We start from the raw sequence: 71,082 nt of genomic DNA, 5'->3' as shown, positions 1-71,082 counted from the left end.
CTGTTATGGGGAGAGGAAAGGGAAGGCGACTGGAAGCCCCTTCACATAGTGAAAAGCGGCGTATAAAAGCCAAACTTCTTCTTCCCTGGTTTGGCCAGCCCCCCCCCCCCCCCCGAATGCAAACCTGGCCATGGGTATAGCTAACAGTGGTCCCTTTACAAATGGGATACTGAGGCAGACTGAGGACTTCCGGATACAAACTGCCACGTTCTCCCTAGGCCTATGTGCAGGCCCTCTCCTCCTCCAAATATACAGGAAGTCCACAAGACTCCATGGATGTCTTCTAACTGAGAATTTGGGGAGAAGGAACTGGCCATCTGTGTGAGGAACTCCCAGATTTCATAAAATGGAGTGGGGGGGGGGGTCTGGGTCTGTCTTCCCATTCAGGGCCTGTCTCAACCACCTAATTCCAGGTGTCCTTGGCCTCCTCAGCCCTGCTGGTTTCGGAAATCTTGACATGGCCCTTTTTTGTTTTGTTTTAAACAGCCTTGGAAAAATGCGATGAAAAATTCATGGCGCTTTCCGCTGAACGGCCTGTGCAGATGCCAACCTCAGCCGCGTTGTTCAGCATCCTTTTGCCAAGTCCTGAGCATAAACGGTTGCGCTGGATGGTGCTTACTTGGTATAAATCAAATCCCTTTGTGCCCACAGGGAAATGCGGTCTGTGTTTTTGCAGATAATGGGCAGCGTTTAAGGGGGAAGAATCATTTTTCTCCGTGCGGTTTAGCTGCTTCTTCGTGTTACTGCTCTGTCTTTCGCCCTGCGACCCAAGTCTATACTCTGGATTTATTTCCCTGGTGATTAATTCTCCGCCCTTAATTTTGGCTCCCGCTGGATTGTTGTCCTCGTTGTTCACCATGTTTGAGGAAATCCACCCATTTCAATAACTCCACTCCTAGTCGGTATCGGGAAGGTTTGTACAATAAAGACAGAAAATATCGGTAGCCCCATAAATCTGAAGTCTGAATAGATTTCCCCTATAAATCTGAAACCAGCCAGAGAAGGAAAAAGCAAACAGGAAGGGAATATAGTTTGTATTTCTGGGATATAAAAAGCTGTTTCTTCAAATAAAGGTAATAACTTGCCGGGATAATTCTGAGCCAGACAAGAGGCCTTCCTGAAAACATTTATTTGTGTAAAGAAGAACATTCTGGAGCTCTTGAATCAAAAAGTATTGGGTTAGCAAAAAGAATTAATGCGTCCAGGTGGGAGAATTCATTTATAAGACTTCAGAGATTGCAGGAAGAAGGGATGTTGTGGGGGGGGGGGAGGATGAATGGGGAAGTGGACTGATATGGGGGGAGGGGAAAGGGGCAGAGAAAGACAATAAAGCCCAAGATCACCCCAAAATTAATAGAAGAAGAAGAAGAAGAAGAAGAAGAAGAAGAAGAAGAAGAAGAGTTGGTTCTTATATGCCGTTTTTCCCTACCCGAAGGAGGCTCAAAGCGGCTTACAGTAACCTTCCCTTTCCTCTCCCCACAACAGACACCCTGTGAGGAAGGGGAGGCTGAGAGAGCCCTGAGATTACTGAAGGAGAAGAAAAAGAGTTGGTTCTTATATGCCGCTTTTCTCTACCAGTAGGAGTCTCAAAGCGGCTTACAGTCGCCTTCCCATTCCTCTCCGCACAACAGACACCCTGTGGGGTGGGTGAGGCTGAGAGAGCCCTGATATTCCTGCTCAGTCAGAACAGTTTTATCAGTGCTGTGGCGAGCCCAAGGTCACCCAGCTGGTTGCATGTGGGGGAGCGCAGAATCGAACCCGGCATGCCAGATTAGAAGTCTGCACTCCTAACCACTACACCAAAGAAGTCCAAATGGTGTGTTCACCTGCTGAACAAGTTGGGTGCAGAGAGGAGAAGCAAGTGTGGGGGGGATTGGGGGGTTATGCCCAAATCAACGTTTGTTACTTTATGATCGCCACCTTCCTGTACCTACATGACAGCAAAAGCAGCAAAGGGGTAAAGGGCCAGCTGCTTGGAGCCAGCATGGTGTGCTGGTTAAGAGCAGCAACCTGTAATCTGGTGAGCCAGTTTGATTCCCCGCTCCCCCACATGCAGCCAGCTGGGTGACCAAGACGTATGAGGAAAGGTTGGGGGAGCTTGGTCTCTTTAGCCTGGAGAGAAGACGACTGAGAGGGGCTCTGATAACCATCTTCAAGTATTTAAAAGGCTGCCATGTAGAAGATGGAACAGAGTTGTTCTCTCTTGGCCCAGAGGGACAGACCAGAACGAATGTGATGAAATTAATGCAAAAGAAATTCTGTCTAAACATCCGGAAGAAGTTCCTGACAGTTAGAGCGGTTCCTCAGGGGAACAGGCTTCCTCGGGAGGTGGTGGGTTCTCCATCTTTGGAGATTGTTAAGCAGAGGCTGGAGAGCCATCTGACGGAGAGGCTGATTCTGTGAAAGTTCAAGGGGGTGGCAGGTTACAGGGGATGAGCGATAGGGTGGTGAGTGTCCTGCCTAGTGCAGGGGGTTGGACTAGATGACCCAGGAGGTCCCTTCCAACTCGATGCTTCTGTGATTCCATGATCTTGACCCATTGGCCTCCTGCTTCTATAAATTAGCTCTAGCATGGCTCGCTCTTTGAGCTACCTGTTGGGCAAAAGAGCAGGGGACCACAGGGTCTTGTAGGGAATGGAAGAGCAATTATTTGTCATTTATTTATTTATTAAATTTGTATCCTGCCCTTCCCATGGGCTCGGGGCAGATTGCATCATAAAAAAGTACAGTAGATAAGACATAATCACATACAATGCCGTTAAATGTGAGAGCTAAACTTATTAAAATAAATTGAAACCATTTCCTATGACATCTCCCACAGGCATAGGAGCATACTGCCTACCTCAATCCACGGTGGGTGTGAGAAAGTGTAGAGCAGAGTGTACGGAGGGTGACTCGGCATTGCTAGATGTATTTGCTTATGCATATTCATCATGGTGGACGATGGGCCTCAACTGTAGGCTGGGTGGAAGAACTTGGCCCTGTTTGAAGTCCTCCAGGTGAAGAAGGCCCTGGCTCTGGTTGAGGCCAGCTTCACTTCTCTGGGGCCGGGGCCTGTAGCAGGTTTTGTGTGCTGAAGCATGGGCCGCTCTGAGGAGCACTGGGGAGAAGACAGCCCTGCAGGCATGAAGGTCTCAGACCATTTACGTTTTTAAAGGTAAGTATTGATACACTGAACCTGATTTGGTCCTCCACTTGGAGCCAGTGAAGCTGGGAGAGCACTGGTTGAATATTCCCTCTCCTTCCGGTTCTGGTAAGGAGTCTGGCTGCTGTGTTTTGGACCACTTGGAGCTTTCAGATCTAGATGCAAGGAGAGCCCTGCATAGAACGAGTCGCAGTAGTCTCATCAGGAGGAGACTAGATTAATGGCATCCACACTTGCTACTGGGCTAAGGTTCTTGAATCCCGACAGGGATTCTCCCCCTCCCCCCAAGGCAGGTACTCGGTGCTTAAAAGGCCTGCCTCTGTCTCCCATGTCTGCCTGCAGAGTTTTGGCTTCAGCAGTGCAGATATTTGAAAGACAAGACGGAAGCCAGCAAAGGCTGCTTGGACCTTTGGATCACAAGATGTCACAGTCCCCTTGTATACGGCACTGGTCAGACCACACCTGGAGTCCTGTGTGCAGTTCTGGAGGCCTCACTTCAAGAAGGACGTAGATAAAATTGAAAGGGTACAGAGGAGAGCGACAAAGATGATCTGGGGCCAAGGGACCAAGCCCATGAAGATAGGTTGAGGGACTTGGGAATGTTCAGCCTGGAGAAAAGGAGGTTGAGAGGGGACATGATAGCCCTCTTTAAGTATTTGAAAGGTTGTCACTTGGAGGAGGGCAGGATGCTGTTTCCATTGGCTGCAGAGGAGAGGACACACAGTAATGTGTTTAAACTTCAAGTACAACGATATAGGCTAGATATCAGGAAAAAATTCTCACAGTCAGAGTAGTTCAGCAGTGGAATAGGCTGCCTAAGGAGGTGGTGAGCTCCCCCTCACTGGAAGTCTTCAAGCAAAGGTTGGATACACTCTTTTCTTGGATGCTTTAGGATGCTTAGGGCTGATCCTGCATTGAGCAGGGGGTTGGACTAGATGGCCTGTATGGCCCCTTCCAACTCTATGATTCTATGATTCTATGACCTTCACCTGGGGACTTCCCACCTCGTGGTGCCTGCTTCCAGGACAGCAGATGGAAGGGGCTTCTTACGAAACTTCAGCAGGGATACTTCTCCTTCAGCCATGACAAGCTGCTTAACTCCCAGATCTCTGCTCACCTTCCGTGCTCTTCCGCCAGGCCTTCGGAGGCTTCCAGAGGGCCGTGTAAACACGACAAGCCCTCCCTTCCGCCAGAGACTGACAACACCACTTGATGACAATTCACACAATCCATCATCTTCCAGGAGACAAGAGACAGGAGCGGTTTGAACAAAGGCCCTTTGCAGGCCAAAGGCAGGTGCTGCCAGGTGGACCCTGCGAGAAGTAAACTCCTGACCATGATTCTGAGGCCCCAGAGAGCAGGCCTCAGGCTCATTCTCATGGCTGTGTTTGGAACAGCCCACGGGGCTTGTGCTAGGGCAAATAAATTTCACAAACAGACTGCAGTAAGAAAGATTTATGTTTGCACAAACTGGAGCAACACTTAGCCTTCTTTGGTGAAATCCAAGACCTTTCTCAACACTTGTTGGTCCAAGGCAGCCTTTTATAGAATTTATCCAGGAAAATCTATCTATCTATCTATCTATCTATCTATCTATCTATCTATCTATCTATCTATCTATCTATCTATCTATCTATCTATCTATCTATCTATCTATCTATCTATCTATCTATCTATCCATCTATCCATCTATCCATCTATCCATCTATCCATCTATCCATCTATCCATCTATCCATCTATCCATCTATCCATCTATCCATCTATCCATCTATCCATCCACCCACCCACCCACCCACCCACCCACCCACCCACCCATCCATCCATCCATCCATCCATCCATCCATCCATCCATCCATCCATCCATCCATCCATCCATCCATCCATCCATCCATCCATCATCTATCTATCTATTGCCCTCCCCAAAGGCTCAGGGCAGTTCAAATAAAGCAGAAACAATACTTAGTTTAACAATAATGAAGTGAAACAGTAGGCAACATGGAGCAGTAGAAAAATATGGAAAACAAATTATCGCATACTGATAGCTCAGTGGGTTGGGTGGAATTGTGGTGGGTGCCATAGGAGGGAGGCTCAAAGGGAGGGCCCGTAGGAAGGGGTGGTTCAGGCCGACTTCAACCAAATTCCTGATGGAGGAGCTCCCTTTGCAGGCCCTGCAGAACTGTTCAAGTTTCGACAGGGCCCTGGTCTCCTCTGGGAGCTCGTTCCACCAGGTGGGGGCCAGGATGGAGAAAGCTCTGGCCCTGGTTGAGGTCTCACCTAAGATCTGGTCTTCGCTAGTCATTGGACCTCTCGAAACTATCCTGCTCCTCTCACCCATCTTGTTAACAAACAGAACTGCTCATGGTATGCTGCTAAACAAATTCGGCTTTGACCCTTCAATTGCTATAGCTCAAGTCCCATTGAAATAAATGAAAGCTCCACAAAAGATCATTTCTTGTGATGGGCAAAATTTCCATGGCTCTGTTTCTGTTGGTCAGCAAGGAATCAGGAGAAGCCAGGCCCAAAGGGGCTGTTATAGCAGCAAAGCTGGACCCGTGTGCTCACTAGCGGTGCCCGGTGGTCACTGGTGAGGTTGAAATGGAAAAACAAAGGAATGCCCAGAGCATGTGCTGGGGCTTCCTTTCTTTAAGTTAGGCTCCCTCCCGCCACCTGCTTCTTCAGGGAGTGAAGCCCTGTATACTTTGCTGAAACAAGGAGCAGCCACCACTAGGCTCCGCTCTCTCCACTTGGTGATGAGTGGAATGTGGTCTGCCTGAGCTACACCCCCCCCCCTTAGTTTTCCTTCCTTGCCTTAATATCCTATGCCTGATCTTTAGTGCGCATAATTCAACAGCATGTATGAAGAATATCCTGCAGGGGGCGTCAGAGGAGATGTGTAATTAGCATTCTTAGATCGTGAAACATTCTGGTAATTTGCAAATAATCTAATTGGTTCAGTTAGAGACTTCCTGCTCCTTGGAGCCCACTTCCTCATTTTGACCTCCAAAAGAACAGTTAGGCAGTGAGGCCTGTTTCTCTCCTCTCTTACTTACAAAGTCGGTTCACTTGTTAAACTCTGCCAACAATATTTGCACACCTGGCCAACTAAACCAGGATTCCCAAGAGGACATTCCTCACTTGAAGACTTCGGCATCCCATGAAGTCTCGCATGTCATGGGATATTCAGAACAACACAGGTGGAAGGGTGTCACATCATTCATTCATTCATTCATTCATTCATTCATTCATTCATTCATTCATCCATTCATTCATTCATTCATTCATCCATCCATCCATCCATCCATCCATCCATCCATCCATCCATCCATTCATTCATTCATAGGATTTATAGCCCGTTGCTCTTGAAAATCACCTTGCGGCGGGTTACATAAGAATAAAATCCATATAGCAAAATCCAATAAAACCCCATTAAAACCCCATTAAAACCCAATTATCACAGCAAAATCTAACAGATGTCAAAAAAACCCAACAACAAACAAACATGTCCCTCCTTAAACCAGGAGGGCATGGGAGAGAACCAGATGTTCAGCACTGAAATTATCAGGTGCCAAAGCCAAAGAGGGACCCGTGCCCCCTGCTCCAGCACGGGCCCTGACCATAAACCTGGTGGAAGGGCTGCCACTGCTTATTTTGCCGCCACTGCTTCTTGGCCCTCAGTGGCCTCATGTGGAGCCATGCTCACTGATGCAGAGAGGCCAGGGGTTGGCCGGATGAGGCAGCCGCAATTCAGAGCTGCAGGAGGGAGAGAGGACGAGGCAGACAGAAACACGCTCTTCCTATTCCTATCATTTTGCTCTGGGTCAGATTCCAGAGGTTTCAGGCCAAGAAACAGGTTAATGGAAAGCCAAGAGGAAAATAGTAATTTGCCGTATTAGTAATTGGTAATGCGGCCGGCTCAAAATCCCAAGAGCAAGGTCTACCAGAAAGTTTTGCTGGTGAGATGGGGCCTCATTTAAACAGGGGCAGAGAATCCAGGATGCAGGTGGGGTGGGGGAAGAATCTGACCTCTAAGACATTGAGTGTTTCCATATAATGCGGAAAGCTGGAATCTAGTCCAAGCCTCCCTAATTACTAGAAAGGTTTTTCTACCAAGGCAAGGGAAGCAGGAGACTGTGGCCTTCGTGCCGTGTAAGGCAAAAGACAGCGAAAGGTAGATTTGTGCTGGATCCAAAATGTACGTTATCAAATAGGGTACCAAATAATAGGGAAATGTCTAGTAAACTTGTTAAATATATGGGGACGGTCTCAGCAACGGCACCCAACGAAAGTACAGCAAACCAAATGCAAAACCCCACCATGCAAGGCCAATCCCCCTCCCCCAAAATGCTGACAGTACCACAGTTTATATCAAAGACCCAACAATTCGTATTTAACATACAGATTCAGTATGGTGATTAGTCCAGGAGGTGCAACATAGCCTTCTTCTTGTCTGGCACAGCGTCTCACAACAGGACACCCGTCCCAGTTCCCAGCCCATAACAGCAAGTAAAAACACTGCCCCCTGCACTGGGGACCCTTGGGGGAGGGGGCTGGCTCAGTGGAAGAGCGGCTGCTTTGCATGCAGAGAATCCCGAGTCCAGCCCCCCCTCCCCCCGGATCTCCAATTGAAAAGCACCCAGCAGTAGGTGATCTGAAAGACCTCAGGCCAGACAATATTGACCTTGGAGGACCTTTGGTCTGACTCAGCAGAAGGCAGCTTCAAGTAGGCACTTGTCTGCTGGGCTGGAGGGAGGCGCAGGTGTGTGCTAAAGCAGGGGTGGTCAACCTGTGGTCCTCCAGATGTCCATGGACTACAATCCCCATGAGCCCCTGCCAGCGTTTGCTCCGCCCCTGCCAGAAATGTCGTAAGTCTTTTAGGTCAGGGTTAGTCAACCTGTGGTCCTCCAGATGTCCATGGACTACAATCTCCATGAGCCCCTGCCAGCGTTTGCTCCTCCCCTGCCAGAAATGTCGTAAGTCTTTTAGGTCAGGGGTGGTCAACTTGTGGTCCTCCAGATGTCCATGGACTACAATTCCCATGAGCCCCTGCCAGCATTCGCTGGCAGGGGCTCATGGGAATTGTAGTCCATGGACATCTGGAGAACCACAGGCTGACTACCCCTGCGCTAAAGGAATAAAGATGGGTCCCCGTCTGAGGTCCCAGCTGCACAATCTAGTAGGAAATGAGACTGCCAGCCCCGGTTCAGAAATACTGCCGTGTGAGGGTGCAGCCCGGGATAATGTGGCTGAGGGCCAGGAGGGGCTTGTAGGGTATGATGTCATGCAGTCCCTTTCCAAAGCAGCCGCCTTCTTCCCAAGGGGAATGGGTGCTTTAGGCAGAGAAACCAACGTGGGCAGATAGGGAGTGCGTGGGTTTTTTTCCAGAATACTGGGAATAGTTTGGGATAAACTTCTGCACGCGCCAAAATACAGACTTTCGGATTTGGCCCAAACCGAATCAGGCTGAATCTGGAGCACCCAAAACACCCTCCGTTTTTCCCCAAACGGGCCAATTTTGAAAGTTTCATTTTGTTTTGTTTTGCATATGCTCTTCTTCCCAGGCGGGAGGGTGGGCGAGAGATTGCCCGCCAAAGAGCTGACCTGCCATTATCAGCTGTTTGGAGCAGCGTTATAAGAAATCCCTCCCAATGCTTCTGCAGCATTTCATGACTGTCCTGCCAAACAGCAGCTACCGACAGGCGCCTGGCTCTTCAAATGCCTCCGAAGACTCTGCCGGCAGAAGGGGCCAGGGCTTCCTTGGGAGGGGGTGAGCTCCCCTCGGGGCTGTTTCCGGACTAAGGCCGGATGAATGGCTGGACGATCCCTGGCTGGCCCTGCAGGGGGGCTGACCCCTTCCAACTTCCAACTCCAGGGCTCTAAAGAAGCGATTGAGTTGCCAGCCTGGAGAGCAGTCATAATTCCAGGAGAACCCAACATAACGGGAGGCAGGAAAAATACTGTCTCTGTGCCTGGGGGGGAAGGGGGGGAGTTGCCTCTCCAGAACATGCAATTTGAGCCGGATGGTGTGTGGAAGGGGGGGTGTCCAGGAGTCCCTCCCAAGAGCCTGCTTGATCTGGCCTAAGGGGAGATGCAGCAGGGGCTGGGAAGCATTGGCTTCACCTGTCTGGCACGGAGGAGGAGGAAGCCGTTCCTTTCTGGAGACATCAGAAGGGGATGAAGGAGCTTTGGGCAGACCTGGGGGAGCCATTAAGGGCCGTAAAGCAGAGAGACTTTACTGCCTCCACCGCCCAGCTGTGGCAGGGCAAGGGGAGCCATCATTTTGCAGAGAATCCGGAACGGAAATCCCGGCACGGCACAAGCCTATTTCACGGGGAACTCCAGAAAGCCCAGTTAATGCTGTTAAAGTCCTGGCCACAAGCCTGAAAGGTCGCAGAACGGTAAGCAATGCCAGGGCACGCGCTGGAGGCTGGAAAGGGCCCCGAAGGCCTCCCTGCAGGGCTTTGGCTGGGCTGGGAAGCAGAATTTGTCACGGTTCCTCCATGACGCTCCCCTTCTTTTTCTGTCCTCCTTTTGGTTTTGTTACAAGCTGTGTTTCTGTCAGCCTTTGTAGCGGCAGCCGTGGCTTTGTTGCCCATCCACCCTGGCTCTCCCCAGCACCCTTTTGCCTGAAGTTGCCAGCTCTGGAAGTCCCTGGGGATTTGGGGGCAGAGCCTGTGGAGGGTGGAATCCGGGGATGTGATGCCAAGACCCTTCCAAGGGGGGCTGGGCCTTGGGGCTGGGTAGGAAGCAGCCAGATCAGGAAGTGCGATGCCCCTGCCAGGATGGGGCGCAGTTAGAGATGCCCCTGCCAGGAGTTTGGGGGTGTCCTTGTCTATGGAGGGTAGACCAGGTGGCATTATTCCATGTTCTCCAAGTGAGGCTGCTAGTGCCCTACCTGGCCCTGGAATACCTGGCCACACTGATCCACACGACGGTCACCTCCAGGATCGACTTCTGTAACTTGTTCTACATTGGCCTGCCCTTGTCTCTGCCCCGGAAACTGCAGCTGGTTCAAAATGCCTCCACATGAAGCCAGCTGGGTGAACTTAAGCTTGTCACAGTTCTCCCAGAGCTGTCCTCATAGAGCAGCTCTCTCAGAGCTCTCTCAGCCTGACCTCCTTCTCAGGGCGTTTGTTGTAGGGAGAGGAGGGGAAAGGTGTTTGGAAGCCACTTGGCAACACTTTGCATCCATAGACATTTTGAGGAGTGAAAAACCAGCCAGGGCACACCCCCCCCCCCAACAGCATTTGCATCTATCCATCCTACAGAAAACTCCTCTTTTCCATGTGATGAGCAAGGAGAAAGATCCCAGGCAGAGGCATTTCTTTGCCTATCTAATTTCCCCCTCTCTGGGGATCCTGCTCTCCATACAGTGTTGAGCGGTTTTGTTGGAAACGTCCTCCCCCCTCCCCAAAATAACCCCCCCCCCCATTCTTGTTGCTTCCAATCTGGGGAGGACTCTGCCCGGTCATTTTTCTTCCCCTTAATCACTTTTGAAGGAAAACCGCCCATGAAGCACAAATGCAAACTGGCTATTAAGCACGAGCAGCTCTTTGGCAACGCATGACGGCCCCCCCCTCTGAGTTTCATCTCGGAGTCCTTCAAGGGGGGGGGCAAACCCAAAAAGCCCAGCCAAGCACTCCTTTAATTGCTCCTCCGGCTCAGTCAGGGGGAAATGTGCACCGTCTCAAAGCTCCCCTTGGCTTTTCGATTCTTGCGCTGATGTCCTTACGAGTGGGAAAGAAAACAGCTGTGGATAAGACCAGGGCCGTTTCGCACTCAGCTCCTCAATGGATGGGGGGTGGGGGTGGGGGGAGAGTGGCAGCCTCTAATCTGGAGAACAGGGTTTGATTTCCCACTCCTCCTCCACAGGCAGCTAGCTGGGTGGCCTTGGGCCAGATACAGTTCTCTCAGAGCTCTCTCAGGCCTTCCTCATCTCCCAGGGTGTGTGTTGTGGGGAGTGGAAAGGAAGGGGATTGTAAGCCACTTGGGGACTTCTTTGCCGAGTTAAAAGTGGGGTCCAAAAACCCAGCTCTTCTTCTTCCGTTCCCGTCCCCTCAAAAGCCCTGGCAAACAGATCACAGAGGAAGGGTCTGCCCCCTTAATTCTTCAAGGAGCTCATTCCCCAGAGCTGGAGGCATAAGGGGGGCATGCTATAAAGTCACAGGGACCCCCCCTAAGTGGTGGGGTAGGTTGTAAGGGCCCACCTGATGGCCACAGCTGGAATACAGGGTTCTTCAGAGAAGAAGAAAAGCTGGTTCTTATGCCACACTTTTCGCTACCTAAAGAAGTCTCAAAGTGTCTTTCCTCCTTCCCCTCCCCACAACAGACCCCTGTGAGGTAGGTGAGGCTGAGAGAGCTGTGAGAGAACTGCTCTGTGACAACAGCTCTAACAGGCCACCCCGTTAGCTGCATGTGGAGGAGGAGCAAGGAGTCAAACCTGGTTCTCCAGACTAAAGGCCTCATCTGAACATCTCTTAGACCTTATCTGGCAGTTTCCGCTTCTGCCATGCCATTCTCAAAGGGGAAAGAGGGATAAGTACTTGAACGGGGAGACATCTAATGTGGTTGATGGTCAGCAGGTTCAGGAAGGACAAAAGGGAATATCTCTGTACACAGAGAGTGGTTAAAATGTGCAATCTGCTGCCAGGGGATGGAGTGAGGGCCACAGGAACAGAGATCTTTAAAAGGCAATAGATACTCATGGAGGGGCTACTAGCCATGGTGAACGAGGGGAACCAACAGAGGCAGTCTAACTCTGAATCCACTTCCCTTCGCGCTTCCCTTAGGACCTTAGCGGGACACACCGTGAGGCAGCTCAGCGCAGGGAACGGGGAAAACTGAGTCATAATAGGAATAATTGACCAGGGAGCAGAACTTCACATTCCCCCCTAAAATGCATACTATACACCCCCCCTTTTCCCACACTTGTGGCTCAGCCCAATCCCACTTTCTCAGCCTTGCCTACCTCGCAGGGTGAGGGTTGTGCTGACAGAACGTAGGAGAGGAGACTGCTGGAAGCCACTTTGGGTCCTCACTGGGTAAAAAGGCAGGGGATAAACACCTAAAATGAAATAAAACGAATAACCCCCCCAAGTGATGGGTCAGTGGGAGGGAGGGAGGGAGGGAGGGAGGGAGGGAGGGAGGGGGAGAAAACAAGATTGAAATGACCATGTGGGCTGTCCTGGAGGGGACATTTTGCGTTTCAGTGCGTGGAGGCAGAGCAGTTTGTGGCTGTGTTTGGAAAGGGTGGAGGAGGAGAGGAACATGCCTGTTCTAAGTTGCACGGATGCCGCATGCTGCAGTTCATGTGTGACGAGGGCAAAAGGATCCAGGGAGCTCTGCTGGGCACCCAAGACCATCCCCCCCCCCCCAGGAGGCTGTGGCGAATCAGCCGGCACCCAGGAAGCACCTGCGCATGAAAGGGCCAGGAGGATTTCAGGCTGAAGGGCAGAGGCGTAAGGGGAAACCAGGAAAGGCTCCCCTCTTGGCCTGGCGTGCACGCATGCTTGTTTGTGTTTGCCACTCTGCTGCGTTAATTGCCCGGGAGAGCAACATTTTGTAAACCTGGAGTTTAATTGAGGGAGAAAAAAGACTTAGGCAGGATGCAGTGGCTGATATCTGAACACACGGCTGTAATCCGTCCTGTGCGCATGGCCCATGGAATGCATACCTCTGGCTAAAAAAGTCCAGAAACAGTCCTCTGATCACAGGAGGACTGGCCCTTCCTTGAAGTCTGGATGTTTAATTCAGATGAACTGGTGGGTTTACATGTCCTCTTGCCTTTGAGGGGGTACTATGGGGTTTCTTCTCACAGGAATGCCTATTGGTGCCCAAACGTTACATCATTGTAAAAGTAAGCCAAGTTGTCTCCAGAGTAAATGGCTGAAGCATTCTTAAGAGAGCCAGCTTGGTGCGGGGGCTAAGAGTGGGGCCTCTGATCTGGAGAACCGGGTTTCATTTCCTGCTCCTCCTTCACGTGCCTCATAGGGTCTCTGTTGTGGGGAGAGGAAAGGTAAGCTGCTTTGAGACTCCAGGTAGGAAAAATAAACCACCACCTCCTTGCCCTCCTCCTCCTCCTCCAGATGTGCTTACCAGGACTTCTACTTTTCTGTACATTCACCTCTGGCTGCTCATGTTTGAGGTCAGTGTTATGGACTTCCGGAGACCTGACACAACCAACCACTGCTTGTGCGCAGAGTCTCAACCGATGGGTAGCCCTGGGGAGAACAACTGGTTGGGTGTGCAGAATGTGGACGGGGAAAAATTCTTTATGTGGGAGCAGCCAGCATCAGAGAATTGGACTGAGCGGCACGGAGGAGATTCAGGACCCTGGAGAGCTCCCAGGGGAAGCCGTCCGGAGGGGTCTTACTCCTCACCCTTTTTGAGCCAGCAGGCACTGTTGGGTTTCTGACCCAATTCCCCACAAAATGGCTGCCGCAGGAGGCGGAGCCAGACACAAAATGGCTGCCACAGCTAACCTTCAGTCACACAGTGGATCCTTTTCACTTTGCTCCCTTTGAAAGGGGTCCCTGAAATGGCTGAAACGTAGGATTTTTACTGATCCACCAGTCATCTGTTCAGCTTGAATGACTGGCAGCCATTTAAACCCTCCCTTTCCCTCCCCCCCTTGCTAAGGGAGAGAAGTCAAAGGGACTGCCGCCTGAAGGGCAGCCGGGGGGGACGCTTTACTGGGGAGGGAAGTGTTCAAACTGGATCCACTTCTTTCCACAGGATCTGCCAATACCAGAATCCAAGTCAAAGCACTAAGATATTAACTTTTCCTGATGAAGAGAGATGCCAGGACCAGCTGATAAATGCCTGGAGATTTAGGGGTGGAATTAGGGTTGTCATCCCCAGGTTGGAGGCAGAGTCCCAGATGGGCGGAGCCTGGGGAAGGGGCGGGACTTCAGTGGGATGCCAGGCCATCAAGCCCGCCCCGAAAGAGGCCCTTTTCTCCTAGGGAGCTGATCTCTGCCCCCGGGAGATCAGTTCTAATCCCAGGAGATCTCCAGCTACCCCCTGGAGATTGGCTACCCTAGGTGGAGTCAGGGCAGGGTATGGGTGGAATGGAATGGGGAGAGACCACAGCATTGTGTACCACAGATTCCAACTGCAACTATGGGAACCTATCTCTGTAGTCTGGAGCTTACGGGCAATTCTGGGCAATCTCCAGGGCCCACCTGGAAGTTGGCAATTGCTGCAGATTAAGTCTTTCTTTCCAAACTGGGTGCCCAGAATAAGGGGGGGGGGAAAGAGAGAGCAGATTTGCCAGCATTTCTTGGGGAAAGGATCCATGAATAAACAACAGCAGGAGTAAGCCTTGCCAACACAATATATTTCTACACTAATGATCTCGCGTTGGAAATCTAAGAATTCCCATTTTGTCCCCGTTTAGCAATTCTCCTGTGTCTGGGTAGCCGACTTTGCCGAGTTCCCGAGAGCAGTAATGGTTTAATTGGGCTGCCAGAGAGCCCTCCGGCTCACATTAGTCTTGCTTAATTCAGCTAAGAGGGATGCAAAGAGAATTGAGCCCTCCAAACGCGCCTGCTTCCGTTTCCCAAACCGCCCTTCTGTGTGCAATTAGCCAGAGGCTGCTGGAGGAGAGATTTCCCCACAGCTGGAATTGGGGGCAAGCGGGCCTAGCAAACAGTTATTGTGGATGGCGCCGGGCTCCTTCCCTCGAGGCCTGGGCTGAAAACAGGCCTGGAAGCAGCATAGGAGGTGTGAACAGACGAGAGAGGGACTGTGGGGTTGACCTTGACGCCTCCTGCCCACCGAGGGAAGAGGCACGCGGAGGGTCGGCCACTGGGGAATGGCAGCCGGGCTTTGGAGGCCGAGGAGACTGGGAGGGGGGGTGTGCGGGTGAGCTTTCAAACATCAGTTTTCTTCTTCCGATACCTCTGGAGCGACTTCCTCTGGAGAGGAGCTCTAAGGCAGAAGGAGAGCTGAACTGAGGGGAGGACAGAAGAAGAGGAAGAAGAGCTGGTTTTTGTCTCCTGCTTTTTACTACCTGAAGGAGTCTCAAAAAGAATTAGAAAAAGAAGGGGGGTGGTTTATAGCCCACTTTTCATGGCCTGAAAGAGTCTCAAAGCGGCTTACAGTCGCCTTCCCTTCCTATCCCCATAACAGAGAACCTGTGAGGGAGGGGAGGCTGAGAGAGCCCTGAGATCACTGAAGAAGAAGAAGAATTGGTTCTTAGATGCCGCTTTTCCCTACCCGAAGGAGGCTCAAAGCGGCTTCCAATCACCTTCCCTTTCCTCTCCCCACAACAGATACCCTTTGAGGGAGGGGAGGCTGAGAGAGACCTGAGATTACTGAAGAAGACGAAGACGAAGAGTTGGTTCTTGTATGCCGCTTTTCTCTACCCGAAGGAGGCTCAAAGCGGCTTACAGTCACCTTCCCATTCCTCTCCCCACAACAGACACCCTGTGAGGGAGGGGAGGCTGAGAGAGACCTGAGATTACTGAAGAAGAAGAGTTGGTTCTTATATGCCGCTTTCCCCTACCCTAAGGAGGCTCAAAGCGGCTTACAGTCATCTTCCATTTCCTCTCCCCACAACAGACACCCTGTGAGGGAGGGGAGGCTGAGAGAGCCCTGAGATTACTGAAGAAGAAGAAGAAGAGTTGGTTCTTAGATGCCGCTTTTCTCTACCCGCACCAAACTGCCTCGCAAGCCAGTGAAGTACACACATGAATCCACAAAGTACAATGGCCAGGTCCCCCCACAACGGCCACCGGAAGGGGAGGGGAGGGGGGTTGACCAGGGAAGCTCTTGTGGATGTGAGATGGAGCCTGGCTTCAGTGGGTCCCAAACACCAAACCCACCCCCCATGGGGAACTGATGTCTGTCAGCTGGAGACGAGCTGTAATTCCGGGGGATCCCCAGGTCCCGCCTGGAGGGTGGCATCCCTATCCCCAGTGCCCAGTCCACCACTCTGACCACCACACCACACTGGCCCACCACATGAGCATGCCCTTTCAGCGCATTGCATGCTCCCTGCTGCTAGCTCTGCACATGTGCCCTGCCCAGGTTGTGCGGGATTCTCTCCACTGTCCTTTTCCTTTTGTCCCCAAATTTGCTTGAATTTCCACAGGTCTGGGCAGGAAAAGCGTCTGGCATCTGCCGCTTCTCTCCTCTCACTTGAAATGAAATTTGGAGCGTTTGTTCCTCTGCCCCCCTCAGATTTGCCTCGCCAGCTTGGAGACAGACTGGAAAAACTCTCTGGTTTTGTTTTGTTTTGTTTCTTTTAATTACAGTGTTTTCTCCTTAGAAGAAGGCCTCCCTGTTTTACAGCCAATTAAAATCCTGGCTCCCAGAACTGACCCAGGGAGTCCAGGCTACCTTTACCTGCCTTTTCGGAACTGCCAAAAGGCAGGTAAAGGTAAACAGGGACAGATGCTTGCTTTTGACACCCTGCCAACTCTCGGTTTGTTTTGTGCATGCTGTGAAAAACCCAAAGTGTCTCTCTCTCTCTCTCACACCAAAACACTCAGAGTGTGAAATTCATATCCAGCCGATCGCTGCAGGACGGACATTAAAAGGCGCACTGGGGGAACAAACCGAATGGTGGCTTTTCCTCCTGCAGAGAGGACAGCTGATCCCCCCTCCCCCCCAGTCTCTCTCCACTATGCAGCACAAACTGGCACGCAAGAGCAGAATTGTGCACACACGCCTTCCGAGAAACCAGTCTGCACAAGGGTAGAAATATTTTGTCTCCTGCCTCCTACCCCCATGGGGACCCAAAGCGCTTTACATCCCTCTCCTTTCCTCTGTTGGCCCTCACAACCACCCTGGGAGGTAGGCGCGAGGAGATTTCCGCAGCACCAGTCGGGATTTGAACCCGGGTTTCCCAGATGTTTGTTGGACACTTTTGCCGGAATATGCGAGAGCTGCGGTGTGCAGGAGTCAGCAGCATATGAAGAAAGTCGCACAGGCAACATCACCGGAGAGGGGGAGTGAGCAGGTTTAGAACAGGAACTTCCTGGTATTCTGTCCAGTTCTGGCTCAACTGGGGACTTCCCACCCCTTCCTCCCTGCTGGACTCCAGAAGAACACAGCGAGTCAGTTAGAGTTCTCTCTCTCACTCCTTACAAAGTTGTTTCAAGCCCCAACAAAGCTATTGATCCTTTAAGCCAGGGGTAGTCAACCTGTGGTCCTCCAGATGTCCATGGACTACAATTCCCATGAGCCCCTGCCAGCATTTGCTGGCAGGGGCTCATGGGAATTGTAGTCCATGGACATCTGGAGGACCACAGGTTGACTATCCCTGCAGTTTAAGCAACTTGGGCTCAGCTCTGCCAGCCACTGATTATGGGGAGGAGCTGGGGAGAGCAGCATTGAGGGGGAGAGGATAATCTCCTGAAGCCCTCCCTCAAAAGCAGCCGTGTTCCCCAGGGGAATTGATCTCTGTGGCTCGGAGATCCATTGTCATGCCAGGAGATCTCGAGGTTTTACCTGGCTGTGGGGCTTCCTCCATTCTGACATGTGGGGTGCTCCGTTCCAGGCAGGACCTTGCTACGCATGGAGAGAAGATCTCAGCTCTGTCCTGAAAGGACCCCAGCCCTCAAAAGTACCAATGGGCCTGTCTTCAATCTGTGGTAGAGATGCCATCCTCCAGGTGGGGCCTGGGGATCCCCTGGAATGACAGCTCCTCTCCAGACTGCAGAGATCAGTTCCCCTGGAGAAAAGGGCTGCTTGGGAGGGGGGACTCAGGGATGCCAGCCTCCAGGTGGGGCCTGGGGATCCCCTGGAATGACAGCTCCTCTCCAGACTGCAGAGATCAGTTCCCCTGGAGGAAAGGGCTGCTTGGGAGGGGGGACTCAGGGATGCCATCCTCCAGGTGGGGCCTGGGGATCCCCTGGAATTACTGCTCATCTCCAGACTACGGAGATCAGTTCCCCTGGAGAAAAATGCCACTGTGGAGGGGAGCATGGCACCCCACTGAGTCCCCTGACCTCCCTCCTGAGGTCCTACCCTGAATCACTAGGAGCAGCCAACCCTGTCCCACTGTGGGCCCCAATCCCAGTGCTCATCGCTGACACCATCCATGCTGGCTCAACTGTGTACCTAGCGAAGGAGAGGCCACCTGCCAGGCCCCCTGCCTCAAGCCCCCTCCCTGAATCCTCCTCCGTTCCACTTGTACAGTTTGCTTAAGAATCCCAAGTACCACCAGGCCGCTGAGGTGTGCGGTGAGGCCAGACGTCCGCTCTGAATCAGGCCTCAATTATCCGTCATTGGTGGCGTGTGTGTGTCATAAGCACCAGCTTGGCACCCGTTTCTGCAGAGACTGTGGCGTTCACACACAGCTTAATTGAAGAAGTTAAAAATAAATTGAATTACCTGCGATTGCATTGGAGGTTAATAACGCAACTCCTCCGTGCTCCTTGATTGAGTTTAGTATACAAAGCCATAATTATTTTGTGGAAGCTGGCATTTCGCTCTTTTGCGGTCCCTGTTTACTTTGACTTAAAGAGCATTGTTTGTGAAACTCTACAACTTGAAGTCTGTACGGGCCGCGGCACTGATGCTGGCAGAATTCGCAGGACTCGCTTCCTGGCGGTTTTCTTAATCTTGCTTATTTATTAGACCTTTATCCCGCTGCTCCTGGCACAGCCGGCCCATGGCGGCTCACACCATAAAAACCAGTATAACCAGTATAAGAACAATTCCAATAAAACATTGATTTACAATAGAACAATAAGCAATATGACATCAGTTGCTTATATTGTTGTTGTTGTTAGGTGCGAAGTCGTGTCCGACCCATCGCGACCCCATGGACAATGATCCTCCAGGCCTTCCTGTCCTCTACCATTCCCCGGAGTCCATTTAAGTTTGCACCTACTGCTTCAGTGACTCCATCCAGCCACCTCATTCTCTGTCGTCCCCTTCTTCTTTTGCCCTCGATCGCTCCCAGCATTAGGCTCTTCTCCAGGGAGTCCTTCCTTCTCATGAGGTGGCCAAAGTATTTGAGTTTCATCTTCAGGATCCGGCCTTCTAAGGAGCAGTCCAGGCTGATCTCCTCTAGGACTGACCGGTTTGTTCGCCTTGCAGTCCAAGGGACTCGCAAGAGCCTTCTCCAGCACCACAGTTCAAAAGCCTCAATTCTTTGACGCTCAGCCTTCCTTATGGTCCAACTTTCTCAGCCATACATTGCAACTGGGAAGTCCATAGCCTTGACTAAACGCACTTTTGTTGGCAGGGCGATGTCTCTGCTCTGTGAGAAGAGCACTAGCAGGACCGTGGTGAGTCCAAGGTCACCCATCTGCTCTGTGAGAACAGCACTATCAGGACCGTGATGAGTCCAAGGTCACCCAGCTGGCTGCATATGGAGGAGGAGGAGGAGCAGGAGCAGGGAATCATACCTGGCTTGCCAGATTAGAAGCCATCTGTTCTTCGCCACTGCACCTAGGTGACATGCTTTGTGGTTGCATGCTTGGATTTTGCACATTTGTCCAGTCAGAGATCAGACTGTGCGGTAGCTGACCTAGGAAGGATCAGAATTGTTCAGGCAAAGCCTGAGGCAGTGTGCAGAGCAATCACCCTGGTCTCCATCGGCCCCGCAGAGTCTAGAAATTGGCCTTGGGAATCTGAAAGCAGCTACTCTGAGTTACTTCAGGAGCAAAGCGTGCCAGTTCTGAGCATTCATTAGGGAGCAGGACAACATTAATGGTTTGATGGATGACCTTGCTATCAGCTCTTGAAGTAATTCTCTCTGGTAAATGGAATGCATAAGGAACCCATCAGCAGAGCTAAGGCGGAGTTGGGCAAACAGAAATGCTCAGGAACAAGAGCCTTAAATAGCAGCCTTTCTCCTTCCCCCTCTTCCAACGTGAATTTGTAGACTTCATGCAGCTGAGCTGACTGCTTTCCTTAGTGGGTGTGAATACTAGAATCTTAGGCTAGATCTGCACTTACTTGGTTTATTCTGTTGTGGATCCTGCTGAATCCATATTGATTTGAACTCGGGTCTTCCTCTCTCCCCACATTGAAACAGAAAAGTGTTCTGCACATGGTTAGAGAAGCTCAGAAGAGGAGGGATGAGCCAAACACAGCAAGAACCTCTTTCTTTCTTTTCTTGAAGGGCGGGGGGAGAGAGGATTGGAGACAGCAGAGGAGGAAGAAAAAAAACAAAGAGGCAAATCTCTACCGACAGAAGTTAGGTCTTCTGGGAGCTTCTGCTGAGAGAAATTAGGGACTTCCCCTTTAAGGCAAGCTTATTGCCTGTGCACCCTTGGCCAATCAGGGCTTCTCTGCAGAACTGTCCTGGGGCCCGCAGGATCCTGATCTCACCAGGGAGACGGTTCCACCAGGCCAGCTTAACATCTTTAGGGCCAGGGACCTTGAGCAAATTTTGCTCACTAGATCTTGATTTTCTTTAGGGGACATGGGGAGGAAGTGGCTCTGTAGGTACGAAGGTCCCAGGCCTTTTAGGGCTTTAAAGGTGATCACCCAAACCTTAAACCAGATTCAGTCCTTGCTCTGGAGCTAGTGCAGCTGGGGGAGAGTGCTGGTCGAACAGGCCCTCTCCACTGGGTCCTTGTGCAGCTTCTCTTTGGACCAGGTCAAGCTTCCAAAGCAGTCTCCAGGGGAGCCCTGCACAGAGTGAGTTGCAGTAGCCTAGTCTGGTGGTGACCGTTGCATGGATCACTGTAGCTAGGTCAGGAGTCAATAGGTAAAGTGCCAGCTGGCATACCTGGTGGAGACGTTAAAATGTGTCATAGAATCATAGAGTTGGAAGGGGCCATACAGGCCATCTAGTCCAACCCCCTGCTCTACGCAGGATCAGCCGAAAGCATCCTAAAGCATGTTGTTGTCGAAGGCAACAGTTGTGATCTGGGCCTCCAAAGACACAGTCCAGGGTCACACCCAGGTGCGTGACACCAACCAAGCCAGGGGACCCCTGTCTTAGCTGGAAAGGGTTGGTACTATGTGTATATTTCACACACCCATTTCCCCCTTTCTGCAGTGCCTCTGTTTTTATTTACGTGGTCTAACTTGGTTCCTTTTCTGTTCATTGAGTCCCTTTCTTTCCTTGTTCAAAAAGCTCGCTCCCCTTCATTAATTAATTTTGAGTTCTGCAGCTTGACCCCTGTACACACAGGTGGTGTCTCCTGAATTAATATCCCACAAGACATGTGTTCTCTCTTTGGGAGCAGAAGGGGGCTCTTGCTAGCTACAGGGGCTGCATGTAAATGAGTACTTTGGGACAGACGATACTAAATGGTTCCAACAGTTTGCTGGAGAAAGGACAGGGGTTGCGGTCTGCATGGCTGTGTTTAGCGTGTTGTGATTTTGCACCCTTTAATGTGTTGTGTTAATACATCTGCTTTGCTTCCGCTTTGGGTTTTAGACGTGAGGTCCCAGTGCCAGGATAAATAGATGGGAGTCCTGATTCCGTTCCAAATATTTGTCTGGCTACATGCAATAATTTTAATTAATATTTTAGCTTTTTAATAAACAAAGGCAAAGAACCCAAAACAGCCAACGCTGGGCTTGTAAGCATGGCCTGGAGTTGAGGCCAGGATGGTCCAAAGCTTTCAGGGTCTCCCTCTATCCTTCTCTCTCTTGGCTCTCCTGATTCATGGTTGCCATCTCCAGTCTGGGGCAGCTGGTGGAGAGAGCAGATATTTAGAATCATGTAGAGATGGAGGAGACCAACCAGGTCCATCCAGCCCAGCCCCCCACCTTCTCAGGGGCATAAAAACCACACCCTCCTGACAAGTACTCATCCATTCTCCTCCCAAAAACTTCCAATGAAGGAGTCCCCACCACCCTCCGAGGCAGCCCATTCCGTCTATGAACAGCCCCCACGGTCAGAAAATGCCTCCCAATGTTTAAGTGGGGCCTCCTCCTTTGTCATTTGGACCTGCTGCTCCTCGGCCTTGTCTCTAAAGCTGCAGTGAACCTGTAACCCCCTCCTCACCATGTCGACCTTCTGCGTAGGTCAGCAGAGCTTTCCTGTCCCACCTGGCAAGCGACACAAGGCCAAGTCTCTCAACCCTCCTCCTAAGGCCCGACCGACCCCTCAACCATCCCAGGCACCCTTCTCTGAACTTGGGAGAGGGTGTGGAGATGTGGTTATTAAAATGTATTTCAGTACTGTATTTTTATTGGATGTTTTGTTGTTGCTGTTAGGTGCGAAGTCGTGTCTGACCCATCGCGACCCCATGGACAATGATCCTCCAGGCCTTCCTGTCCTCTACCATTCCCCGGAGTCCATTTAAGTTTGAACTGACTGCTTTTTTTTTACTATTTCCTAAGTTTTACTAGTGTAATACATATCATTGTGTATGTCGTTTTATTGATGTGCACCACCCTGAGGTCATGTGGGGAAGGGAAATTAAGTAATAATACTAATACTAATACTAATACTAATACTAATACTAATACTAATACTAATACTAATACTAATACTAATACTAATCCGGTTAGTTCTATAATCCTAATTCCTGTTGCATTGTATTGATTCACATTGCGTAATCCACCTTGAGGTTCCAATTATTAGAATTAGAATTAGAATTTATTTCCCGCCCCTCTCAGCAAAGATAAAACTATTGATGGATGGATGGGTCGATTGGTTGACTGGCAGGTTATGAAGCCAAGCTGCTCCGTCTTGCCAAACCCTCCCGCTCTGCCTCAGCCCAGTTTTGACTTTCTTGTTGGGTGACACGGAAGGAGCCTCTCTGAGCCTCTCTTTTCATAAGACCCTGGGATTGGGGTGGGTTTAAAAATGGGGGTCCCGACGGTGCGAGAACAGCTCCAACAGGACTGTGACTAGCCCAAAGTCACCCAGCTGGCTTTATGTGGAGGAGGAGGATGTGGAAGAGTGGGGGATCAAAGATGGATCACCAGATTAGAGGCCTCCCCTCTTAACCTCTACACCAAGCTGGTTTTTTAAGCCACAGAAAGTAAAGTAGCAGGATATGGCTAGGGTTGCCAACCTCCAGGTGGGGCCTGAAGATGTCCAAGAATTATCATTGGTCTCCGGACAAGAGACATCATCTCACCTCGAGAAAACGGCTGCTTTGGGGGGTGGTCTTTATAGGAAAATAGCCTTCCAGACATCCCTTCCTTCCCCAAACCCTCAATGCCCCAGATCCCCAGGAATGTCCCTACCTGGAGATGGCAGCCCAAGATGCAATCCGGTGCCAGGATAAACAGATGCCGGGTCTGACTCGGCTCCAGCTCTCCATCTGCCTGCCTGCAATCATTTTAATTAACATCTTCGCTTTTTTTAATAAACAAAGGCATAGGACCAAAATAGTTAACGCATGGTTGAAAAACTGGAAGCTGTCTGAGGCTTGTAATTCGAGCGTGTTGGAAGAGCTCGGTGCTTACAGGAAGCAATTAAATGCCAAAAAGGGTTGAGAGTATCCTCAGAAGGAGAGGTGTCAAGAGGGGTAACTAAGCCGACCGGAATATCAATCAGCCGGAGAACACAAATGGGAGGCAAGCCGAAGCTGCAGATTTCAGGGATGGAGCTGGGGAGGGCGACGTTGAAGCTGAGGCCGAGCCAGAATGGGATTCCTTTCCTAAGAAATTAGGCCATTCTTGTCAACAAGAGGAAAAACAGCTGGAAAAATTAAGCAGAACTGAGACAATAATGTCACACGTCAATAACCAGTGGGCGGTGTGTAACGGTGCAAGGAGGAGCCCAGCACTTGAGATGAAAAGAATAAGATATTTATTTGTTTGTTTGTTTATTTATTTATTTGGGGATTTATACATGCCCCTCTCAGTGTTACTGTCTCAGGGCAGTTTACATGATAGACAATTCAATAAACCAATACAATTAACAATCAACATTAAAATGTTAAGGTAAAGGTAAAGGTATCCCCTGTGCAAGCACCGAGTCATGTCTGACCCTTGGGGTGACGCCCTCTAGCGTTTTCATGGCAGACTCAATACGGGGTGGTTTGCCAGTGCCTTCCCCAGTCATGACCGTTTACCCCCCAGCAGCAAGCTGGGTACTCATTTTACCGACCTCGGAAGGATGGAAGGCTGAGTCAACCTTGAGCCGGCTGCTGGGATTGAACTCCTAGCCTTATGGGCAAAGCTTTCAGACGCCTGCCTTACCACTCTGCGCCACAAAAGGCTCTTCATTAAAATGTTAAAACAGTTTAAAACCAGAGTTCTCATTGTCGCATCAGCAGACACTAATAGCTTGTAGCCAGTTTGATATTACAGGAGGAGTCAAAAGGAAAAGGAGGGCAGGAGGGTGCCCAGATTATCTGGGTATAATGTCATTTAATACCCAGCCGGCCTCAACCAAAGGCCTGGCGGAAAAGCTCTGCCTTGCACACCCTGCAGAACTTTTATTTAGAAGAGAAACAAACTTTGTCTAGAAAGAGAGGACATATATATTCAATTTTTTACCTTGGGGGGGGGGGGGAGTTTGGCCTGCACATCAGACTCCTAGGTTAGGGACCTCCTTATGAGGGAGCATGTCTTCCAGCGGGCCAACCCGGCTGGGGAGGCATGGGGCTCGCAGTGCCAGGTAGCCCAGGCTGAGACCAAGGAAGGTGGGTGCCTCTCCTTGGCACCCCAGGGCTTACAGTACTGGGTGGCTTGAGGTGGGGCCAAGGGAAGTGTGCGCTTCCTCTTGGCATCCCAGGTGGGCATTTACCTATGGTGGGAATCCAGTGGCAAGGGGACCTGCATCCCCAGTGTGGGAACCAGGCGGGCCCCAGGGCACTACTGGACACTTCCCTATGGTGGGATCTCAATAGCAAGGGGACCCATGTTCCCAGCAGAGGAACCGGATGGGCTCCAGGGTGCGGCTGGCGTCCAGGTTCTTGTGGTCAGCTGACTGCAAGTCAGGCTCCCTCTCCCTGCCGTGCCAATACTCCTGAGGAGTACTAAGAAAGCTGGGGCCTTGTTTAAGCCAACAGATATGTGTGTGCATCTTCCTGGCACCCAAGGTGCCCTCCTGCAAGTCAATAACTTGGTAGCCTATTGGTGCAGCTGGGATGGCTGACCCAGCAGCTCCCAAGAGTCAGGGGACCAGATTTCAACATGGGTAAAGTGGGACACCATTGACCGGAGGGGGGGGGGGTGTTCTTGATTAAAAATTTGGTCTATATGGAGCAACAAAAAGTTTCATACAACACATAGAACGCAAAAATAGTATTTTAATATGTATTTTTAAATTTCAACGTAAGTATAATTAGCCAGGTGCCCCCAGATATCCCTCCAAAAGTGGGACAATCTGGTCCCCTTACCCAAGAGTGCCTGCTGCCACCTTCCCTGGGGCCCACCAATAGTGTTTAGAACGTGGGCTGGGCCTGCGGGGAAGTTTCCCTAGTAGGGCTTCTGATGTCCCTCTGGGGTCTGTTGTGGGGAGACGAAGGGAAAGCGACGGGAGGCCACTTGGAGACTCCTTCGGACAGGGGAAAGCAGCAGGGCATGAAGCCGACTCGTCCTCCAGGTGGGGGTGCTGAGAAAGACCTCTCCCTTGATCCCCGGAAAGTCACACCCAGAGTAAGTAGACGTGACTGCCCTTGATAGACCCAATTCTGTCAGGAGAAGGAAGCTTCATGTGACGTCCCTTTCAGCCAGTGTGCTTTGGGGGCCCGTGTAGTAAAGTTCTAGAGCAAGTCCACGGTGGAAGCAAAAAGGCAGGCCTATAAGGGGTGAAGTCTGAGTCTGCTCTTTGCCCAGACTGGCATCACACCCACTCCCATTTTTGTAGACCTGCCTCTTCACCCAGCTGGCTTCCTCCAAGGATCTGTTCTTGGCCATAACCGCATGGGACAGAGACAGTGGCAGAGACAGACAGACAGAGAGAGAGACAGAGACAGACAGAGAGAGAGAGAGACAGACAGAGAGACAGAAAGACAGAGAGAGAGACAGAGAGAGACAGAGAGAGACAGAGAGACAGAGACACAGAGAGAGAGAGAGAGAGAGAGACAGAGAGAGACAGAGAGAGACAGACAGACAGACAGAGACAGAGACAGAGACAGAAACAGAGAGAGACAGAGAGAGACAGAGAGAGAGAGAGAGAGAGAGAGACAGAGACAGAGACAGAGACAGAGACACAGAGCGAGCATGCTTTTGCACATGCCGAATAACACATTTTCAATCTCCCTCAGTGACCATTTGCGAGTGGGTCTCACCTTTTCAGCCTGCAAAATCGAGTTCCAAGTTTGCTTATTTATTTACTGAATTTCGATCCTGCCGTTCACGGCAGCTCACCACCATAAAACCAGCACCATTCAATCAAACCATTGCAATAAGAACATCCATTTACAGCAAACAATAACAGCATCGGTTGCTTATGCTGCTAAAATATAGATCAACCTCCCCGGCATCGTCATCTGGTTTTTGTAAGAGGGGTTACTGATGTATGGAGGAGGGGTCAGTGAATGGGAACCACATCCCGGCCTCACCCAAAGGCCCGGCGGAAGAGCTCCATCTTGCAGGCCCTGCGGAACTGAGATGGTTCCGACAGGCCCTTGGCTCTTCTGGGAGCTCCTCCCACCAGGCGTTGAGGTTCCTTGAGAGTGGGTTGAAATTCATTCTGTGTGAAAACACCTAGGCTGAAAGAGGACTCTTCTGGCGGAACTGTGCAAAATCATTCCTTGGTTTCACAAATGCTCCATTGGAAAAGCTCTCGGGTCTTCATTGACAGAGCTCAGGCCTTGAGAAGAGCACGGGATCCCAATGCGAATGCCGGCAGCTGCCGTTAATGAAGAAGGAAGGTGGGCACGCTTCTTAACGAAGGAGGAAGCAATTATCCCTGGGCCAGGCAAAGCCACTGGCGTCTCTTCCTTCCCCTCCTCTGTGCCTGAGAAAGGAAAGCACGTTGAGATAATCAGCCCCCCAGATTTGTTTTCAAATTGCAAGTTGTTCCGAGTGTCACTTTAATAGCATCTTCCTGCCAAATGACAGGCTGAAATCAGCGTCCTTCAGGATGATTTATACGCCGGAGGAGGGGCCCCGGTTGTAAAAGAACACGGCGTCTAAATCACTGTCAGTCCTGAAACAGCAGCAGAGAGGGCGGCAACCCCAGGGAGGGAGAGGCAGCAGCCAAGGGAGGGGACGGGAGGACAGACCAAAGAATCGCGGGAACAGCAGAGCATCTATGCAAAGGGGGCTCCAAGGAGGAACAGAGTCGCTCGCAGAGTGAAACATCGACTCTCTGTTAGATCTCACCAACTGACAGGGAACGGGGAGCCCAACAACCAGACATATGCAGGCCCAGGTTCCCACCAGAGCCTGTGACTGGCTCTTTGCAAGATCCCTGCCTTACACTAATTGGGCTGTTCAAATAATCCAGGGACAGGGTGGATCCTGCGGGATAACCAATAGCCTTAAACGTCCCCGCTGGTGAAATTGCAGCCCTCATTCTGAGGGTCTGCTTTGCTGCACACACGACAGCATCGAAGGGTTGGACGGGGCCACACAGGGCCTCTAGTCCAGCGATATGCAGAAGTACCTGGATCTAGATGAGGGTGACAGCCTCTAATCTGGAGAACTGGGTTTGATTCCCCACTCCTCCTCCACTCGCAGTCAACTGGGCGACCTCTATGAGTTCTCCATGAGTTCTCTCAGCCCCAACCACCTCACAGGGAGTTTGTTGCGGGGAGAGGGAGGGAAGGTCACTTAGAGACTCCTTCAGGTAGAGAAAAGGGAGATATAAAAACCAATTCTTCTCCTCATTCAACGATGGGATGCGTTGGTGGAGAGCCACCAGATACACGTGTGACAAACTTGTAATCAATGTTTTAAAGAGACTTTGTTAAGGCCAAAAGTAGGACGATTGATTTTAACAGTTTTATACATTTTAAGCACATATCCAGATATTGATTAATCTGTATGGTGTTTGAGGTTGTAAGTTGCTGAGTTAGCCAAGAACTTGTCCCCTTATTGTCCCCTGGTTATTGTCCCCTGGTTTCCTTTTTTGACCAAGTAACAGGTTTGCTGGATCGGGGAAATTCGGTTGATGTCATTTACTTGGATTTTAGTAAAGCTTTTGACAAGGTTCCCCATGATGTTCTGATGGATAAGTTGAAGGACTGCAATCTGGATTTTCAGATAGTTAGGTGGATAGGGAATTGGCACTCAAAGAGTTGTTGTCAATGGTGTTTCATCAGACTGGAGAGGGGTGAGTAGTGGGGTACCTCAGGGCTCGGTGCTCGGCCCGGTACTTTTTAACATATTTATTAATGATCTAGATGAGGGGGTGGAGGGACTACTCATCAAGTTTGCAGATGACACCAAATTGGGAGGACTGGCAAATACTCCGGAAGATAGAGACAGAGTTCACCGAGATCTGAACACAATGGAAAAATGGGCAAATGAGAACAAGATGCAATTTAATAAAGTATAAAGTTCTGCCTCTGGGTCAGAAAAATGAAAAGCATGCCTACTGGATGGGGGATACGCTTCTAGGTAGCACTGTGTGTGAACGAGACCTTGGGGTACTTGTGGATTGCAAACTAAACATGAGCAGGCAGTGTGATGCAGCGGTAAAAAAGGCAAATGCCATTTTGGGCTGTATCAACAGAGGCATCACATCAAAATCACAAGATGTCATAGTCCCATTGTATACGGCACTGGTCAGACCACACCTGGAGTACTGTGTGCAGTTCTGGAGGCCTCACTTCAAGAAGGACGTAGATAAAATTGAAAGGGTACAGAGGAGAGCGACGAGGATGATCTGGGGCCAAGGGCCCAAGCCCTATGAAGATAGGTTGAGGGACTTGGGAATGTTCAGCCTGGAGAAAAGGAGGCTGAGAAGGGACATGATAGCCCTCTTTAATGATTTGAAAGGTTGTCACTTGGAGGAGGGCAGGATGCTGTTTCTGCTGGCTGCACAGGAGAGGACACGCAGTAATGGGTTTAAACTTCAAGTACAACGATATAGGCTAGATATCAGGAAAAAGTTTTTCACAGTCAGAGTAGTTCAGCAGTGGAATAGGCTGCCTAAGGAGGTGGTGAGCTTCCCCTCACTGGCAGTCTTCAAGCAAAGGTTGGATACACACTTTTCTTGGATGCTTTAGGATGCTTAGGGCTGATCCTGCGTTGAGCAGGGGGTTGGACTAGATGGCCTGTATGGCCCCTTCCAACTCTAGGATTCTATGATTCTATGATTTTATTATTCTTATCAAGTGGCAGGTCAAAGACGGCCTCCAAGGGCACCCTTCAGGCCTATGGAATTTTACTCAAGGTGCAAACTTTCATGAGCACAGCTCACAACAACCGGATAAAACGTCATGGGCCTTAAAGGTGCCCTTGGGAGTAAACATTGTTCTGCCCCTCAGGCCCACCTGGCCACCCCCCCCCCGCCCACTTGAGCAAAATGATCCTGCAGCTTCCGAGGCCTGAATGCTGAAAAATCTCTCTCTGTAAAGATGTGCCATTTCCCCAGAAAAGGCTTGGTGAGTCTGGGTGGACGTTATTTATTTTATCGATCTATTTACCCTTCAATTTATATACGGCCGCTCCCTTTAAGAAAGTCTCGAGGCCGGTTCTTTAACTCAACATTTGTTAAGTTTGGCCCTGTAGCCCCCGTTTTATTCCCCCCTCCCACTGGCTTCCAAGGTTCCTGAAGTAAGGGGGGGGGGGTCCTTTACAGAGAACAATTTGCAAGGAGCTCAAAGCAAGTTACTCCTCTCGAAAACAAGCAAAGGAAGGAGGAGGTGGTGGATGGAGGAGGGGAATGTGATGTGTTCATCCCAAGGGACAAACCTGCCATGTTGACTTTTGCGGTAATTTTCGCTGGCGGACGGAAGAAAGGCATGACATGAACCTGTGCCATTCCCAGAAGCCGTTTCACACCACGTGTTTTTTGCCTCTGTCCACCTTGCAGGCCTGGATGCTTGACCACGGTGGGAGCTGGGAAGCTGGCCAGAATGGCAGGCAAGGTGGAAGGGCCTCTCGGTCATCCCTGCTCCAGGACAGTCATGTGTCTCTGCAGCTTTCCCTCCCTCCCTCCTCCCTCCCTCCCTCCTGGGGCAGGGCACAGTAGGGCTGCACTTTCACAGTGTGTGTGTGTGTGGGGGGGGGAATGGGGGGCACATCTGATGCCCTAGCAGCTGCTGAGAATATTAATCTCACCCACTTAATGATTTAAAATTTTTTTCCCAGAGCACTCTCCAAAATTGTTCTAAATTAATTTTTAAAATGACTGTTCTTCCCTGCCTTTTAGCAACTCTTGCTCAGCATTAAGTCGGTTCACCCCAATGGGCAAACACTTTTATGAATGTTAATGTGTCACTAATCACACCAGTGCAAAATTAAACTCGTCCCTCTCTCCCCTTTAGGAGGATTGCCCATTGTAGTTTGCACGGCCTCCCAGTTGCTTGGAAAAAGCCCCCCTCCTCTCTCGGGAGGTGGGAGATGAGCCTTGCTCTGGTGCGGAGAAAGAAGAATTGGATTTTATACCCCCATTTTCTCTTCCTGAAGGAGTCTCAAAGCAGGTTACCGTCGCCTTCCCTTCATCTCCCCATAACAGACACTCCGGGAAGTAGGTGGAGCTGAGAGAGCTCTGGCAGGACTGCTCTGAGAGAACAGCTCTAACAGGACTGTGACTAGACCAAGATCACACAGCTGGCTGCATGTGAAGAACAGGGAATCAAACCTGGCTCTCCAGATTATCGGCCATTGCTCTTAAACACTATACAAAGCAGAACTCACAGGGCCCAGGTGGGTACGATAAACTTTGGAGGTTAAAAAAGCATACATCTGCTTCATTGAGGGCTGCCCCATGGCCACCAGCTGGTGATGAGGGTGTAGAGCCACCTGCTCCAAGTAGGGAAACTCCTGAAAATCTGGGGATCTCAAAAAGTTAAAGGTAAAGGTATCCCCTTTGCAAGCACCAAGTCATGTCATGGCAGACTCAATACGGGGTGGTTTGCCAGTGCCTTCCCCAGTCATTACCGTTTACCCCCCAGCAGCAAGCTGGGTACTCATTTTACCGACCTCGGAAGGATGGAAGGCTGAGTCGACCTTGAGCCGGCTGCTGGGATCGAACTCCCAGCCTCATGGGCAAAGCTTTCAGACTGCATGTCTGCTGCCTTACCACCCTGTGCCACAAGAGGCTCTTTCCCAAAAGGTTAAATGAATGCAAAGGTGCAAGTAGATGTTATCTGTATTTTACAGAGAAGAATTGGAGCTGTTATAATATATGAAAATACAGGGATTTATTTTTAAAGGTTCGAAACACTAAAAGGCCTCGATTTTAGCCTCACGTGTAAAATCAATGCAACCGTAATAAAAAGGCAAGGTCCCCGTAGCCAAAGCAAATGCATTTCAGTGCAACAGCCTTCTTCGGTGGCTATTTAAGCAGCAGTTCTGCATGAATAAATGTCCAAAGCTGAGGCTCCAGGCATATAAGAAGGCATCCCAGCAGAGAATGGGAAGGACGCCGTAGAGATTGTATTCATTCACACAGGACTAAGCCAGGCTGGTGTAGTGGCCAAGAGGGGCAGCCTCTAATCTGGCGAGCCGGGTTCGATCCCCCGCTCCTCCTCCACAGGCAGCCAGCGGGGTCACCTTGGGCTCATCACAGCCATGATTAGAGCTGTTCTCACAGAGCAAGTCCTGTCAGAGCTCCCTCAGCCCCACGTCCCGCCCAGGGTCTCTGTTGTGGGGAGAGGAAGGGAAAGCGATTGGAAGAAGCCGCTTGAGACTCCTTCAGGCAGTGAAAAGTGGGGTATAAAAATAACTCTTCTTCTTCTTCTACTGCTAAGTAGAACTGTAGAAACTTCTTTACATGCCAGCAGCCCCCCCCCCCCCCCCGAGTCTCCAAAGGCAGGTCTGGAGTGACAGAAAGGCAGATGTGACAAGACTTTACACAGGGGTCCCCAAAGGGACTTCACGACAGCTTGGAGAGCCCCCAGCCTCACCAGTCAAGCAGGAGAAATGTGTCTCCATGTCTCACAGCCCCCCCCCCCCCCATTGAAACTCCACAGTCTTTCTGCTCCACGGAGGAAACGCCTGTTGAGCCTGGCAGCTTTGGAAGGATGGAAAGGAAGACCTGGCAAGAATTCTGACAGGGACTCTCCAAAGTAACCTGAGAAGGGATTGGGTCTGAGCTTGGTTCTGGTGGCCTTCCTTGCCTGCCCAGGGACACGCCAATCGCCACTTTAGGGACAGGAGGCGAATTCCCTCCAGGCCAGGCTGCTCAGGGATTCTGGGGGTTTTTTGGTTGGGGGGGGGGTGATCATCTGGATATGAAATTGGGGGTGGGCAGGTAGTTTGAGCCTCTTGTGGCGCAGAGTGGTAAGGCAGCCGTCTGAAAGCTTTGCCCATGAGGCTGGGAGTTCAATCCCAGCAGCCGGCTCAAGGTCGACTCAGCCTTCCATCCTTCCGAGGTCGGTAAAATGAGTACCCAGCTTGCTGCTGGGGGGTAAACGGTCATGACTGGGGAAGGCACTGGCAAACCACCCCGTATTGAGTCTGCCATGAAAACGCTAGAGGGCGTCACCCCAAGAGTCAGACATGACTCGGTGCTTGCACACGGGATACCTTTACCTTTACCTTAGGTAGTTTGAGTGTCCTGCAGGGGGCTGGACTAGATGACCCTGGAGGTCCCTTCCAACTCTAGGATTCTATGAGTCTATATGGCATGTTTTGTCATGTAGCCAGGAGATCAAAAGCTTGACTGGCAGCCACGCAAGGGATGTTTGGGGGCGGTTTGCTGTTTCCTGACTCTGCTTCATGCTCCCCCCTCCCTCATGGTCTCTTTGGAGGAATTGCCATCCATTCCTTGGAGGTCTCCCATCCCCTAACTAGCCAGGGTTGGCCCTGCTTTGCTTCCAAGAGCCCATGGTCTGGAGCTTGCCTGGGCTATCTAGTGTGGGAGGAGGAAGAGGAAGAGGAGGGCAACCCCTCTCACCACCAGCAGAGTCCAAGATGAGAGGCGGGCCATTCTGGGGCTTGGCTCAACCCTGGCTGGGGCAACTCAGCAGCAAACAAAGTCACAGGGCTAGTCCAAGAGATGTTCCGGTCCAAAAGCCTCCCGGCATGGATAAGGAAGGCTGGGAGTTGAGCAGAACAAGGTCTGAACAAGGTGAGTGTCCAGCATGGTGCAGGGGGTTGGACTAGATGACCCAGGAGGTCCCTTCCAACTCTAGGATTCTAGGATTCTGTGAAGTTCCGTGTGTTAAATCTATGCACGCTCAAGGCTTCCTTTCTCAATCTGTATGCGGGAACATAAGCGAAAACGAGACACTCACCTACCTACTGTGGGGCGGCACCAATTCAGCTGCTAGAGACACCCGATTAGCTAATTGCCATTAATTGCTGTGCAAACAGAACGGGGGGGGGGCTTCATAAAGATGTGATTTCTTGCCACTTTGTATCTAACAATAGAGTGAGTGTCTGTGGCGATGGGGGGGGGAACCTTACTATTTTCTTACCTCTAATCCTTTGTTTGCTTAGCAGACTGATACCTGCTGATAAGGGAAGCTTCACTTTTGAGTGATAAATTGTTTTAATTAACTGTAATTGTTTGTGGGCAATTTTATGCAAACAGAGAAGATTAAGGAAGAGAAGTGGGAAGATTGCACGGAAGCCCTGGGGGTGCCCTGCGGGAAGGCCATCAGGAGTTCTTTGGCGTGTCTGCATTTCGTCAGAGCCTGAACTTTAAGTTCTGGGCTGGGCACAGTGCGCTGCCTGACACAAGCGGAGAATTGAGATCCATTTGCAAAGGCAGCCCCATGGAGAGTGCATGGCAGTAGTCTAGCTTGGGAGTGATCGGGTCATAGAATCATAGAATCATAGAGTTGGGAGGGGCCATACAGGCCATCTAGTCCCACCCCCTGCTCAATGCAGGACCAGCCCTAAGCATCCTAAAGCATCATGGATCATGGTAGCCAAGGAACGGCTGTAGCTGGAGGGTCAGCTGAAGCTGATAAAAAGAGTTTTCATGGAGGAGACCGGAGCTTCCAACCAGGGCATACCAAGCAACAGAGCTGCTCCTGGGGAGGAGGGGCAACCCCCTACAAGACAGCCTGACTCTGGGGTCCTTAAGCAGCTTCCCCATGGGCCAGCAGCACCTCCATCTTGTCTGGTTTGAGCTTTAATTTATTGGCCTTCATCCAACACTGGAGGTCCCTTCCAATTCTGTGATTCAATGATTCTATGAACATAGGAGAACACATGCCCTAACCATGTAGAAGAGTTGGTTCTTATATGCTACTTTTCTCTCCCCGAAGGAGTCTCAATGCAGCTTACATTCGCCTTCCCTTTCCTCTCCCCACAACAGACACCCTGTGAGGGAGGTGGGGCTGAGAGAGAGCCATGAAGGTAATGCGCAGTGAGAACTGTACTATCAGGACTGTGACAAGCCCAAGGTCACCCAGCCAGCTGCATGTGGCGTAGTGGGGAATTGAACTGGGCTTGCCAGTTAAGAAGATAACCACCACACCAAGGCAGATGAGAAATGGGCGCAGGCCACAAGCGGCAAACGAAGTGTGTTTGCAAGGGAACCAAGATACATGAATAGCCACCCCACACCACCCAAGTCGACAAAGGGATAGTCGCCTCAAGACTGCAAGGCATGGTGGTGAAGGAAGGAAGGGCTCAGAGAAGAAAAGGATTTCATATCCTTCTTTTCTCTACCCAGAAATCCCTGCTGTGATCTCCTCCCTCCCCAAACCCCACCCTCCCCAGACTCCAAACCCACAGCTCCAGGCTGTAGCCAACCAGCAGTTGGGAACCTGAATATACAACAGGAAGAGAGCAGAAACAAAAAGGAAGGAAGGAAGGAAGGAAGGAAGGAAGGAAGGAAGGAAGGAAGGAAGGAAGGAAGGAAGGAAGGAGAATTTGAATTCTGGAAGGAAGGAAGGAAGGAAGGAAGGAAGGAAGGAAGGAAGGAAGGAAGGAAGGAAGGAAGGAAGGAAGGAAGACTGCCATGTAGAGGATGGAGCAGAATTGTTCTCTCTTGCCCCAGATGGACGGACCAGAACCAATGGGATGAAATTAATGCCACAGAAATTCCGTCTAAACATCTGGAAGAAGTTCTTGCCAGTTAGAGCAGTTAAAGCCATGTGACAGAGAGGCTGATTCTGTGAAGGTCCAAGGGGGTGGCAGGTGACAGTGGATGAGCGAGAGGGTTGGGAGTGTCCTGTATAGAGCAGGGGGTTGGACTAGATGACCCAGGGGATGTGCATTCCAGGAAAATCCTGCATCCACTAAAACACACGTTGTCTTGGGGCAGTAACAACATGGCAGCTCTCCAACGTCACCAACTCCCATCCCAGCATCCAGGGCTAATGTGAATCTTTCCCAGTGAAGAGCTGGGTCTGGGATTGCCAACTCCAGGCTGCAAAAGTCTTGGAGGTTTGAGGATGGCATTTGGGGTTTGGTGAGCGGAGGGACCAAGGGTCAAGGGACCAAGCCCTATGAAGATAGGTTGAGGGACTTGGGAATGTTCAGCCTGGAGAAAAGGAGGTTGAGAGGGGACATGATAGCCCTCTTTAAGTATTTGAAAGGTTGTCACTTGGAGGAGGGCAGGATGCTGTTTCTGCTGGCTGCAGAGGAGAGAACATGCAGTAATGGGCTTAAACTACAAGTACAACGATGTAGGCTAGATATCAGGGGGAAAAATTCACAGTCAGAGTAGTTCAGCAGTAGAATAGGCTGCCTAAGGAGGTGGTGAGCTCCCCCTCACTGGCAGTCTTCAAGCAAAGATTGGATACACACTTTTCTTGAATGCTTTAGGATGCTCTGGGCTGATCCTGCGTAGAGCAGGGGGTTGGACTAGATGGCCTGCATGGCCCCTTCCCACTCTGGGATTCTATGACCTCCATGGGATGTAATGTAACACAGTCCAACCTCCAACCTGTATTTTCTTTAGGGGAATTGACCCCTTTTGGCTGGGGAGTGCTTGTGATCTCCAGGCCCCACCTGGACACTGGCAACCCAGGCGATTTGGAGCGACTTTCCTGCTTAATGCTGCAGCTTCTCCACCTCCATCCCGAAGGTCCCTTTGCGAGGCGGATCCCCCTCTGGAGCGCAGGAAAAACCCAGAGGGTGAAGGCGAGCGGGTGAAGGACACCCGTTCCCAACTGGCCAGTTGTTTAAAGAGCTCGGTAATTTTCCACCCGCCGCGGCCATTTAGGGAAATCAATGGGGACGCCGGAAGATGAATGGGCAGCTGGAAGCACAGCGGGACCCAGAGCTTGGCAGGCGCTCCGCGGTTACCGCCGGGGAATATTAACGATCCCATGTTGATAAGCGAGGCAGGCCCGTAAACAAAGGGGCCGCGTTATTGATGGCGGCTCATTGCCATTCGGCCACACGTCTGTTTGAAATGCAACAGGATAATTGGACATAACCTTTGTCGATGCGAGCAGGACCGGGCCTCGTTTGTCTCTGCAGCACGGCGTCCGTGGGCAAAGCCAGAGAGGGGAGACCTCTCCTTGGGCAAGCCAGGGAGGAACATGCGGGGTACCATGGAGAAGGGCGTCTTCTCCCTAAAAGCTGAGGCCCCTCACCTAAATGTGGCCATCCCAATGCCAGTCTTTGATGTTGCTTGGCTCAGCCAGCTTCCCTCTTTCCTTCACTGCTCACCTGCTCCACCCTTGAGCCCCTGATCGTAAGAACACATGAAACAAAGCTAGAGTGACTTGGACCACTGAGCTGCTTTCTCAGGATAGAATCATAGAGTTGGAAGGGGCCATACGGGCCATCTCGTCCAACCCCTGCTCTACGCAGGATCATAGAATCATAGAGTTGGAAGGGGCCATACAGGCCATCTCATCCAACCCCCTGCTCTACGCAGGATCATAGAATCATAGAAGAGTTGGAAGGGACCATACAGGCCATCTAGTCCAACCCCCTGCTCTACGCAGGATCATAGAATCATAGAAGAGTTGGAAGGGACCATACAGGCCATCTAGTCCAACCCCCTGCTCTACGCAGGATCATAGAATCATAGAAGAGTTGGAAGGGACCATACAGGCCATCTAGTCCAACCCCCTGCTCTACGCAGGATCATAGAATCATAGAAGAGTTGGAAGGGACCATACAGGCCATCTAGTCCAACCCCCTGCTCTACGCAGGATCATAGAATCATAGAAGAGTTGGAAGGGACCATACAGGCCATCTAGTCCAACCCCCTGCTCTACGCAGGATCATAGAATCATAGAGTTGGAAGGGGCCATACAGGCCATCTAGTCCAACCCCCTGCTCAACGCAGGATCAGCTCTAAGCATCTTCCAAATCTCAGGCAGAGGTCTTCCCCATCACCTCCTACCCAATCCTCTTAACTGGAGATGCTGGGGATTGAACCTGGGACCTTCCACATGCCAAATGCAGGTTCTAACAATCTGTAATGGTTCTATTTGGTGCTACCCTTGAAGAGTGTTCAGAGACTGTATCTAAAGCAGGATGATGAATCTAGACTGCCTCAGGAAGTGGGGGCAGCAGCAAGCACACAGCTTCCAGAGGGGGCTGGATGAACATCTGGAGCAGAGGCCTGTCAGTGACCAGTAGCCAGTGGGTCGAGAGGGGACCCTCTGTCTGGGGCAGAGACACTGTGTATTCTTGGTACTCAGAGGTCAAGAGTGGGAGGGCTTCTAGAGCTGCTCCTGTAGCTGGACCTCCTGATGCCCCCTGGGTTTTGGCTCCTGAGTGACACAGAGGGTTGGACTGGATGGCTCGTTGGCCTGATCCAACATGGCTTCTCTTATGGTCTTACTAGGGTCAAAACAAGTTGCGCCCAGGAATACAACAGGCCCAAGCCCATGCACCTGCACTATGCTCTTCCTGAGTTCTGGCCCTCCTCCCCCTGCTCCCCGCTCAGGCTAGAGATCCGGTCCGGTGAAGTGGTCAGAGGGTAGCAGACTCTGATCTCAAGAGCTGGGCTTGATTCCTGACTCCACCTCTATATGCAGCCAGCTGGGCTGCCCACTTCCAGGTGGGGGCCTGGAAACCTTCAGGAAGATGAAAGAGACAGATAAAGAAGGGGGAGGGAAGGGAGGCATCAGTTCTCCTGGAGAAAACAGCTTCTTTGAGGGGGGGCACTGGCCCTCCCACCCTCACTCCCATCAAACAGTGACTATATAGGTCCTCACCTTCCCATTCAACCCCACATCTTCCAAAGGCCAGCCAGGCAGACTATGGAGGGGTGGACTGCCTCCTTCGAATCCCCCACATCTCCCAAAGGACAGGTAAGATTGTGGGGGAGGGGGGTCGCCTCCTTCCCCTCCCTCCAAGGGCCAGGCTGGTGGGTGGGGGAAAGCAAAGAGCAATCCGACGGCCAGCTGCAGGGCCATGGGGAGGAGTTGGTGGCCCAGATCCTGTTAGGGAGAACTCCTCGGAAGAAAAGCTTCATCAGGAGCTCCCAGCTTCACCCAAGCCACAGCTGGATGAGAGCTTGGCCCAGCCAGACGTTCAACAGGCAGAGGGATGGAGCTGTGGCTAAGCCAGGGCTTAGATTCCAAAGTCATTGCAGTAGCTCCTCTGTCCACTCTCCAGCTGCAGCCCCCTGCCTTTTCAGCCCACCTGGCTCACCTGAGCCAATTAAGCAGCTCCAGGTTCAGAGGCACCACACCTGGTTAGCAAGACAGGTGCTAACTGCAGAAGACTGTGAGGACTGAGAGCCTGCTGAGTGTTCACTGGAAGGCCTGAATTGTGGACACACAAAACAGGAGGCAAAGGAAGCAGCTGGCTTCCCTCCCTTGCCTGGGGGAGATGGAGGGTGGGAAGAGGTTGAGAATGGAACAACTTACCAACAGCAAGGCCTTTCAGAGAGGCCAGCAAGCAGCAGAAGAGGACAGATAAGCCCCACAAGTGGCCCTCATAGGAAGAGTGCTCTCTCCTCCCTATTGCCAGCAGAACCCCCGGAAGGGCCAATCAGGTAGGGAGTGCCTTGTTTGCATGCAATTTAAATTAACTGGTCCTCACTGGCAAATTTGAACTGATTGGCCCTCATTGGCAGAGTGTTGTTTCCCTATTTGCTGCACACTCCCAGGGAGGGCCAATCAGGTAGGGTCTGAGTCATCTGCATGCAGTTTGAGCTGATTGGCCCTAATTGGCAGATAGCAATTTAACCTGATTGGCCCTAATTGGCAGAGTGCAATTTGAACTGATTGGCCCTCATTGACATGGTGCAATTTGCACTGATTGGCCATCATTGTCAGAGTGTTCTCTCCCTATTGCCTGCACACTCCCATGTTTAGTGATTAGTGATGAGGGGAATGGATAAGCATCTGGAGCAGAGGACCATCTGTGGCTCTTGACCACAAGAGGTAGACGGAATGCTCTGCTTGGAGCAGTGATGCTCTGTTGTCTTGGGGTTTGGGAGGCAACAGTGTGTGTGTGTGGCGGAGATTCTGGAGTTCTGGGCCTGCTGGTGGGGCACCTGATGGCTCCTGGTATTTGGCCCCTGTATGAGTTGGAGGGTTGACCTGGGCGGCCCATTGACCTGACCCAACATGGCTTCGCATGTTCTTCTCTTCTGGACTTGTTGGTCAGAGACAGCTACCGGGAGAAAGAAAGCCAATGCTACAGCAGCTACGGATCTACTCTTGAGCAGGATTTGCAGGTTTGGTTTTGACCTTTGAAGCTCCACATGGCTTGAGACAGGGCTATCTGGAAAAGCATCTTTTACCAAAAGTTCCTGCCTGGGGATTAAGGTCACAAGGAAGGGCCCTCCTGACGGTCCCATCAATCAAAGAAGTTCATTTGGTGGGCACACGAGAGAGGAGTCCTTTTGGTGGCAGCCCAATCACTCGGGCACAGCCCCCCTCCCAATTCTTGGGAAGCCGCCAAAGTTAGTTTTATTGGACATTTGGTTCATTTTACTAGCAGTCCTTCATTGTAAATTAAAAAAAATGGTTTTCATGGTTTTTAAAATGTATTTATCCCCTTTGAGTCAATCTAATCCCATCATTTATCCTTATGGCCATCACTATATCCTCCGGCAGTGAATTCCACTTTCTAATCAGTCTCTCCTAGGGATGCCAACCTCCAGGTGGGACCTGGGGACCGTCTGAAATGACAGCTCATCTCCAGTCTACAGAGATCAGTTGAACTGGAGGAAAGGACTGCATTGGAGGGGGGGCTCTTTGGCCTTCGCCCCACTGAGGTTCCTCCCTTCCATCAATCCCACCCACTCCTGGCCCCCAAAGTCTCCAGGTATCTGTCAACCTACAGCTGGCAGTCTTACGCTCTGTGGAAAGATATATTTCTTGAACCTACTGAATAGAAAAAGAAGAGAAAGAAGAGCTGGTGCTTTTATGCTCCACTTTTCATGGCCCGAAGGAGTCTCAAAGTGTCTTACAATCACCTTCTCTTCCTCTCCCCACAAGAGGCACCCTGGAAGGTAGGAGGGGCTGAGAGAGCTGTGATAGGACTGGCCTGTGAGAACAGCTCTAACAGGACTGTGACCAGCCCAAGGTCACCCAGCTGGCTGCATGTGGGGGAATGAATCAAACACGGCTCTCCAGATTAAATGCCACTGCTCTTAACCACGGCATCAAGCTGGGAAGATCTAGGATGCCCTCTCATTTGGGATGTTCTGTGTAGGGATGGGTGATTCGGGTTCGGAAACGCCCGAATCGAGGCCGATTCGGGCGTTTCCAAGCCAGAAACGGTCCGAATCGGCCCTCTGGCTCCCCCTAGCGGTCCGAATCGCCGAGATTCGACAATTCGGACTGCCGAATCGATTTGGGCCGAATCGATTCGGCCAAGTCAGAGGCTTCAGGTAGTCGTTGCCTGAAGCCTCTCTGGCTGTCTTTTTTTTTTTTAAACTTTATTTTTTGCCGCCTAAAATGGCGGCGGGGGGAAGGGGGGGAGTGAGTGGCCAACCAGAATGCCTGTAGCTTTTCAGCTCAGGCATTCTGGCCACTCACAGAAGGGTTTTTATTTTTTAAATCCCCTTGCTTTGTAGCCTGCCCAGGAAGAGGCTACTTAAAGCAAGGGTCTGCTTGCTGGAGCTCACTTTGAGCTCTGGCTGGCTGGCTGTGCTGCTCCTAAGCTCCTGCTTGGTAGAGCGGCCTGCCTGCCTGCCTGCCTGCCTCCTGACCTGGACTTCTGGTGGACCTCTCTGGACCTAGCCTGTGGACTGCACTGGAGAAGACATCAATAGTTTGTTTTAGGGGTTTTTTTTCTTCTCCTTTTCTATTTTTCTCTTTTTTCCCCTCCTTCTTCTCCCTCTCTCTCTCTCCTCTTTTCAAAAGTTTTTTGCCTTTGGGTTTCTGTGGGTGGGGGCCTGGGGGGGGGGTTTGGGGAATTGTATTTGCTGTTTTTATTGTGTTAACTGTTTGCTGTTTTATTTTTTGTAAAAGTATTTTGGGGTGGGGGTTGGGGCTTGTATTGTAAAGTTGCATTGTTTCTGGTTGTTTTTGGGTTTTTTTGTTGTTTTGCGTTTTTTCCCACAGGTTTCCTCAGTTGCCACCTTTGGGCTTTGTGCCCTGGGTGGCAGCTGGTTGTTTGATAGGTGTAGGTGTTTTTTGGTGGGGGGCTAGTTTTAGTTTAGGGGGGTTGTGTTTATTCTTAGGTTGGTTTAGGTTAGGGCCTTGCAGGGCCAGTTTTTGCCAGCCACCTTTGGGGGAGTGCCCTGGGTGGCTGCTTCTTGTTTGTTGGAAGCTGTTTCTTTGGTAGAGTTAGCTTGTTTGGTTAGGGCCCTGCGGGGTTAAGTTTTTCTTGGTAGCCACCTTTGGGGGAGTGCCCTGGGTGGCTGCTGGTTGTTTGTTTGCAGAAGCTGTTTGGTTGGCCTAGGCTAGGCTTGGTTTGATTTGGCAGTTTGGGCCTTGCAGGGCCACTTTTGCTTGGTTGCCACCTTTGGGAGAGTGCCCTGGGTGGCTGGCAGCTGGTTGGTGTTTAGAGATTGTTTGTTTCCTTCCTGAGGGGAATTGCTGCGTTCTTCTTGGGGTGTCCAATTAGTGACCCTTTAAATAGGCAGTAAAATCCATAGTGTTAGGAGAAATTATAAAGTGCAAATAATTTTTTAGAATAGATAGTTTCTTTCCTAAGTAGCCAGATAGGATTTTTTTTGGGTTTTAGGTTAAAATAGTATTTTCTTAATAGTTAAAAAAATTTAAACCAGCAGGGGCTGTGCCTTATTGAAGGCTAGTTTTCCTGGTAGAGACAGGAATTGATTTAGAGGCCAACAGGTTTAGGGGTTCTTCTTAGCAGATCAGGTGGGGATTGGAGAGAGAGGGAGAGGGAGAGGGAGAGGGAGAGGGAGAGGGAGAGGGAGAGGGAGAGGGAGAGGGAGAGGGAGAGGGAGAGGGAGAGGGAGAGGGAGAGGGAGAGGGAGAGGGAGGTGTTAGGTGATCTCTCCCTCGGGGTGAGCCTTGGGGACATGAGTGGCTTGTCCATGTCCTCAGCCATCACCTCGGGGGTGCAGAGAGCCCTGGAGGAGATGGGTGAGGGATTGGCCCGCCAGTCTACTCCCCTTTCTCCTCCAGGATCCAGCAGGCTTCAATTGGGGGGGGGCAGGAGCAGATGGTAGAGGTGGTGCAAGAGGGAGAGATGGAGGTGGCACCCCCTGCCCCGCCATCTCGACCCCTTCCCCCTCTCTCACCTCCTTCTGTCCCCACCTCAGGACACACCGTGGGTTAGTGCGTAGGCGCTATGAAGCTTTACAGATTCACTGGGGGTTTATGGGGGGATCAAAAAATGATTTCAGTTTGAAATAAAAAAAATGATTTCAAAACAAGGAAATTGGCAATTTACCTGCTGAAATCATTTTTTTCTCACGCTTATGGGAGCCCATAGGATGGGACCCCTTGGTCCAATCTTCATGAAACTTGCAGGGGAGCTCTGGGGGGGCCTTCTCTCAGTCCCCTGAAAGTTTCAGGAAGATTGCACCAGGGGGTCCCATCCTGGGGGCTCCCAAGGAACATTCCCTATAGAAGTCTATGGAGAAATATGTTCAGCCTAAAGAATCTGACATTCCATTGTAACCAATGGAGCGGATAGGGGCACCCTCTTTGGGAGCCACTAGCATTGGACCCCTTGGTCCAATCTTCTTGAAACTTACAGAGGACTCAGGAAAGATCCTCCCTGAAATCCCCAAGAAGTTTCAGGGGTGCAACTCGCACCCTCTCCCTCCCAGCTCCCGGGGAAGGCGGGGGAAGGCTTTCCAATGCAAGTCAATGGAGACATTGACTTGTATTGGCCCCGAATCGTCTGAAACGATTCGGGAGGCTCCAATGCAAGTCAATGGCCTCCATTGACTTGCATTGGCCCTGAATTGGCTCGGACAGCTCCAAATAGATTCGGGACAAGCATCTTACTCAAGGTGTTCCTGCAGGTGATAAAATCAGAGAATCAGAGAATCCTAGAGTTGGGAGGGATCTCCTGGGTCATCTAGTCCAACCCCCTGCACTATGCAGGACGCTCACAACCCTCTCGCTCCTCCACTGTCACCTGCCACCCCCTTGTGCCTTCCCAGAATCAGCCTCTCCGTCAGATGGCTCTCCAGCCTCTGCTTAAAAATCTCCAAAGGTGGAGAACCCACCACCTCTCAAGGAAGCCTGTTCCACTGAGAAACCGCTCTGACTGTCAGGAACTTCTTCCGGAGGTTTAGATGGAATTTCTTTTGAATTAATTTCAATTAATTTCATCTCATTTGTTCTGGTCTGTTTCTCCATGGCAAGAGAGAACAATTCTGCTCCATCCTCCAAATGGCTCCCTTTCAAATACTTGAAGATGGTTCTCAGAATCCCCATCAAGAATCAGATGGGCGGCCATGTTGGTCTGAAGCAGCAGGACGGAATTTGGGAAACCCCAAATGTTTCATTCAGAGTAGAAGGAGAAGAGCTTGTTTTTTTATACCTTGCTTCTCACTACCTGAAGCAGCATATAATCACCATTTCCTTCCTCTCCCCACAACCAAGACCCTGTGAGAACTGCTCTGCAAGAAGAGCTCTAAGAGAACTGTGACTAGTCCAACGGCACCCAGCTGGCTGCTAGCTTATTATTATTTGTTTGTGGCGGGTTACAAGATAAAATAAATAAATACAATCCCCTAAAAATCCACCTAAAACACAGTAGTTAATAAAATACTAGCTGACAAGATATAAATTAAAAATAAATTAAATTAAAGAACACGATGGCAAACCGACCCCCCACCTACCCCTGATAGGGAAACAGCTGGCCACCATAGAAAGAACATGGTGGAGTACCCCCCCCTCCTTGCCCCTCCTTTGAGGGGCCCACAGACCTTCTCTTTGCCCTGGCCTCAACCATAGACCTGCCGGAAGAGCTCCGTTCTGCAGGCCCTGCGAAAAGCCGGAAGCTCCCCAGCCCAGTCCATGAGCCTCACGTGTGCCGGCTGATCTTTCTTTCTGCCCCGCTGTGCATCCCTCCCACCCCTACCTACGAATGGCAAGCAATGCTGCTCCAATTCCCTCCTAGCAGGAGATGGGGGGGGGGGGTCCTGAAGTTTTGTCTGGGCCGAAGCTGCCACCTGAGACAGCCTTGGTCTCCCTCGGTTCTGCTAAATCAAATTAGTTCTTTTTAATCCTTCTTGCTTAGACTTTCCTGCTTTGCAGGCTCAAAAGGCGCTTGCTAATCTTTCTCCTGGTCATCTCCGGGCAGCCTTTAAACGGCTGATGAATTCTGAGCGGCCTCCCGTGATTAAAACCGGCACCAGACGCTTCTGGTCGAACGAAAGGGAAGCGGTGCCCGTTTGCTCTGCAGAGGCGACACATGAGGTGGGTGCGCCCGTGACATTCAATGCCATTGACGTGCATCTAAGTAGCAGTGTGTGAACCTGTGAAGGGGAGCCTCCCCGCAGGAGAGAGATCCAGGTAAGGAAGCAGGAGAGCGGGCAGGGGATGGATCCTCAGCCGCCAAAGACGCAGCGTTCTTGTCATGCCGCTACACTGCTCTGACTTGTTGCCAAAGCTGACAGCATGAAAAATGCCGTTCAGTGGGGGTTTATGTAGCATAAACACACTCTTAAAACCGAGGCAGGCGTTTATGGCTTGGACAGGCCTACAATGCGGAAAATCAGGAAATCCTGGGCTGTATTTCAGAGGGTGATGGGAAAGGGATTCTGCCAAGCGACACATCTCCCTCCCGTTTGTCTGGCCCCCTTTTGAACCTGGTGGCAGCGTTGCTCTTCAATGCATCTTTTCTGTCACCTCTGGGAAAGTGCTCTCTCCTTTCATTTCCACTGAGTACATGTGCCCTTGACACTCTGGCCCACCCTTGATGGGACGCCTCTTCCCACAAGAATGAGGAGACCGAGAGGACACAGTGGGAAAAGAGTTTGGCTTGCTTGGAACTCCTCCTCCGACTTTTGCGGGTTTGCATGAAATAAGACTGCTCTACTTTCAGGGTAATCTCCCTCACATAGAAGAAGAGTTGGTTTTCATACCCCACTATTCACTACCCGAGGGAGTCTCAAAGCAGCTTACAGCTGCCTTCCCTTCCTCTCCCCACAACAGGCACCCTGTGAGGTAGGTTGGGCGGAGAGAGCTCTGACAGGACTGCTCTGTGAGAACAGCTCTAAGAGCGTTGTGACAAGCCCAAGGTCACCCATTTGGATGCATGTGGAGGAGCAGGGAAGGGGAAGGGGAGGGGGAAGGGGAAGGGGAAGGGGAAGGGGGAAGGGGGAAGGGGGAAGGGGGAAGGGGGAAGGGGGAAGGGGGAAGGGGGAAGGGGGAAGGGGGAAGGGGGAAGGGGGAAGGGGGAAGGGGGAAGGGGAAGGAGAAATCTTCTTCTAGATTAGAAACCATGACTCTTATGTGATATGAGAACTATCTCCAAATACTTGAGGGGCTGTCATATAGAAGATGGAGCAGAGTTGTTTTCTCTTGCCCCAGCACCAATGGATTGAAATTAATTCAAAAAACTTCAGCTAAACATCTGGAAGAAGTTCCTGACAGTTAGAGTGGTTCCTCAGTGGAACAGGCTTTCTCGAGAGGTGGTGCATTTTCTTTCTTTGGAAGTTTTTAAGCAGAGGCTAGAGTCATCTGAAGATGTTGATTTTATGAACTTGTCCAGAAGGTGTGGGATGGGAGGCGAATTTCCTCCAGGCCAGGCTGGATTCTGGAGATTTTTCTTGGGCATGAAGATGGGTTACTGTGGGTAGGCAGGCAGGTGTGAGTTCCTGCAGGGGGTTGGACTAGATGACCTGGGAGGTCTCTTCCAACTCTAGGATTCTAAGATGACGAACCATTTACAAGCACTCTTTGGGTGTGATCTGTCAACCAGTTCGCGATCCACCTAACAGTAATAGGATCCATAGTGAATTTTACAAACTTCCCAATAAGAATATCACGCGGAACCTTATCCAAAACATTATTGAAATCAAGGTAAACCATGTCCACAGCATTCCCCTGGTCCAGCAACGTTTTTCCTGAAAACCAGAGCATTCCACCCCCCCAAGTCACCAATATTACTGCTTCACTCCTGGGTGATGTCAGGACATTGCATTTACTTCCTTCAATGGTTGCTAGTCTTGGTGACTCAGGGGAACATCCCCATTCTGAGATACTTATCCTCTGAATCCGAGAGCCAGGAGGCCACATCAGGGGAAGGCCTCAGCCTCTATGCTCTATTGTTCACTGTCCAGAGGAACTGGCTGGCCCCTGTGTGAGACAGGACCCTTGGTCTGATCCAGCAGGGCTTATGTTTTTATCTAGAATCATAGAATCCTAGAGTCGGAAGGGGCCATGCAGGCCATCTAGTCCAACCCCCTGCTCAACGTAGGCTCAGCCCAAAGCATCCTAAAGCATCCAAGAAAAGTGTGTATCCAACCTTTGCTTGAAGACTGCCAGTGAGGGGGAGCTCCCCACCTCCTGAGGCAGCCTATTCCACTGCTGAACTACTCTGACTGTGAATTTTTCCCCCCTGATATCTAGCCTATATCGTTGTACTTGAAGTTTAAACCCATTACTGCGTGTCCTCTCCTCTGCAGCCAACGGGAACAGCATCCTGCCCTCCTCCAAGTGACAACCTTTCAAATACTTAAAGAGGGCTATCATGTCCCCTCTCAACCTCCTTTTCTCCAGGCTGAACATTCCCAAGTCCCTCAACCTACCTTCATAGGGCTTGGTCTCTACTTCTCATTTGCCTTGAAAGCCCCTTGGTAGGGTTGCCAGAATTCTGTTGTGGCTGGGTGGGACTTCCATACAAACACAAGCAGTAGAGACCCCAGTCTGAGTCCCCTGAAGATCTCCAGGAGAGGCTGGAGAGGAGGGAACGCCCATAGATGAGAGCTGATTGGATCTCAGAGAAAATTGTTCTTCCTGACCCCATTGAGCTTGTAGACCTTGCCCCCCCCCCCAGGTGGGCCAGTGCTGAGCCTTCACAAAACTTGGTTCCTTCCTTGTACCATCCATAACTCTAGAAGTGGGACCCAAAAAACTTGAATCCTTTGAAGTCTGCCCAATTGAGATTTCTTTGTTTGCAAAGGGAGCAAACTCTGCCCATCCCCCTCAAAGAATTATGATCCCCAAAGAGAAGCCGAGAAATCTATGGTGCATTTTAATAACTGCTAAAGGTAAGAGGATAAATACAATTTTAATTTTATGGACTTACTTTTCACACTCCAGTAAACATACATTTCCATAATTATATTTACAGGGTCTGGCTGTGTTGAAAGATAAGGGATAATTACATTCCAGGCTGACAGGAGAGACCTGACAGAAATTAGACATTTTTCTTAATGTTAACAATAATTAATATTAGGGATTTCAATTGGATCTTAATTAATAACAAGAGAAGAATGCGATCTGTGAATTATTTACAGCAAATAAATCTTGAGTTCTGAAGTTGGATGCAGTTTCCATTTTCTGCCACAATAATTTTGCTCGTTGGACACAAAAGGCGCGGGGCAAAGGAGATGCTTGCGTTAATCAAGCGGCATCAAGGACCAAGCCTAGCGAGACAATTAACACCCCCCTCCCACATACACACACACACCACATTAGATGCTACTCGGATGTGGCCGGGAGCACACGTGACAACTGCACATCTAGCTTCCGTCTCTCTCCGCCAGTAAACATTTAGCCTGATGCACCAAGTCCTTGAAACATTCCAAGTGCCCTTCAAGCCAATAATATGGAGGAGCCAGAAAGGATGAATCATCTGGCCGGGCCTGGAGAACCCCAGATGCAAATGCTGACTTGCCTTCAAGAGGACGTTCTGTCCCGTGTCCTCTCTCTCTGCCGAGTCTACCTAGGCCAGGAGCGGCCAAACTGTGGCTCTCCAGAGGCCCATGCACAATTCCCATGAGTCCCTGCCAGCATGCACTTTGAAGGGCAGCCCCTGACCCAAAATGAGTAGCTCTCCCGTGATCCCCCTCCCCTCCCCTGCTGCCAGAAGGGCCAACTGCATGCAATCGAGGAGAATCCCAAACCTTATCAGCCACGTTCCCAGGAGGCAGGTTCATTCGTCTCTTGGCCCAGAGATATACCCCCCCCCCCTCAAAAAAGAAAAGGCGTCCCTCACAATTCACCTGGCACGTCAGGCTTTGTAATTCTCAACTTCAGACTCTCCCCCCTTCTCAGCTCCCTTGATGGCACGGTGGGAGGGGGGGGGGGAAGGTGGCATGCTGGCTAACACAGTTTCTTTTATTCTTTACGGTGAGTCTGTTCCCTTTTCCTCCAGATGAACTTGGCCTCCCTGGGAAGATTTCTGGCCAGCTGTTAATAAGTGTGGTCACATTACTTTGCCACCAGGCTCTGAGCATCACTGACAGGACGGCTGTTTCCTCTGGCTTTCAATGAAGCCTCCCGGACAGCCCCATTCCCTTTAGCTGCTTGTTCCTTTTCTCATCTGTCTCTCACTGTGAGTGGCATGGGTGTGAGCACCGACAATCATCACAGAGTTGGAGACCAAGATGGATGAAGAAAGGTTGGGGGAGCTTGGTCTGTTTAGCCTGGAGAGGAGATGACTGAGAGGGGATCCGATAACCATCTTCAAGTATTTAAAAGGCTGCCATAGTTGTTCTCTCTTGCCCCGGAGGGACGGACCAGAACCAACGGGATGAAATGAATGCAAAAGAAATCCCATCTAAACATCCGGAAGAAGTTCCTCAGTGGAATAGGCTTCCTCGGGAGGTGGTAGGTTCTCCTTCTTTGGAAGCTTTTAAGCAGAGGCTGGATAGAATTATAGAATCATTAACAGAGTTGGAAGGGACCTCCCAGGTCATCTAACTGACAGGAACTTCTCCGGAGGTTTAGATGGAATTTAGAATATTAGAGTTGGAAGGGACCTCATGGATCATCTAGTCCAACCCCCCACACCATGCAGGACACTCCCAACCTTCTCGCTCATCCACAGTCACCTGCCACCCCCTTGAACCTTCACAAAATCAGCCTCTCCGTCAGATGGCTCTCCAGCCTGTGCTTACAAACCTCCAAAGATGGAGAACCCACCACTTCCTGAGGAAGCCTGTTCCACTGAGAAACGGCTCTAACTGCCAGGGACTTCTTCCTGAAAGCCATCTGATGGAGAGGCTGAAGAGAGGGCATCCCTGCCCCAGACATAAGTACGTAAGAGATCCCTTGTTGGATCAGGCCCATGCCCATCCAGTGGCAACTGTTGGCCTCAGGGTAGATTTTACTAGTTACTGATTGGGAATTTCCATGCTGATCCTCTCCCTGTCTTTCTCCCATTAGAGCTGTGTCCAAAGGAACTTCAGGGACCAACATGATCTCCATGGTATGAGCTTCTGAGAGGCAATACTCCCTTTATCAAAATCTGTTAATTCAAGAAGCACCCGGACGGCCCGTTCCATGATTTGCAGAACCTTTCAATTAGGAAAACTACATTTCAAAGGAAAAGTCTGCTTTGCAGTTGATCACTAATAACTCTGAGGATGTATGTGTGTGTGTGTGTGTGTGTGTGTGTGTGTGTGGGATATTTGTCAAGTCGGCCCCAAAGCAGCCTCGGAAACCCTGATGTCCGCCCTCCTTTGAGTTCCTGTGTCAGTGATGAGCAGAGAATTTGCACACAAGACCCTCTCCTAGTGGGCGAAGGGCCATCTGCCAGGGATAAATGCCGATATATACATATATATATGTATAGGCTCAAACCTATCATTATATTTTAATGGCACCCAGAGCTCAGTTCTACAACGTTCCCCCTGCCAGAAAAACAACCCATTTCGTGTATTAAAAAGACCCCCGTAACCCGGGGAGATATAAATCCTCACATAGCCATAAACAGCTGGAGAGGGAAAGGGGATGGTACTTGTAATTAGTTCTCACGTATTGGGGCAGCATCAAAGGCTGTCCTTTTAGAAACGGCTGGATTTTTATTTACCGGCGGCATGACGCTGCTCCCCAGGAAACATCTCCAGGGCGAAGGTGAAATGACGGCAATTTCTGGAGACTGCTTCCCACTGTGGAAAGGAGCATTAATGTTCAGAGGGGGAAGGGGCAGTATCATGGACCCCCCCCCTTGTTCTCCCTCATTCTTGGTTCCCTGGAACATCAGGGGTTTGTCTCAGGGCAACAGACCCGCTCTTGAGGTTGCCACTTCCTAGAACAGCGGTCCCCAACCCCAGGTCCGGAGACCGGTCCCGGTCCGCGGATCAGTCGGTACCAGGCCGCCGCTACTCTGCCCCTGGCTCACCTTTGGTGCTCTCTGGCGGCCGCCATGGCTGGGGATCCCCCTTTGGCTCCCCCAGCAGACGGCGGGAAGTCAGGGGCGCCAGCAGGAAAGCAAGTGGAGCAGGGGCTCAGGCAGCAGCGGTAGACTACCCCCCCCTCCGGGCCTCACTAAAATTGTCAAGCATTGACCAGTCCCCGGTGATAAAAAGGTTGGGGGCCACTGCCCTAACAGACGCTGACGGCATCGTTTTTGCAACTCTGTTCCTTCAAGGGTTTCATGCAGATGCTCTCTTCTCCCTCCTGGATTTCTGTGCCGGCTGACTCAGTTTTTGGCATACCGCACTCCTCCCCTCCCCTCCGCTCTCCTAGGTCCCTCTTGAGCAAGCTGCACCCTCCAGTGGCCACAGGGTCCCCATACGGGAGCCACCCTACTGAGTCCTCCTTCCGTCCTTCTTCGAGGAGCTCACTCTCCTCCTGTTTAGTCCCCCAGGTCTGCTGGATCAGTATTTTGACAGGGAGAGTTTTGAATGTAACGCACTGCAGTATTTCCTCCTATTCATTGGGAGCTCTTTTGGCAGCCCCCCCCCCAAAAAAAATACAACTCCTCCAATTCCTGTGCCCACCTCTAGTTTTAGCACCTCTCAGTGCTCTGGTCTTCGCCCTTGAATCTCCATCCCGAGGAGCCAAGTTCTGGGTTGGGAAATTTCTAGAGATCTGGGGATGGCGCCCAGAGAGGGTGGGCTTTGGAGAGGGAAGGGACGGGTGGGAGAACTGGAGAACCGGGCTGGATTCCCCACTCCTCCTTCACATTCAGTCAACTGAAGACCTGGGGCTCATCACAGACCTGCTGAATCTCTTCTTACAGAGCTCTCTCAGCCCCACCCACCTCACAGGGTGACTGTTGTGGGGAGAGGAAGGGAGGGAGACTGCAAGCCGTTTGGAAACTCCTTTGGGTAGTTTAAAATGAGGTATAAAAACAATTACTCTGCTTTATGTTCTGTTTCTCTATCTTATGTGTCTCCTTCTTCTTCTTCTCCTCCTCCTCCTCCCCCTCCTCAAAGTTTAGGTGGGGGTCCCTGATACTGAACCTTTCTCTCTCCATATTTGGCCACCATATCCTTGCTAAAATCCTTTCCTTCCTGCAACTCCGCCCTCTCCAACCCCAAATATCCCAGCACTTCCAAACCTGGAGCCGGCACAGGGATGCCCAGGAGGGGTACTGATCCGTGACCCTTCCTGGTCCTGGGAGCGCTTCCTTCTCACCCAGCCTTCTGGGTCCTTCCCAGCTCTTCCTCCCCTTCACGCGGAGGAGAAAAGCGCACTCCAAGGACACTGCCAGGCCCAGGGGCTCAGACAGAAGTAACTCTGCAGGGGATCATGTGCTTTACTCACTTCCCTACTTACTTGCTTACTTAAATATTTACTCCTTGCTCTTGTCCCCAAAGAGACCCAAGGCAGCTTGATGCAAAAGAGACAGAAAACATTTAAACACACCAAGCAAGCAAACAAACAGACTAGCATTTGGGTTGCTCTTGAATCTAGAAGGCCAGCTTGTCCAAAATTAAAGAGTGAGATTCACAGCCTGAGAGCCAAGGTCCAGGATGGAGGGTCGCCAACTCTGGGAATGGAATTTTCTGGAGATTTAGGGCCACAGCCTGCTGGAAGTGCAGAGTTTGGAGAATGGAGATAGTTCGGCAGGGCTGCGACAGTGTAGAATTCACACCCCAAAAGGGAGGGAAAGAAAACCCTGGTAGCAATTCTGGCCAAAAGAAATGCCCCTGAATAAAATTCCTGTGAGCATGTGCAAAGGGTGTTTCTCTTGCCACAGGGCCAACCTGGTCTGCAACTAGGAATTAGCACATCCGCCTTGGGGTATTCAAGCCTCTGCTAGGCTTCTGAAAGCCCAGGTGCAAGCTCTACCTTCCCCCCCAGAAAAGGTTATCGGGATGCAATTGATGTGGAAGATGGACCTCCTGGAGACCTGTGACCCTGGAGAGCACTACAAGTCAGAGGAGGCAAGAACGTTCTTCATGGATGATGGGCTGATTCAGCACAAGGGGCCCAGGTGAGTCCTCAGACCTCAGGAAGATGTTGGAGGTAGTGATGGCCACAAGCACAGACTGCTCTAAAGACAGATTCATGGAGGAGAAGTCTCTCAGGGGCTTCTAGTCAGGGTGACTCCATGTCCAGAGGCAGTTGTCCTCTGAGTTCCAGAGCCAGAAGGCAACATATGGGGAAGGCCTCAGCCTCTGTGTCCTGACTGTTGGCCCTGCAGAGGGACAGGTTGGCCACTGTGTGGGACAGGATGAAGGACCAGATGGACCCTCACAGATCTGACCCAGCAGGGCTCTTCTGATGTTCTTTGAAGGTCTCAGCCTCTCTGCCCTGTTGTTGGCCCTCCAGAGGAACTGGCTGGCCCCTGTGTGAGACAGGAGGCTGGACTGGATGGACCCCTGGTCTGACCCAGCAGGGCTCTCCTGATGTCCTTAGGAAGGCCTCAGCCTCTCTGCCCTGTTGCTGGCCCTCCAGAGGAACTGGCTGGCCCCTGTGTGAGACAGGAGGCTGGACTGGAGGGACCCCAGGTCTGACCCAGCAGGGCTCTCCTGAGGTCCTTAGGAAGGCCTCGGCCTCTCTGCCCTGTTGCTGGCCCTCCAGAGGAACTGGCTGGCCCCTGTGTGAGGCAGGAGGCTGGACTGGAGGGACCCCTGGTCTGACCCAGCAGGGCTCTCCTGATGTCCTTAGGAAGGCCTCGGCCTCTCTGCCCTGTTGCTGGCCCTCCAGAGGAACTGGCTGGCCCCTGTGTGAGACAGGAGGCTGGACTGGATGGACCCCTGGTCTGACCCAGCAGGTCTCTCCTGATGTTCTTAGGAAGGCCTCGGCCTCTCTGCCCTGTTGCTGGCCCTCCAGAGGAACTGGCTGGCCCCTGTGTGAGACAGGAGGCTGGACTAGATGGACCCCTGGTCTGACCCAGCAGGTCTCTCCTGATGTTCTTAGGAAGGCCTCAGCCTCTCTGCCCTGTTGCTGGCCCTCCAGGGGAACTGGCTGGCCCCTGTGTGAGACAGGAGGCTGGACTAGATGGACCCCTGGTCTGACCCAGCAGGGCTCTCCTGATGTTCTTAGGAAGGCCTCGGCCTCTCTGCCCTGTTGCTGGCCCTCCAGAGGAACTGGCTGGCCCCTGTGTGAGACAGGAGGCTGGACTAGATGGACCCCTGGTCTGACCCAGCAGGTCTCTCCTGATGTCCTTAGGAAGGCCTGGGCCTCTCTGCCCTGTTGCTGGCCCTCCAAAGGAACTGGCTGGCCCCTGTGTGAGGCCAGAGGCTGGACTGGATGGACCCCTGGTCTGACCCAGCAGGGCTCTCCTGATGTCCTTAGGAAGGCCTCGGCCTCCCTGCCCTGTTGCTGGCCCTCCAGAGGAACTGGCTGGCCCCTGTGTGAGACAGGAGGCTGGACTGGATGGACCCCTGGTCTGACCCAGCAGGGCTCTCCTGATGTCCTTAGGAAGGCCTCGGCCTCTCTGCCCTGTTGCTGGCCCTCCAGAGGAACTGGCTGGCCCCTGTGTGAGACAGGAGGCTGGACTGGAGGGACCCCTGGTCTGACCCAGCAGGGCTCTCCTGATGTCCTTAGGAAGGCCTCGGCCTCTCTGCCCTGTTGCTGGCCCTCCAGAGGAACTGGCTGGCCCCTGTGTGAGGCAGGAGGCTGGACTGGAGGGACCCCTGGTCTGACTCAGCAGGGCTCTCCTGATGTCCTTAGGAAGGCCTCGGCCTCTCTGCCCTGTTGCTGGCCCTCCAGAGGAACTGGCTGGCCCCTGAGTGAGACAGGAGGCTGGACTGGAGGGACCCCTGGTCTGACCCAGCAGGGCTCTCCTGTTGTCCTTAGGAAGGCCTCGGCCTCTCTGCCCTGTTGCTGGCCCTCCAGAGGAACTGGCTGGCCCCTGTGTGAGGCAGGAGGCTGGACTGGAGGGACCCCTGGTCTGACCCAGCAGGGCTCTCCTGATGTCCTTAGGAAGGCCTCGGCCTCTCTGCCCTGTTGCTGGCCCTCCAGAGGAACTGGCTGGCCCCTGTGTGAGGCAGGAGGCTGGACTGGAGGGACCCCTGGTCTGACCCAGCAGGGCTCTCCTGATGTCCTTAGGAAGGCCTCGGCCTCTCTGCCCTGTTGCTGGCCCTCCAGAGGAACTGGCTGGCCCCTGTGTGAGGCAGGAGGCTGGACAGGATGGACCCCTGGTCTGACCCAGTAGGGCTCTTCTGATGGGCTGGCGTTCATGGGCTTCCATTTGTCACGTGTCACCTGGCTCAGCCAGCACCTGAAGTGGCTCTTGGCTTGCTCTGCTGGGTGTGGTGGGGAGTAGAAGAAAACTCTCCTGGGCCAGTTATCAGCCGCAGCAGGAAACAGTGGGAGATTTGTCTTTCTTAATTTATGTGTCAGGGCAGCTGCTATAAATCATCCGGGCGGCTGGAAGACAGGGTTTAATTAAATGACAGCTCTAAGTCACTCTTCCCGTAATTCAGAAGCCAGACGCTACTTTGCAAAAGATCTCTCTAATTTGGGCTGTAATGTTGAAATCGAGAGACACATTCCTGGTAATTCTCCAATTGCTACGCCGTTTCCATTGCCTGAAACTTCTCTCATCACCGTAAAAGAAAAAGAAAAATTAAAAAGCCTTCAGTGGCAGCAAGAGCAAAACTCACCTTGAGGCGGATCGTTTATCATCGCGGTGCAGCCCCAGGTCTCCTCTACTCGAAAGCACGGGGGGCTTTTTCTGGGGGAGGAAATGTTGATACGTACCAAAAACTCTTTCAACTTTCGGACTGTGATCACTTTTGGGGAAGACTTTGTTTCTGGCTTTTTAGAAAGCGGGCGCAGATTAGAACATGCCCTCCAAGCCGCTGATTGGATTAGGCACGCCAGCGACAGGCCCTGATACTTGCAAATCCACCGTGGAGCAGAAGAAGATGAGCCTCGCCAAGGGACCCTTCAGCCAGCCCTGCAAAAGATAAGCTTCGCCCCTCGCCCAAAGCGAGGTTGACAGAGGCTACGTGGAGAAGATGGTTTCTTTAAGAAAACAGTCCCCCAGAAGTCCCTCCAGGAAGAGACCCCCTTGGAGCCAGGGCCCCCGGGAGAATTGGAGAAAGAAGGGGATCTGTGCCTAGGAGACCCCACTTCAAAACTGGCCAGCATCCAACTGGTGTTCTGCATTCATTCTGGTTGTTCTGGAGGCAAGCAGGGGGGAAGTCAAAGGAGAGGAATGCCTCCAAGGCCGTTTCCGCACTAGGGATTTGGCTCTGATAGGCATTTGTTCAGATTTGAGTTTTCTGTCCATTGATACTTTGAAATGGTCCTTTTCAAGTGCAGATCCAGGACAGACCCGATTGGATCCCTCATGAAGGGAATCCAGAGAAATCAGCCTTTTCATTTTTTGATGGGGGGTCTAATGGGGTCTCTTGCAGGGCTAGCCAATGCAAGAATCCTTTCATTTGGGTTTTCATGCTGCCCGCCATTTTGAGAGTTTGGATATGACCCTTCTCTCATCGCCATCCCCCCTACCCCTTCACTTCCTTCCCCTCCCATGGGAAAGTCGTCATAGTGCTCAGTTCTTCCATATGCTTTGTGTTTTCTCTCCCCCACCCCCTTCATTTCACATTCCTGTGATCGATGCAAGGTGTTTTTATTTTTTTAAAACATGGTTATCGTGTTATAATGCTGCGATGTTGTAAAAAGAAAGTGGGAGGTTTTGCCCCTGGAGAAGGCCTGGGGCTCAGATCGCGTTGAGAAGGCGAGGCACCCAAGTAGGGATTTCAAGGCAAGGGGTGAAGAGAGGCGCATTGGCGTGGCTAGTCTGACCCATTCAGCACAGTGGCACTCAAGCTTGGCCACCGGTGGTTCTCAGCACTGATGTGATGCAGAAGTGCAATCGGACGAGCGCGGCCCAGGCCTAATTCCCTGTGCGGAAAAGGTCTCTGTGTTGTGACCTTGGCTTCCACGAAGGTCTCCCATCTGAGTGTGAACCAGGCCTGACCCTGCCTGGCTTCTGAGAACTGATGGTATTGTGCAAGTCTGGAACATCTAGGTCAGGGAGAAGGACAAAAAAGGCAAGTGCCATTTTGGGCTGTATCAACAGGGGCATCACATCAAAATCACAAGATGTCATAGTCCCCTTGTATACGGCACTGGTCAGACCACACCTGGAGTACTGTGTGCAGTTCTGGAGGCCTCACTTCAAGAAGGACGTGGATAAAATTGAAAGGGTACAGAGGAGAGCGACGAGGATGATCTGTGGCCAGGGGACCAAGCCCTATGAAGATAGGTTGAGGGACTTGGGAATGTTCAGCCTGGAGAAAAGGAGGTTGAGAGGGGACATGATAGCCCTCTTTAAGTATTTGAAAGGTTGTCACTTGGAGGAGGGCAGGATGCTGTTCCCATTGGCTACAGAGTGGAGGACACGCAGTAATGGGTTTAAACTTCAAGTACAAATATATAGGCTAGATATCAGGAAAAAGATTTTCACAGTCAGAGTAGTTCAGCAGTGGAATAGGCTGCCTAAGGAGGTGGTGAGCTCCCCCTCACTGGCAGTCTTCAAGCAAAGGTTGGATACACACTTTTGTTGGATGCTTTAGGATGCTTAGGGCTGATCCTGTGTTAAGCAGGGGGTTGGACTAGATGGCCTGTATGGCCCCTTCCAACTCTATGATTCTATGATATGTCCTGGGTGGTTTGCCATTGCTGGCCTGAGCGTAGCTACTGGGGTTTCCTTGGGGGGTCTCCCATTCAATACCAGCTAGAGCTGACCTTGCTTAGCTTCCCAGATCTGACAGAGGTGGCCAGTCTGGGCCATTTGGGTCAGGCATAGAAGTGTCAATGGTTAAAACTAACTACTCTCCCTTAATGAAATGGGCTGCATTCAGAAATTCCTCTAGACCTAGGTGGAGTCTGCACAGAGCTTTTATTCCAATCCCATGTCGATTCAGTCCCTGCCATCTCTACTGAATGAGATTTCCATTTTGATTTTGTCTGATTCGAATTTTCCCTCTGCAACAAGTATGATTGATTCGGACTGACCCTACCTTTATCCTGCAATATCCTAGAATGGTTTTAACCCTCAATATTTGAAGAATCAGATGGAAAAAGCATGAGAAAGCATGTGGAGCTCTGCCTGCTTTGAATCTGTTCCTGAACTCCGTGGTAGCGAAGCCCTGATTGGCCATGGCTGCCCAGGTGACAAGCTTGCCTTAAAGGGGAAGCCGTAATTTCTTTCTGTAGATGCATCAGAGGCTTTAATTTCTGTCAGTAGATATTTGTCTCTTGGATTTTTTCTCCCTCCTGTGATGTCTGCAATCCTCTCTCTCCCCCTCGCCCCTAGTTCAAGAAAAGAAAGAGGCTCCTGCTACGCTTGGCTCCTCTGCTGTCTCCAATCCCCCCCCCCTTGAAGAAAACAAAGAAAGAGGCTCCGGCTGTGTTTGCCTCCCCCCTTCCCTTCTGAGCCTCCCTAAGCACGTGCAGAACATTTTTCTGATTCAATGTGGGGGGGCCGAATTCGAATCGATCTGGATTCAGCAAGATCCACAATGGAATAAACAAAGTAAGTGCAGATTCAACCCTAGCCAGGTTGATAAAACCATGGTTGTTGTTGTTGTTTTTACAAACCAAAGCATCCCTTCTTTCACTGACAGTTTTTCAGAACCCAAATCCCTTCTGTTTGGGGAGAATGGTTTGGCTGTGCAGTGTGCTGACTCTTTTGAGGTCTGTATTATAAAATACTTCCTGTATTTTAATGGTTTCTATTTCCGACTCTTCTCCTGACCGGCAATGTTAAAATATGCTTAAGGTTTTTTGTGGCAAAGCAGTTTACTATCTTTAGTGCTGGCTATATTTGTAATTAAAATTTCATAAATACAGCTGTTCTGTGTATTAAGGCATGAGCAACCCAAGTGTGTCATGTTCTTAAAGTGGCATCCTGCTTTTCACTGCCCGAAGAAGTCTCAAAACAGCTTACAATCACCCTCCTTTCCTCTCCCCACAACAGGCTCCCTGTGAGGAAGGAGGTGATGAAGAGCTCTGAGAGAACTGCTCTGAGAGAGCAGCCTTCAGCAGGACTGTGACAAGCCCAAGGTCATCCAACTGGCTGCATGTAGAAGAGCAGGGAATAAAGCCTGGCTTGCCAGATTAGAAGCTGCCACTCTTAACCCTACACCACACAATCTGAAACAGGTTTAGAAGTACACAATAAGGACAGCCCTGCCCCCCCAAATCTTAGTGAGTCAGTGTGGAATAATGGTTAAGAGTGCTGGACTGGTATCTGGACGAACCAGGTTCAAATCCTATCCTACCTCACAGGATTGTTGTGTAGATAAAATGGAGGAGAGGCGAACAATGTTTTCTCCTAGGGGTCTCCAGTGCGGAGATAGTGGAGAAACAAATGAATGAATTAAATGAATAAATGATCAAAAAATCTAGTGAGAGTCTGACTATCATAGGCTATATAGAAAAACATACCAGCTCAGGGACTCCTTGGTCCTGGCCCCCTCCCTCTCTGTCACAGACACACGCATACATGCACAGAGTCCTCCCCTCACTCCCCCCCCCCGCCTCTACAACATTCCTCTCCATCCTGGTCCATCCACTTCCATCTCTCAGACACACACACACACACACACACACACACACATATGCAGAGAGATTCCTTCCCCCCTCCCCCTTGCTTATCCCACCTACCTCTCCTTCCTGGTCCTCCCTCCCTCCCTCCGTCACACACACACACACACACACACACACACACAAACACACTTCCCTTGCCCCTCCTTATCAGTGCCAGCAGGAATCATAGAATAGAATCATAGAATAATAGAGTTGGAAGGGACCTCATGGGTCATCTAGTCCAACCCCCCACACTATGCAGGACACTCACATCCCAATCACTCATCTACTGTCACCTGCCACCCTGTTGAACCTTCACAGAATCAGCCTCTCCATCAGATGGCTTTCCAGTCTCTGCTTAAAAATCACCCACCACCTCCCAAGGAATCCTGTTCCACTGAGGAACTGCTCTAACTGTCAGGAACTTCTTCCGGATGTTTAGATGGAATTTCTTTTGAATTAATTTCATCCCATTTGTTCTGGTCTGTCCCCCTGGGGCAAGAGAGAACAATTCTGCTCCATCCTCCATATGGCACCCTTTTAAATCCGTGAGTTCTGTAGCCCTCCACTAATGGCATGGCAGAGCACCAAGCTGAGCCTCGGAGCTTTGCTGCCACTGGCTGCATCTCCCCTCTTCCCAGCCTGGTCCTGCTCTCTGAAGTCCAGGACCAGCCTGGGAAGATGGGTGGTGCTGCAGCCGAGCTCTGAAGCCCAGTTCTGAGCCTTGGAGCTCTGCTGCAGGTGCCATCTAAGGTGGGACAATGGATGTCACATCCGTTATCATTTCCATTTCAGGGAGCACAGCTGTAGATGTGTTCCACATCAAAAATAAGTACTGTATATATTTCAGTTTTTCTTCAAACTTGTAATTGTTTTCTGTTCACCTCCTGAGCATCCCCCCCCCCCATTCCTCCATGGCTTCAAAGTATCTCTACATGTGAGGTGACCCTGCTCAGAGGTTGTTATCAGCTAACCGTCCTATCAGGGAAGTGCTGATCTTCGAGAACAGGTGTGATGCTAGAAGATTGGAGGTGGGCAAACGTTTTCCCCATCTTCAAGAAGGGGAGAAAGGAGGATCCGGGTCAGCTTGATGTCTGTAGATGGCAACATTTTAGAATGCTGTGGACATAGTTTACCTTGATTTAAGTATGATTTTTGATAAGGTTCTGCATGATATTCTTATTGGCCGGTTGGTAAAATGTGGTTTTACCCCTGTTCAGCATGAGGGTCAATAGTTCTCTTTCACTGGGAGCAAGGATCCTAAGCTAGTCTCTATAAGAGATCCTCTGATGGTGACACCGAGACCCTGCCCTGGCCTCAAATGTACGCCTGGTGGAAGAGGTCTGTCTTGCAGAAAGCTAACAACTCCGACCTTAAACTTGATCTGGAATTCCACTGGCAACCCATGCAGCTGCTGGAGGACAGGTCGAATAGGGCCCCCCCATGGTTTCCTGGTGAGGACCCCTGCTGTTGCATGTTGGTGGACAAACAGGCCTTATGGGTGGTCTTCAGCTAGACCAGGAGGCCTGGTCGCCCAAATTCCCATCAAGTAGTCCCTAATACAAATCTGTCTGCAACTTTCTGAGCCAGCTGTCCTTTCTGAGTCATCATCGTCAAAGGCTGCTCAATGGACAGTCTCCTTTATGTCCCATTTTGTACTGTATGGTCCTTGGGCAGGATCCTTTCTGCTCTGTTAAGGTTTTAGGCACATCGATGGCTCTCCAGAGATAGTTAGGGGCCTCTTGGTTTGGCCTCGACCTCGGCCACAAACTTGTACACAAATTTCATCCTTTCCCAGAACTGGCTTCTGCTGGCTGGCCCAGACGAAAATGCCACATGGCGCCAAATGATTTGCCAAGCTGGACCGAAGAAAGTAATTAATGTTTGCCACCATGAAGCCTGCACTCAGCGGGAAGGATCAATAAATATGCAGAGGTAAATCTGCCGAAGGGCTTCTACCTGCCCTAATTTATATAGATGGCTCCTACGTTCAGAAATTCAGTTCAGAGCAAGGCTATGCCTTTTCATTCACTGGGCTGGCCTGTTTCCTTTCTCTTGGGCCAAACCCTGATTCAGCCGGACCTCTGTCTGTCCTTGACAGAGGCTGAGAAAGTCAACAACATGAACGCTCATCCCCTGAATAAACCTTCGTTCTCCTTTCAGACCAACATGGCCACCCACCTGAATCTAAACTCAGCCAAGTTAAATGTCCTAAGGAAGCTCGTGATACCGAGTTAAAGCTGAATTTATTCAGGGGGCTTTTGCCAGGCTTTATTTTTGTTTTGAAATTAATTTGGATGATTAAAAGACTCACAGAGAAATCATTATTTATTTAGAAGAAGAAAAGTTGGTTTTTATACCCCGCTTTTCACTACCTGAAAGAAGCTCACAATCGCTTTCCCTTCCTCTCCCCACAGTGGACACCCTGGGAGGGAGGTGAGGCTGAGAGAGCTTGGAGAGAGCTGTGACTGGCCCAGCATCATCCAGCTGGAGAGCCAGTTTGGTGTAGTGGTTAGGAGTGCGGATTTCTAATCTGGTATGCCAAGTTCGATTCTGCACTTCCCCACATGCAGCCAGCTGGGTGACCTTGGGCTCGCCACGGCACTGATAAAAAACTGTTCTGACCGGGCAGGAATCTCAGGGCTCTCTCAGCCTCACCCACCTCACAGGGTGTCTGTCATGGGGAGAGGAAAGGGAAGGCGACTGGAAGCCGCTTTGAGCCTCCTTTGGGTAGAGAAGCGTGGCATAGAAGAACCAACTCTTCTTCTTCTTCAGTAATCTCAGGGCTCTCTCAGCCTCCCCTCCCTCACAGGGTGTCTGTTGTGGGGAGAGGAAAGGGAAGGCAATTGGAAGCCGCTTTGAGACTCCTTCGGGTAGAGAAAAGTGGCATATAAGAACCAACTCTTCTTCTCCTTCAGTAATCTCAGGGCTCTCTCAGCCTCACCCACCTCACAGGGTGTCTGTTGTGGGGAGAGGAATGGGAAGGCGACTGTAAGCCGCTTTGAGCCTCCTTCGGGTAGGGAAAGGCGGCATATAAGAACCAACTCTTCTTCTATATGGAGGAGGAGTGGGGAATCTGATTTGGTTCTCCAGAAAAGGGGGTGCCGATCTTACCCACTCCACCAAGCTGGATCACACTCCTGTATCCTGCCTTTCTACCCCTACAAGGACCACCAAGTCACTGAAGATTTGAAAACATGCATAATAAAATCACCATCTAAAAATACTCGGTGGGTTGCAGGAAAAGTGCAGACAGAAAGCTGGCTTTGGGTATCACATTGGGGAGCCCTGTTCTACATCAGGTCTTCAAAAGTTTTCCTTTTTAACACTCCAACTAAACTTTGGGAGCTGAGCCAGGGAAACAGAAAACAGAGTTTGGCTGCCACAGCTGTGGGCCTCTCTTGGTAAGCAAGCCAGGAAAGCTCCAATACCACGAATTGCTGAAGAGGTAGTGCCCTGAACCAGGCTTTATTGAATTTTAAAATAACAAATACCATTTTCAAGAGCGGCTGAAGGCTGGTAAATATTCCGGCTTTAGAAGGGATTGAGAGATTGCGGGGGATTCTTTCGGGGACTAGGCCAATAATTATCTCCATCCTCACATGACAGGCCAGAAAAACCCGCTCTGCATTCTGGTCCAGGCAGGGGAAGCAAAATCAATGAAGGGAATGCGATAAAAGTTTAATAAATACGCTCTTGTTGCGCCAGTAAAGGAGAGGCCGGCTCATGAATACTTCATTTTTCAACGGCTGTTGCTGCTGCAGGAACCAGGACTAACTCTGCAAAACAAAAAACTAGCCCCCCCCCCACACGCACAAACACACATGCCATGGCCTGTGTGCATTCTGGAGACTGTGCCAGAAAGCACCAGGCGGAGCCTTAGATGCCATACAAGAGAATAAGAAGGACGGTCTAATAATTAAACCAAACAGAGAGGAATAGACCTATCCACTGGCAATATGATTCATAAAGAAAAAATGTCCTGTTTTTGTGGTTTTCCTTCTTTCTTTATTCTTTAGGACTTCTGTCAAAACGGAATCCAGGTAACGTCCGTTTTCAGTTCTTTCATCAGGGACGAGTCCTTATATATGTTAATAGTATAATACTGGCCACAGGCTCACACAGGTATGAGGATACCTGTATTGACACGTTCCCCTTAGATGCAGCAAAGCCGGTTTCTCCAAAGAGCTGGTCTCTCTGGTCCGGAGACGAGCTCTCAATCCGAGGAACCTTCAGGCCCAACTTGGAGGCTGTCATCCCTAGAGTGGGGTGAGGTCGCTTCCAAGGTCGGGAATTGATTTGTCGCCACCTCAAGTGACAGCCCCCCCAATCTCTATTGCGGAGACCAGAGAGATGGCTGAGAAGTTATGCACTGCCCTGTATAGCATCCTTCCCTCCTGGTGGGCAGGGCGGGAGGGGGGGCTGGAGGGCTGCAGCAGGGGCCCCGGGACTGCCTCCTCCTGATGCCCAGACTCCTCCACTTTGGATGCAAGGAGGCGTGGAGCTGAGGCAGGCATGATGAAGTATTAATTTCCCAGCCTCGGCTCCAAAAAGTCCCCGGAGGAGTCTGAAGTTGCGGACTCTTTAGAATGCTGTGGGTGATGCCAACGATGTGGATTCGAGCATCTCGGGAGCTCCCCCAGAGCTGGGCTCTCTGCCTCCGAGAAGCTCTGCTTTCCGACCCGGACCTCTCCCCGCCGCTCTTCAGCATATCGTGATTTGTTTCCTTTTAAACATTTATGCCCTGCCGTCCCTCAAGCCCAGAGAACAACTCTGGTGAAATGCAATTAAAAAAGAACGTCCAGATTCGCTCAGTCCAAACTGTTCTCCGAAACTGTCTGCAACAACGCCGGCCACCCCCTTGAACCTTTCCTTCATTGAACTTTATGTGGGTCTCATTTGCCCACTTTTCCAGCTTGTTCAGATCTTGTAGGACACAGAAGAAGAAGAAGAAGAAAAAGAACAATTGGTTCTTATATGCCGCTTTTCCCTACCCGAAGGAGCCTCAAAGCAGCTTACAGTCGCCTTCCCTTCCTCTCCCCACAACAGACACCCTGTGGGGTGGGTGAGGCTGAGAGAGCCCTGATATCACTGCTCGGTCAGAACAGCTTTATCAGGACTGTGACTAGCCCAAGGTCACCCAGCTGGCTGCATGTGGGGGAGCGCAGAATCGAACCCAGCATGTCAGATTAGAAGTCCGCACTCCTAACCACTACACCAAACTGGCAGAGTCTGCACTTACTTTCTTTATTCCATTGTCAATCCTGTTAAATTCAGATCGCTTTGAACTCGGGTCTTCCTCTCCCCCCCTCATTGAAACAGGAAAGTCTTCTGCACTGGTTAGGGAGGCTCAGAAGAGGGGGGGGGAGCCAAGCCTCTTTCTTTCTTTTCTTGAAGGGCGGGGGGGGGGAGAGGAGCCAAGCAGGGAGCCTCTTTCTTTTCTTGGAGGGGGGGGGAGAGGATCGAAAAAGGCAGAGGAGGGAGGAAAAATCCAGGACCGACAGAAGTTGAGAGAAATTAGGGGCTTCTCCTTTAAGGCAAGTTTGTCACATGACCACCTGTGGCCAATCACGGGTCCTCTACCATGGAGGAGAGCCCAGATTCAAAACAGCCTTTAAATATTGAGGGTTAAAAGCACTCTAAGATATTGCACAAACAAACAAGACAAACAGAAATGCTGATTTTATGAACTTAGGCAGATAGTGAGTGGGTGGGTAGGAAGGGATGTGCCTGGGTTTGTCTCTTGTGGACCTTCCTTAATTACACAGGGAATTGCTAATTGTTACTGTAGATAGGCAAATTTCCCCCTGGCCAGGCTGGATTCTGGACATTTTTTGTGGGGGGTATCATTTGGGCATGAAATTGGGGTCACCATGGGTGGGCAGATAGTTGTGAGTTCCTGTATTGTGCAGGGGGTTGGACTAGATGTCCCATGAGGTCCCTTCCAACTCTATTATTCTATGATTCTATAGATTCTATGATATATCATTGACTAATAGAACAGATTTCTGTGTAGGCAAATGGATGGCAGGTTACAGTAGATGAGCGATTGGGATGTGAGTGTCCTGCACAGTGCAGGGGTTGGACTAGATGACCCAGGAGGTCCCTTCCAACTCTATGATTCTATAGATTCTGAATCCAATCGGAAGTTAAAAGACCAACAGATTTTCCCATGGTATAAGCATTCATGACTCAAAGCTCATAATGGCTTGCAGCCTGAACAATTCTGCTGTCATTTCAGGTGCTCGGGGACTTGAATTCCGTTCTGCTCTCCAGAATACCATGGCAACCCAACCCAAACCCGATTGCCTAATGTACTGGCTAAAGAGCTCGACCCCAGTGAAATGACCGTTCCAGAAACAATGGACAGCCTTCAGAACGCCAGCTTGTAATGTAGATAAATGGATCCAAAACCCAGACTTGTTGGAATTGGTCCCAATGTGGGGGATGGAACCGAAACTCCTTCTTTATCAATGCATCAATGGGGGGGGGGGTCGTTCCTCGGCTGCCCCCTCTTCATTTCGACAGCTTTCAAAGTCCTGTGCAATGACATCCAGTTTAATAAAGATTTTCTGTCTCTGTCTTCGCTCTCAGATCACCCGAATTCTGTTCCGCACAGCCAGGGAGGGAGACAGCGAGAATTCTTCCAAGACTCCACGTTCGGATGCCGGCCCCTGCTTCCTCTCTGCAGTGTTTGGAGTGTGCAGAGGAGAGGCCCGGCTTCTGGGACCGTTCATTTGTTTTTAATTGCGTCATCCCAAGTCATTCAGGGCCTGCCGTTGTGTGTGGGTTTCCCCCCCCTTTTGGGTCAGCATCTCAAATGTGAGATATTCTTTTGAAACGGGAAAGGTTGGAGCGTTTTGGAGAGCAGAGCAGCCATCTGGGCACCCAGTCCGGTACTCGTGCCTATCTGTTTGGAACAACTGCTCAAAGAACGGGGAGGACGGCAGCTCCTGGAACGGAGGCCTTTCCGTGTCTGGCGAGGCATAATTTTCTCCTCCTGAATAATTAGGCTTTGCGCGTGGGCGTGTTTCTGTCTGTGTGTCTCTATTTCCCCCAACGAGAAAACGCTGATTGCTTTTCAAAAGGCAGAGAGGCCGAGGCAGCTTCGCTGTAGCTCAGCCAGGAGGTCTTTGATGCGGCCCAGAATTTTATTTTTATTTATTTATTTATTTATTGACTGCCTCTATTGGACTTGCCAACTCGGGGTGGTTTACAGCATTCAATAATTAATAAACACCCTGAGCAGTTCCGCACATTGAAAAAAATAGTGTTACGCCAACGAAATGGCGTAAAACTAATAAATAATGCACCTCCGGCCATTCCTCACCTTCTGGCTCTTTGCCGCCTTCTCGCGCTTCTTAGCACTCTGCACACCTGCTTGAAATGGCAGAAGAGAGCAATGCACTTTATATGTGTCTTTCCTCTGCCTGTCAATCAAGCCAGGTAGCCAATCACCTTTCTCCATGCTTTAAAGGGCCCGCAATGCCAGTTAATATATTTTTTAAAGTAAAACTTCTCCGTTGAGATGCCTGTGCATCTAATCATAGATGCATAGTGCTTTTTTTAATGCCACCCCTTTTGCAATCATGAGCCTCATAATCTCAAGCTCAATTGGGGGGGGAGGATTGATGTTGGAAAGGCATGCTTTGTGTGTTAACTGGTGTGCTAACTGCTCTGCTAAAGATCTGACAGCCCTTTGCACACAAACAGTGTCTGTGGAGGATCCCTTCTTCACAGGCTGCGCACTGCACCTACTCAAGAGTTTACTGTAAGTCAGAAAAGGGGAGAGTGTGCAAGAATAATCAAAGCATCCTTCTTCATGTAGCCCTACTCCTCTCTGAAAGGTCACTATAATTAACAGCGCAAAGGGAGCTGGGAGGAGACCCTTAATGACAACTGGTGCTCCTGGCTTAGATGAATGGACAGACTTTCGGCCTGCTATTCTCTCTCCACACACACACACACACACACACACACACACACACACCCTTTTGTTCCCACTCCTTGATAAAGCTTTCTCCCCTACATCTTGTTAATTACTTTTTTCGGAATTAGCCAGCAGTGAAACGGAAGGTTACCTTTTGTGCCGTCGTTGATTTTCTTCGACTGATTAGACACAACGCCGATTCTCGGGAGCTAATTTTGACCTTCTCTGCTCAATCCCTGACTTTCCGGCTTTCCTGTGTTCAGAGGCTGCCGACCACATTTCGGAGCGAAGTTACAGCCAGGGGGATTCCAAGCAATGGAAAACTTGAATGGGCAAAGGACACTCCATGGAGATGACCTCTGTTGGTGCTTTTGGACTTGGCCCGGTCTAGAGTCCCTCCTGAGAAACAGAGATGCAGAGTAACATAGAATCACGGAATCATAGGCTAACAGAGTTGGAAGGGACCTCCTGGGTCATCTAGTCCAACCCCCTGCACTGTGCAGGACACTCCCAACCCACTCGCTCCTCCACTGTCACCTGCCACCCTCTTGAGCCTTCACGGAATCAGCCTCTCCGTCAGTTGGCTGTCCATCCTGATCTCTATTTGGGCCACACAGTAGAGGTGAAAAATGTGGAAAACTGAGAGACAAAAGAGTGACAACTATTTAATGCTCTCCTTTTCCAGAAAAATGGACAGCAGAGGCAAAAATGAAGATCAAACATAGAACTAGCCTGGAAATCTCCTGGGATGACAACTTATCTCCGAATGGCAGAGATTGTTTCCCCTGAAGAAAAGGGCTAGTTTGGCGGCTGGATGCTATGAGGCCCCGCCTCTCCCCAGACCCCGCCCCCAAATCCCCTGGGATTTCCAAGCCAAGCGGAATCTCCTGCTCTTCCTCCAGACCTCTTCGGCTGGCAGCACCACTAAATTCCCCAGGGGTCCATCTCAACCACGAGGAGTATTTTTTTTAAATCAAAGAGCTGTGTAAGAGTTATATTAGCTCTCCAGCAGCATTGTAGCTCTTGCCGCATGAAATAAGGCCTTTTTTTAATTAAACATTTTCTGGAGCCTCGCCGGAGTACAGATAGATTCCACACCATCCGTCACTGTCCAAGCATGTCCAAGACAGTTTTTATGCATCCCATCTGTGACAGGCGGGAGAAGGAAGAGGCATGGCGCTCCCGGCTCTCCTCTCTTTTCCAGCTGTGTGCCTCCAAAGTGACTGACCCACAGAATCCTACAGCAGGAAGGGACCTCCAGAGTCCTCTAACTCAACCCCCCTGCACAATACAGGAGACTCACAACTACCTGCCCACCTACAGTAACCCCAATTCCATGGCCAAAGTCTCCTCGAGACTTTGCATTTATTTTGGGAGGACAACCCAGAAGTGACAGAATCACAAAATCACAGAATCATAGAGTTGGAAGGGGCCATACAGGCCATCTAGTCCAACCCCCTGCTCAACACAGGATTAGCCCTAAGCATCCTAAAGCACCCAAGAAAAGTGTGTATCCAACCTTTGCTTGAAGACTGCCACTGAGGGGGAGCTCACCACCTCCTTAGGCAGCCTATTCCACTGCTGAACTACTCTGACTGTAAAAAACTTTTTCCTGATATCTAGCCTATATCATTGTACTTGAAGTTTAAACCCATTACTGCGTGTCCTCTCCTCTGCAGCCAGCAGAAACAGCATCCTGCCCTCCTCCAAGTGACAACCTTTCAAATCCTTAAAGAGGGCTATCATGTCCCCTCTCAACCTCCTTTTCTCCAGGCTGAACATTCCCAAGTCCCTCAACCTATATTCATAGGGCTTGGTCCCTTGGCCCCAGATGATCCTCGTCGCTCTCCTCTGTACCCTTTCAATTTTATCTATGTCCTTCTTGAAGTGAGGCCTCCAGAACTGCACACAGTACTCCAAGTGTGGTCTGACCAGTGCCGTATACAATGGGACTATGACATCTTGTGATTTTGACGTGATGCCCCTGTTGATACAGCCCAAAATGGCATTCATCTTTTTTACCGCTGCATAGAATCATAGAAGACTGCCAGTCAGGGGGAGCTCACCACCTCCTTAGGCATCCTATTCTATCACTGAAGCTCTAGGATTTTGCCACTGGCCATAGATTGTGTGTCAGTGATGGCTCTTCCACAGGTTTTCAGGGCCTGCCAAGGGAGCTCGTCCACCAGGCATTTGGTTGAGGCCGACTGAAACAACAGCATCTGCTGGGCCCAACCTAGAAACACAATCTGAATTCAAATTGACCCACCTGCGGGATCAGGGCTTTAGGTTATTGTGGTTAATGCTGTTATTACGAAACCTTGCAGTTCTTCTTAATTTCTCTCAACTTCTGTCGGTCCTGGATTTTTCCTCCCTCCTCTGCCTTTTTCGATTCTCTCCCCCCCCTCCAAGAAAAGTAAGAGGCTCCCTACTTGGCTCCTCTCCCCCCTCCCCTTCAAGAAAAGAAAGAAAGAGGCTTGGCTCCCCCCCCCCACCTTCTGAGCCTCCCTAACCACGTGCAGAAGACTTTCCTGTTTCAATGGGGGGGGGGGAGGGAGAGGAAGACCCGAGTTCAAAGCGATCTGAATTCAACAGGATCGACAATGGAATAAAGAAAGGAAGTGCAGACTCTGCCCTTGTTGTCTTCAACCCTGCTATCCGTTGTTATGGTTGTTCTAATATTGTACTATGAAATTACACTGGAATATCCCTACGCTTTGTGTAAACCGCCCTGAGCCTCAGGGGAGGGCAGTATAGAAAGCTAATCAATCATTCAATCAATCAATTTTAGGAGGAAATGATATTAATGTTGGAACATGCAAGCTCTGCTTGGTGTATAAGTGAGCAAAATGTAAAGGGTGTCCTGTAGGGCAGGGGTAGTCAACCTGTGGCCCTCCAGATGCCCATGGACTACAATTCCCATGAGCCCCCACCAGGGGCTCATGGGAATTGTAGTCCATGGACATCTGGAGGGCCACAGGTTGACTACCCCTGCTGTAGGGGGCATCGGAGGAGATGCATATTAAGCATGCATAGGAGAGGGACTTCCTGCTGGTTTTCTGGTTATCTCCTTCAGTGTCCTGACCTGCTCAACAGGAGACTCCCTGCCTTTTTGAGCACATTTCCTCCCTGCTTGCCTCCAGGACAGTTGAACAACAGAAGAATGACTGCAGAACACTGAGTCGGGTTTCTCTCTCTTTCGAAACAAACTCATTTCTCTTCCAAAATAAAACTATTTTTATTCTTTAAGCAGCATAGCTTTTTGCTCTCTGCACATTACAAATTTTGCCAATACTCCAATCACAGAATCTCCAGTTATTTCCAAACCCGGATTTGGCCACCTCAGATCACAAAGTTTGCTAGGAATCCCTGGAAATTTGTCATCTTTACGTTTTGGAAACAGCGCTATTTCTTGGTGACATTTCTCATGTCGCAATGATTATGTACCTTGCTTCTAAGATCAAGTGTCTTATCTGTCGCCATTAGTAAAGCCTGTAAGGGGTGCTGGGAGGAGCTGGGACTCACCGCCTAACCACCAAGCAGCCGGCTGTCCTGGCTGCCCCATTCCTGATTGGCCGTCTGTCCAACGAGTGGCCAATTGGAAGGGATATCCCACCCCTGGTTGCATCCCCCTCCAGCTTCTTTCCACAGCGCTCTTCCCCCCCACCCCGAAAAGGTCCACCAAGGCTTTTCTGCTAGTTAATTATAAGATTGGTGTGAAAAGACCTTGAGTCTTTTTGAGACAAGCAGACAGTAACTGAAGTAGCAAAAAATAAATGAAAATAAAAGTAAATAACAAGGTACCCAAACATACTTTTCAAAGTTTTTATCAACTCCGGCACGCAAGTTGGGTTTTGTTTTTTTTAATTGTTGTACGGATGTTTTAAAAAAAATCATATTA

The 71,082-nt window shown here is 50.7% G+C and overlaps 1 long non-coding RNA gene across 1 annotated transcript; it reads right to left on the bottom strand.

The window, feature by feature from the left end:
* Positions 1 to 21,555: 21,555 nt before the first annotated feature.
* On the bottom strand, positions 21,556 to 38,920 carry LOC143828868 (uncharacterized). Its single transcript, XR_013227948.1, has 3 exons — positions 38,831 to 38,920; positions 23,262 to 23,346; positions 21,556 to 21,753 (listed from the first exon to the last, which is right to left on the bottom strand). It is a non-coding gene; the product is annotated as an uncharacterized LOC143828868 (long non-coding RNA).
* Between the last annotated feature and the right edge of the window lie 32,162 nt (positions 38,921 to 71,082).

This window comes from Paroedura picta, chromosome 2 (genome assembly GCF_049243985.1).
Source record: "Paroedura picta isolate Pp20150507F chromosome 2, Ppicta_v3.0, whole genome shotgun sequence".
In the NCBI taxonomy this organism is placed as follows: Eukaryota; Metazoa; Chordata; class Lepidosauria; order Squamata; family Gekkonidae; genus Paroedura; species Paroedura picta.
The sequence above is the reverse complement of the archived record's forward strand: the minus strand, read 5'-3'. Positions and strand labels throughout refer to the sequence as shown.